This window comes from Heterocephalus glaber, unplaced genomic scaffold, assembly GCF_053883595.1.
Source record: "Heterocephalus glaber isolate CG9 unplaced genomic scaffold, H.glaber_assembly_v1.0 deba00001431, whole genome shotgun sequence".
Lineage (NCBI taxonomy): Eukaryota > Metazoa > Chordata > Mammalia > Rodentia > Bathyergidae > Heterocephalus > Heterocephalus glaber.
In genome coordinates this window covers 3361330-3433418 of record NW_028258295.1, presented here as the reverse complement: position 1 = coordinate 3433418, position 72089 = coordinate 3361330, and the positions used below count along the sequence as shown (strand labels likewise).

General features: G+C 36.4%; 5 protein-coding genes and 3 pseudogenes across 5 annotated transcripts; 4 read left to right on the top strand and 4 right to left on the bottom strand.

Annotated features, from left to right (window-relative positions):
- Positions 1-3560: 3560 nt before the first annotated feature.
- Positions 3561-5896, bottom strand: LOC101726273 (nucleolar complex protein 2 homolog pseudogene; annotated as a pseudogene).
- A 34-nt stretch (positions 5897-5930) lies between these two features.
- Positions 5931-6808, top strand: LOC101699828 (lysine-rich coiled-coil protein 1-like; annotated as a pseudogene).
- Positions 6809-12702: 5894 nt separating this feature from the next.
- LOC101726642 (putative olfactory receptor 10D4) lies at positions 12703-13639 on the bottom strand (annotated as a pseudogene).
- An 11816-nt stretch (positions 13640-25455) lies between these two features.
- On the top strand, positions 25456-26394 carry Or10g7 (olfactory receptor family 10 subfamily G member 7). The gene has a single exon (XM_087212551.1). It carries the CDS (start codon positions 25456-25458, stop codon positions 26392-26394), a length of 939 nt encoding a protein of 312 aa, XP_087068677.1.
- A 7394-nt stretch (positions 26395-33788) lies between these two features.
- On the bottom strand, positions 33789-34727 carry LOC101700181 (olfactory receptor 10G9). The gene has a single exon (XM_004870874.1). The coding sequence runs from the start codon at positions 34725-34727 to the stop codon at positions 33789-33791; it is 939 nt and encodes a 312-aa protein (XP_004870931.1).
- A 6764-nt stretch (positions 34728-41491) lies between these two features.
- On the bottom strand, positions 41492-42430 carry LOC101696509 (olfactory receptor 10G9). Its single transcript, XM_004870936.2, has one exon. The coding sequence runs from the start codon at positions 42428-42430 to the stop codon at positions 41492-41494; it is 939 nt and encodes a 312-aa protein (XP_004870993.2).
- A 10908-nt stretch (positions 42431-53338) lies between these two features.
- Or10g6 (olfactory receptor family 10 subfamily G member 6) lies at positions 53339-54283 on the top strand. The gene has a single exon (XM_004870875.4). The coding sequence runs from the start codon at positions 53348-53350 to the stop codon at positions 54281-54283; it is 936 nt and encodes a 311-aa protein (XP_004870932.1). The 5' UTR covers positions 53339-53347.
- Positions 54284-61377: 7094 nt separating this feature from the next.
- Or10s1 (olfactory receptor family 10 subfamily S member 1) lies at positions 61378-62346 on the top strand. The gene has a single exon (XM_004870937.1). It carries the CDS (start codon positions 61378-61380, stop codon positions 62344-62346), a length of 969 nt encoding a protein of 322 aa, XP_004870994.1.
- Positions 62347-72089: the final 9743 nt, after the last annotated feature.

Here is a 72089-nt window from a genome sequence, read left to right as displayed (position 1 = left end):
ACTGACACTGTTCCAAGGAAATATCCCATGATTAAACTGTACTTGATCATAAAGACAGTCATTTAAAAGCATACTCAGTTTCTACCACAGGAGATAATTCAGGGTCACCTCCAGAGGAAACAAAAGTGAATCATTTATTTTTCTGCAAAAAGGTCAAACTCTTTGTTTCTTCAACTCTACATTCCAAAATTGGTATTTTAGCTTTTCACAAATTTGTTTAATTTCACTCTCACCATACACACTGAGGTTTGCATTTTCCCCCTTTGTTATTAATGGCAGTTTAGAAATTTACATGTCTGTTCAATGAAGTTCTCATAATGATGATAACATGGTAAGATTGGAAAAATTGGTAATGTATATACTGACTGCAAAAGAAGATTCCTGATGAAAGAACCTACCTTCTTCCATGTCACTCATCTTCTTCCTGCAAGCCATTCTGCTGACAAATACACACACACACACACACACACACACACACACACAAACACTTTTCCCCACCAATCCTCGCCTTCATTGCTTTCTCAGAGGTGACTTACTAACAGATTGCTGAATTCATCTCCATGTAGGAATTCCCTGCAGTGCCATGATTCTCCTTCTCCTTCTGCTGGCACAACAAGTGCAATGATCAGGGCTCAGAGGACTCAGATGTCTCAGCAGGACAGAGGGGAAAAAGAAAGAAAGCAGTGTAAGCAGAGCAAGAGTTAACAAAACCAGGAAGAGCTTTAGACACACACCAGCTGATGGGTTACACATCTAATATAATACAGAGATCATTTGTTTTCTAAAGTTTCTAGGCAAGAAGAATGTATTTCTAAAGCCAGAACTCTATTTTACATAAAAGCCCATGGCAAAGAGCCACAGGTTTGCACACTCTCCACTTTAATCTAAGACATAGATTCCACACTCTGCCCTGCTACTAATATAGTCCCCAAATTCTGAATTCATAATACCTTCAAGCTGCAGAGAATTGATGAATCTGGTTCCTTTTGAGACAGTATCCCCAGTGGCCCAGTCCCCTGATTCAAGAAGAATAAATGAGTAAAAGAAATAATTACAGGCTTTCATTTCTTTCTTTGTGCACACTCCCATTCCCTTCCTCATTATTTTGTGATCTGATATACTGATTACAGAAGTTGGTTAAAATTGTATAACTTTTCTTCTAGCTTCATGACATGTACAGTGCACTGATGTTATCTAGTCATCCTACAGTGCAATAGCTCACCAGAATATGTTCCTATCTACCTGTAAATTATGACCCATAGATCAACTTTTCTCCAGTAATAATGACTTTTATAAAAAGACTAAAGATTTAAAGCAAAGGAAACCATTAACCAAAGTTGGTGGGAATGTAAATTAGCACAGCCATTATTTAAAACAGTATGTATGTTCCTCATACACAACTACCATGTGGTCCAGCAATCCCAATTCCCCCCACTAAGAATAACCTTCTGTTCATCTGTTCTCACTACTAGCTCAGAGCAATCACTAATTAATTTTTAATTCCTATATACTATTAAAAACACTGAATTAGGGAAAATGAGCCAAATACTGAAACAATGTATAACTAGTGACGTGTTCCAGGCATCTGTTTTTCAATTAGTTCTATTATAAATTGAATATTTCTTTGTGCATCTAAGTAATTTTAGGCATGAATTTTTCAAGGTATTTACAGATCTCATAATTACTACCTCTATCTCCATCTCTTTCATACACACACACACACACACACACACATTCACAAGCAAGCACACACATACACATACACACAAACACAGGGAAAAGATATAAGCAACAATGATCCTGGGTATGTACTATGTATATTCAATTTCCCAGATTGCTGTCCTAGCCAAATCACAAGAAACAGCAAAATAAAAAAGTAACATAACATCCTCAAATTGTGTCGGTTTTTATAAGTGTGTTTCTAAACACTCCAAATCATTCATTTATTCAACAACTATCTACTACAGAAGTATTTGATTTGCCAGCCAGCTAGATTAAATTAATTTAATTGGACATTGTTCTCAAAAGATGTACATGTGGTTTTACCAGAATTTTTAAATATATGGTGTTATTTGTATATGACATATTTATTGAACCAATATATGAATGTAGAAAATAAATAATATATATTCATTAGAATGCATGTGATAGCATGTAACCATCTTCTACTCGATGTAATTATTCAATACAAAATATTCCCGGATGGTGCTTGTTATGGCTTGTGTTTAGATGTTCCCCTAAAACCTCATGCGTTCTTAGGTGAGACTTTGATTCATGGTGCAATACTAGGCTCAAGGGCACTAGAATGGGACTGAGCACCACCCTAAGTAGTATGAGTAAAAATAAAAGGAGCAGAAAGACACTGTTAAAGTCCTTTGCTTGCTTGCTTTTGCTGTCTTCCACAACCATGAACTGTTGCCCCTCTGTCACCCTACACTGGAGCCAGCCGATTATGGACTGAAACCTCTAGAACTGTAAGGCAAATAAATCCTTTCTCCTTTAACTTTGGCTGGTGGGTATTTTGTCTCAGCAACAAGAGAGAAGTAACCAAGTGTTTGAGCAGCATAAATTTAAAGCAATATGAGCTAGATTATTGTAACCAAGTACTGTCCTGCTGCAATAATTTGACATATTTTTCTTCACTGTGTCTCTTGGTCAATAAGTTGATAAATAGATATTCCTGTTAGTTGTTATTTCCTCTCCCCTGGACACTAGACATACATAAACTGTTTGTTCACAGTCCACTTCCTTTTTACTTTTTAACAGATTTACCATGCAGTAACTGACAGGTCATAACACTTAACTTATTTTAAGGAAAAGTTAGTTAATCATATTTAGTATATTTCTAGAGTTCTGCAAACATTGCCAAAATGCAGACCATTTCCATGAGCCCTAAAATTTCTTGGAGCCCTTCGCAGGCAGTTTCTACTCCTGCTCACTTTCTCGGGAAACAACTGATTTGCTTTAGTTCTCTATAGATTTTGTTTTTTCTATTTCCTAAAAATAGAATAACATAGCATATTACCCATTAAAATAGCACAAGATTGTTGAGGTTCATCTATGCAATAGAACATTGAAATAGTTCCTCCTTTTTCTTGCTGAATATTCCATTCTATAACAATTCTTTTATTTCTTCACCAGATACTGGATGTGAGTATTATTTCCACTTTCTTAATCTTGTCAGTAATGCTCTTACAAACATCTATCGGTATTTGTGTGCCTCCACTCTCTTCCAGACTATCATCAAAGATTGTAAAGTATTATTTTTTAAAGGAAAAATGTGTGACTTGAGAAGAACAAGTTCCCAAAGACTCTGGAGGTAACTTCAGAGATCTGCAGACAAACCAAAGACAAGAGGAGACAGGCCAGGAAGCTTGCCCGTAGCCTGCGAGTAAGGCTGGTCTTTGTCTGGGCAACAGGCGGACACTACCATGCTGGTTCCAGCTCCTGTTCCCAGGTCAGCACAGTTCTCCTTGTCTGATCTGCCGTGCTGTGCCTGCTGACTGCCCTTCAGTCTACACAGACACAGGCCTCAGGACCTCTGGACACTGCAGGAGCCGTTAGTCCTCCTCTGAGAGCTGTAGATCCTCCAGCTCATCCTTCAGACCCTCAGCCAGCTGCCACAGCTAGCCAGGGACCAGCCCCGCCTCTGTTTCTGGACCTCCATTCTCTGAAGCACTGCTGTCCTCTTCCTCCTCATCTTCTTGGTCATCTCCCTCTTCCTCTTCCACTTCTGCCTCCTGCTGACCTTTCAGATACCTAACTGTCCCTCCCTCTGAGAAGTCTGTGGCCTCCTCATCCTCAGAACTATCCAGATCAAATAGGTCTTTAAACTCCTTTCTATCCTCTTCCTTCCTGGCCTCCACCTTCCACTGCTTGATCTCTGGGAAATTCAGCTCTTCCAGCCGATCTTTGCCACTGATCTCCAGTTGGATCTCTCAGTCCCTCAGCTTCCATCAGTGGCTGTAGTACCTGGTAAGTGTGGCTCCCAAGCACCCACTAGGGGCGAATCAGACACTCCAAAAGACACCTCCTTCTGGGAGCTGCAGATGTACTGTGCATTCTCCTGCACCTTCTCCAGCAGCTGACACAACTGCTGGCAATAATTGGCACCCTTGCACTCCAGGAGGAAAGATTTCAGCTGCACAATAGTGGGCAGTGCCAGATCTGGGAAAGCAATGCTGTGGGCCTGGCCACACAGATACTCCAGGATGAGGTTGACAGCTGCTCCACCAAGCCATCCCGGTAGGCCTTCTCCTGTAGGTTGGCACTGGACAGCTTCAGGATCACAGAGAAGTTGATGAACCTGGAGCTCATCTGGCCTGGTCTCTTGTTGAAGTCCACCTGATGGAAAATCTTGAGGATGAAGGGCAGCACAGGAATGGAGGTGCCAGTGCTCTCTTACAGCCATGGCAGGGCATGCACACAGTGCATGCACAGTGGGTAGAAGCACGCAGAGGGGACCAGCTTGATACAGCCTATGGCAACCTGCTCAAGTGATGAAGCAAGGGCTGCAGGGTCTCACTGGAGAAAAGGACACTTGGGATACAGCACCACAGGCAGAGGCAGTGGACATACTGCCAGTTGTATACAGACTGGTGTGTCTCCCTCTTGCCAGTGATCATGGCATTGTACAGGTGGATGGCAAGCTGGTGGATGTAGAGAAAGGCTTGCTGGTAGGAGATGCTGGGGTCCAGCACTAACAGCTCAGTCAGCATTCAGTGCATGAAGCTGATGAGGGCCAGGGTGCTGGCAAAGATGAACTTGCAATTCTTTACATACGTGATGTGCATTTGCTTCAGGACAGGATACAGAAAAACATCTTTCTTGGGTCGACAGACTCTAACAAGGACCAGGAAGGCCAACACCCACAGGGACACCTCACCAGTGCTCCAAAGAGTTGGGCCATCCTCTTGAGCAGCACATGGCACCACTTGGGGAAGGTCAGATAGTATGGTGCCAGGCTGCTGATATGCCGCAGGACTGCTGCCAACACCATGGCTTCTGCTGGACAGGTCACCAGCTGCATGAACGCATGCAGGTTTGCCTTGACATCCACATGGAGCTTCCCCCAGAGTACACTACTGGACAGCTGTTGCTGTCTATTGATGCCTTTCCAAACAGCTGCTTCTGGAGCCAAAGAGGTCTCTGACACAGAACATAACAGTGCATTGAACACAGCACAGTCTGAGACTGGAATCTGCAGTCCTCAGCTCCTTCCTGGTCTCCTTTGATGGTAGCCACATCAGCTCAGAACACCTGCACAACTTCTTCATGGAGCAGCTTGGGAGTGAGATGCTGTGTTGCTGCCTGCTTCCACCTCTCAACCTCGCCAAGGTTAGTATATGTTAAGTATGGTATGAGGACTTAGATGAAATAACTTTCTGATATCAGTGATAAACTTCAGAAAAACAAGTCATGCTGTACAATGACATTTAAGAAGGCTAGTTTCATCACTATTGTTTTAATGAATTACTCTTACTACTTATTGTCTTAAAGGATCCTTTGGGTCAGCCTATCATAGACCTTTATATACACATTGCACATAGGCAGACAAGTCTAGTATCTCCTAGACACTGACTTTTTAAAATGAAGTGCAGCTCCTCCCACCCTGCCTGTGCGGCGGAGGCGGTGGCAACGGTTGTTCCTGAGTCTCCGCCACCTCCACCTCCTTTGGCCGGTGCGTTGGCGGGGAGGGGGACAGTAGCTGTAGATCCCGCCCCTGACTCAGCAAAGATACTATATTGAATGAAGAAAGACTGAACGTTTTACAGGGGCTTTATATCAAAAGCATCTGTGGAGTAGTGCTACAGTTTTAATAATAAAAGATTTTACATTATGAGGTGAATGGGAGTAGTGTATTGGACAAAAATAAATTTTGTAATCTCTACATCATGATTTTTAGCTCCCTGATTGTTTTACAGTCTCACTATTTGGGGAAAGTTCATGCTGAAAAACAGAAGCAAGTACTAGATAAATATGATCAGATTTCTCCACCAAGTCCTCAGACTGACAAAGAGAATCCCTTTATGTCAACCTAATGAAGCATTCAAAGTCATATGACTCTTTGCAAGATGAACTTGAAGATTATATTAAAGTGCAGAAAGCCAGAGGCTTAGAGTCAAAGACTTGTTTCAGAAAGATGAGAGAGGACTATTTAGAAAGCTGTGGGTATGGAGAAGAAGTTGATTCCAGACCCAGGTATAGAATGTTTGATCAAAGACTCCCATCCGGAGCTGTCCAGACCTACCCAAGATCACGTAATATTTCACAGACAGAAAACCAGTTACCTCAGTGGTTCCCAGATTATCACAGCAGGCCAAGACGAGAGTCTCTGAGCTATTGTCAGTTCTGAGTACTGTCAGGGACTGTTTCTCAGAAAAACCAGCACTCCTGAACCTCAGTCAGCAAGACTATAATCATGGTTCAGCCAGTGTAGAATCTAGAGGTCTGAGCACCTCTCCTCAGGATCCAAGACTGGTACCCATCAAGCCAGTCATCAGAAGAGAAGAAGGCACTCAGAGGAAGGCAAAGAAAAACCAAAGGAGGAATGGCCCAAGAATAAAAGGAAAAGAAGTCCTGAGGAAGTGGATTTAGGAGAACACGAGAGCATCCAAAGAAGGAAAACAGAAGTAGAAACTGAAACTGTCTAGGTCAGCACAGAAAAGCTTAAGCATCGGAAAGAGAAAAGAAGCTGAGATGTAGCCTCTCAGAAGGAAAACCACCGTAAGCATAGAAAAGAGAAAAAGGAACAAGGCAAAGAACAGAGGAAGAAATACATTGGGACCAGTTTATCCTTGGATTTTGAACCTCTTTTAGTTCGTTCTCCTCAGGTTAAATTGAAACAAATAGCTAAGGATCTTGGTTTTATGATATTCATGTTCACATTACTTACATGAACAGGTACTTTTATTCTCACAAAGGCCAGGTGAACATGGAGTGTTTTAGTATGCTTGCTCTCGAATGTGGAAATTGCTTTTCCTCATTTTCTGAAAGGATTATTACATTTTTCTTACATTTAATATAATTTCCCTCTAGGAGAGTGGCTCTGGTTTATTCAGATTGCCATGATCTTGGAATTATTTTTCCTTGAGAAATAATTTATTTTAAATTGGAGGATTAATAGGCTTTGCAGAATCTATTTCTTGATTAGATTTGTTTTAGCTTTGAGTTGGGTATTTTTATGTTCATTGGTTTTTTTCTATAAAGCAATTCAGATTTTTTTCCCCTTGTTAACTTGCAGTATGTTTTTAAGATTGGAAAGTGGAAAATGAATATATTATAATAATGATAAGCTTATGTTACATATAGTTTTAAAAGTTTCAAAAAGTCTTGATACAAAAATCAGTTTATATTCTGCAGAAGTTTATAATAAAGTGTTTTATTAATAAAAAATAAAATAAAATGCAGTTCATTTGGACTAGAAATACTTCAGTATAAGATGAGAGCAATTTCTGTGTTGAAATCTGGGGTGCTTCTTACTCTTCTTATGCATGGAGGTATGCATGGTGCCTCAATGCTCAGCTTGCCTGCTAGTAGTCAGACTATCATGCTATCATGTGGTTTACAAACTGAAAAGCCAACTACATCCACTGGGAACAACAACACTAACAATGTGATAGGAAAAAAAGGCAAATTCAAACTGAAATTATTAAGACTTCCAGAGACTAGAGTAAGGGAAACCAAATGCATTCCTTGGGGGAAAGATGAAGGAGTTCAGTAATTGGCCCCAGATCTAAACCGTATTTTTGAATTTAGTAATTATGTAACTTAATTATCAATAATCAAATTGTTACTTTGATATACTCTGACCCTACTGACTTTTTTCTCAATTATTGGTGGAGATAGAAGTTTGATATTTTGGGGGTCCTCTCAAATTTTGGTAAGTTGTAGATAATACCCAGGTTGGTAATTATATAAGAGATAGATCAAATTGTGTCAAAAAATAATAAGAAAAACATAAAAGGATTTGTGAATTCTGTTCTGCGACTGTGGTTTCACTTGATGGACCTCAGCATGTGTGCCTCTTTTGGGGAGACACAAAGGATTAGATGCAGCCTAAAGTGAAGGGAGTCTCTGTTCCAACAGTGGCAGAGGCAGTAGTGACTTCTTCATCTCTTTATAAGTGTTCCTTAGAGACCAGAAATGTTTTCTAAATCCCGATCCAGACATAGTTACTGCCCGCTTGCCAGTAAACAGTCATAGAATTTTGAAAATTTGGAGCAAATTGGGGAAAGTAGCTACAAGGACGTGAACTGCATTAAAGCACTGACGAGCTATACTGCATAATTTCGACCTCAGATTTCAAGAGATGAAAAAGGTAGATTATTGGTTGAAATTATTGCTGTTTTACTTTTAAAATAATGAATTCATTAAAGTGAAGTCCCCGTCAATGAAGAGTCCTTCTTTTCTTAAAAAACAAGCATACTCACTACTGGGTCTCTATGACAAATTAACCATTTTATAATATTTTGCAATCATTTTCATCAAAGTTTATCTCTTAAAGTGCCATGTCATTCATATCAAAAGTGTCATTTTAATTCATTTCCTAGTACCGACTAGAAGGAAGAAGAGTATTTAAGTTAGCCAAGTTTGACGTTACAGAAGTTCAACTGTCGTGATATTTGTGCTGCTCCTTGTCACCAGGCAGACACTTTGGGTTTTCTCTTTGCCCGCTGTTCTATGGCTTCTTCTCCAGTCAAGAGCAATATTATCTATGTTTTACAGCCCTCCCCACTTTTATTGCCTTTTCCAAGCTTTCATCTGCTTTGTCCATTTTCTACTGTTTTATACCTTGAGTGTAAAGATCATATCCATCATATTTGCCACTATATCCTCTTTGGCTAACACCATGCCTCCCAAATTGTAAACTGCCAGTGAATATTTGATGTACTGTAATGGCTGCCCTCTGGTGTAACTGTCTTTTGGGCCAGTCATTGATTAAAATATTAAATAAGAATTATGAAACAAGTAACAAATCAGATCTATCATACGAGAAAAATTATGGTTTGTATTCATTGACAAAGCGATTTTTTTAATAAATAACAACTACCAGCTGATAGAAGAAAGGAATTGCCACAGAATGGAATGTTTGGGGGAGATACCATGAAAATGGTAGAAGATGAACAAAAATAAAATAAATTATCTGTTAATCTCATAAAGAGTGCATTAGAAAAACTTTGTTTCTATTTTTTTCCTTCTTTTCCTTCTTTTCTTTCCCCTATTCCCCCTCCCTACTTTCCCTTCCCCTTTGGACCTTTTCTTCCTATTTCATGTTATCTATTATACATTTTGCTCTTCATTTACTCTTTCACTTTCTCACAAAGTTTTTGTAAATAGGGAGTGGTAGAGAGAGGAAAGGGAGGAAAAGGTAATAGGGAAAAAACAAGAACCAAGATATATCACATATAGGTACAAATTCCCAAGGATGAATGTGATCATAATGTATACCTAAAAGGTACCAATAAATGTAATGAACAAAAAAAGGTTTATTAGAGTAGACAAATTTAATCAAGAAAAGCATGTATAGAAATATATGATACATGAGGTGTCTTCCTCATATGAAGTAACTCTAAAAAAAAAAAGATTTTCAATAAAGAAATTTAAATAGGATTGAAATACAACTATGGTGATGGGAAATGTGCGAAAAATGACTGATTTCTCTCCTATTGAGCATTAGCTGGATTTAGTGACTCCCTTCCCACAAAGAAAAATAAATGCAAAAGTGATGGTATACCTATGGAGATCAGTTCCTTCAAAGCTCTGCAGGTTCCTACTTAGCCCCTTCTTTGAATCCCTCACAGTGAGGAACACAGCTACCTTCACGTGAGTACACATAGGTGGATAAATGAAGAGGTTTATGCAGTGAATGAAGAATCGAGGACTCCTGCTGACAGCCCTACTATGGTGAGCACTCTTGCCAGCGGATCCTGCTTCAGATGACTGCTTCCCTGACTAGCAGGGTGCCTGCCACATTATCAGAGACTCTTCACTAAGATCACCCAGCTTGGATACTTCAGTATTCTTAACCACACAACACAGTCTAAGACAATAACTTATTTTGTTCTAAGTTCACAAGTTTTGGAGTATTATTTTTTCTTTTTGTACTAAAATAGATAACTAATGAAACACTATCAATACTGCAGAGGATCTATGAATTCTGAAACAAGAGAGTTAAGTTTGTTTATGAAAGACAATGTGATGACGTTATCCACTGTGGTAGTAAATCAGATGATTATGTGTGTGTGTGTGTGTGCGCGTGTGTGTGTTTGTGCGGCGTGCACTACATTTATATCATGGACACATATACATGTTTTTCTTTTTGCCTTTGTATGGTTCATTTAGCAAATGTTCTATCCAAGGCCCAATGGGCACTGGGCAGATACAGGGCCTTAAGTTAGTAAGTCTGTCATTGATGGAGTGACTGCATGGATATTACTATGGAAGTAGAAAGGAGTCGAAGTTATTATTTTTCTATTCTTACCTATTTATGTGACTGTTATCCAGACTGCTATCCTATTTATACCCAATATCATCACTATTGTCTATATCCAGTTACTCAACTGCTTGTGCCTCAGTTCTCTCATATATAATTGAGGACTACAATCACACCTACATATAGAAACACTGTTTGGTTGAATTATTAACATTAAAATTTACTTATTACAATGAGTGATATATAGAAAGGAAGATATATAGACAGCTATTATTATACAGAACTTAAGATCCTTTGATTGAGGTCAGTAACCCATAGGAAAGGCTAGAGGTTCAGTTAAAGGTTTAGACACACTGGGTGTGAAGACTTCTCTGTTTCAGTTTCCACCTTCATAAAAGAAATGTATTCTGAGATCTACCTCTTTATGGAGGTAGAGGTGTATGGAGTCCTCGGTCTGGGAATCTCTGATTACTAATCAGTATATATAATGTACTATGAACACTGTCATACATAATATCAGGCTTTGAACAGTAGCTGTTATTCTAGATACTTGAGTGGATTAAGCTAAATAGACTGATCCTTGTCACAGTGTGTGACTATGGCTGTGGAGAGGGTAAGAAAGATTACTTGGAGATGAAATTTAATTCAATCGCCAAGGATTCAGAGGAGCTGCTTCCTGGGCCTAACAAAGCCTCAGGGAAACAGCAACCAGTTGAGACCTCCAGAGTTATTTATTTGTAATTTAAGGTCATGAGAACAAAGACATAGAAGAAAAGCATTTTGCAACATATTTTATAGGAGTTTTTGTCAGGAAACAAGGCTGGAATGAGATGGTTTGTTATGTGATACATGTTGACCTAGTTTAAACAATCTTATCTAGGCAGAGGGAAAACATTGGCCAAAATAAACATCTCTGATAGTCTCTTAAATCTACTGGCTGTTGTCCTGCAAATTCTGCTCTAAACTCCATGCATTCCAGGAGCACAGAAACTGTTGTTCCCCAAGGTCCTTTCTTTAGGGCACTCAGGTTCAGTCAGTCCTATGGCCAGCATCTCCCCACAGGTGCCTATTCTGAAATTAGATTAATTAAATACATAAACATAAATGTTGAATTATCCCACAGGTTAATAGCAAGTATTCTGTTTTAATTTCAATTAATTATAGGTACATTATAATTATAATTATAGATATATTACATTTTCAAGAAATGGAAAGTACTCAAAAAGGGTGGAAATTTCTACCTGCAAAGATCTTTCCCATGTTAATGCATAAAATCCATTCTGTTTTCTACAAATAGATTAAGAGCCATTTTCTTCTCTTTTGAGACACAATGAAGTCCAACATCAGACTTCCCAGATAACCAAAGAGAAACAGATACCATCAGAATTATTTTCTACAGGGACGGGATGTTTACAACCAAAGAAGCTACCACATGAATGTTATCAGGATTATGAAAACCAAGGTAGAGTAGCACTGCCTCAAGTCACTCCAAGTGGAGCCAGGAAATCTGAACTGAGCTCTGTGCAAATCCACCAGGTTCATGCTGACCTTGGAAGGGGCAAATGCCGACTTCTGGAATGATTCACTAGCCTTCAGAACATTGTGTGAAACCATCCCCCAGCCTCCTGCCCAATCCCTTTCTTACATGACAATTTGACCTTTGCCACACAAGGCATGTTCTTTAAGCCATAAAAATAGGCAGCATCTTGTATGAACTTTGGGGAGCATTTTAAAAGCTGCTTGAATTTGGTGTCTCCTCGGTAAATTCTTTATTCTCAACCAGATTTTTTTTATCTTGGTGAATAGTGAAAACTGTTATTTACCATATTTCCCAAACTCTCAATCTTACTTTTAAATTTCATTCCTTGAGGACTCTAAGGTATAGCTTTATTGAATAGTCAGAGTGATATTGTAGCAGAATAAAGTCAGCCATAAAAAAGGAAGGGAAGAACAGAAAAAGCAACAAGACAGTCAATGGCATCTAGAAACTTGTGGCTATACCATGTCAATCAAAACAGATTTTCAACAAGTACAGGCCATATAGAGCAGAAGATATGCACTCTTTGGCAAATTAAAAAAAGAAAACAACCTAAATTAGCCTGAAAAAGTTTTTGGAAGGAGTAAATCTGGCTCTGCCCACTCATACCCTACCACATAATATTTGGGGCTCCCGACAAAAGAGAGAATGTAACTTTGCCCAGCTTTTTATTTGGCAAAGAGCCTCTGGATCTGAAGCAGCCTCAAAGGATTTCAGAGACAAATTGTTCTTACTCTTTATGCCCTAGAAGGATGGGCCATTTGGACTAACATCTTCCTTAGGGGCAGTTTCACATCTTTGTTTCTCAAGGTATAAATCAAAGGATTGAGGGAAGGAATGACAATACTGTTTAGCACCTGAACAACAGAATCTAGGCAGGGGCTGGAAGCTGGACGGAGATAGACAAGAAACACAGGCCCATAGAAGAAGATGGAGGTCAGGTGGGCACTGCAGGTGGAGAAGGCTCTGCGCCTGCCTTCTGAGGAGTGGATTTTCAATATGGAGAGAGCAATGCAAGTGTAAGAAGTGAGAATAAGGAGAAAACACAGGAGTGCAACAGCTCCTATGTTGGTGAAACTCACCATCTGTGCTAGAGAGGTGTCTGCACAGGCCAGGAGCAGCACAACTGGGATATCACGGAAAAAATTGCGAACTTTGTTGGGACCACAGTAGGGTAACCTGAAGATGAGGAATGTGAGGACACTCGCATGGAGACAGCCCCCAAGCCATATGCCCAGTACCAGGCTGATACACTTCCTGTGGTTCATGATGACTGTGTATCACATCGGGTGACAGATGGCCACAAAGCGGTCATAGGCCATCACAGTATAAAGGAGACACTCAGTGCCACCCAAGGTGTGGTAGAAAAAGATCTGGGAGGCACAGCCCTGGTAAGAGATGGTATGGCTTTGCCCCACCAGGAGGACCATCATTTTGGAGGAAACTACAAATGGGAAAAATATATCAAACACTGGTAGATTTCCCAGGAAGAAATACATAGGGGTGTGGAGGTTGGAGGAAGCCAGAATGGTGAGGAAGATGATCAGGTTGCCTAGCAAGGTGAAAAGGTAGAAGGCCAGCAACAAGACAAAGATCATGTTCTTCAGCCCTTCAGTATTAGAAACTCCCAAGAAGATGAACTCTGTCATGGAGGTGTTGTTTCTCATAGTCAGCTGCATGCTCAGACTGTGGCAGGCAGTCCTGGAAAAGCAAAGCAAAAATCACGATGGAGTCTTCTTTGCTCTCAACTAGTTACTCTTATCTTGGTTGGCAATATAAATTGGTCTTTACCATATATGCCAAACTATGGAATCTTACTTTTGCATTTCTTTCCTTAATGCCTCTACAAACAGTCTTGTTGACTATGCAGAGTGATGGTGCCATGGAACAGAGTCAGGTATAAATTTTGAAAGCAAGGAAGAAAGGCAGGGAAGGATAGAGAGAAGAAAATAGTCACTGACCTTCAGTTACCACAAGTAACTGAGAGTATCTTCCTAACGAAATGATTTACATATGAGGCAAGAAAAGAAGGCCAAATGAGGAAAGGAGACCATAATAAATCTGCCTTAGAGGTTAAAGTAAGAAATATGTCAAATTTGGCATCAATTTCTTCATATATTGAAGGAAAAGAGTAATTAGTAGTTGGCAAAATCTTACAGAAATCAACTCAGGACCAATTTAATTTATTTTCTGTAAATTTTTTTATCATTATACCAGAATATTTTACAGCCATCTCTCTTCCTCATGAAAAATTTGTTAGCAGATGGTAATATAATAATATAAACCATGTTATAGTTTGTAATTAGGGATACTATCCAAATATGTGCATAGAAATATTTAAACTGACACAGAAATAACAAACACCTGTTTATTTTTACTTTCAACAATGCTCTTTCTTTTCTCATCATTTATATTTGAGTAAAAGTAACACACTTCATATTTATAATCTGCTCACTCACATACAACAAGTAGACTGAGTCCAGAAAAAGGTGACAGAAATGCTTACTCCAATCCACTAGGAATTCTTTCTTCAAATAGATTTTATTTCTATACTACAGATCTCCAGATACAAATTTCAATAGCATTAATACAATTTGCTTTATTAACTAACAGTAGTACTAGATAAACCTAAGAAATAACCTAAATTGGGCCATGCATTTAGCTCAGTGGTGCCACCGCCTGCCTCACAAGCACAAGGTCCTGAATTTGATCCCCAGTACCAAAAAAAAAAAAAAGAAAGAAAAGAACCTAAATTAAATTTTCTAAAGCTCAGTCTATTCTTCTGTTTTTCAATTTTTTTGTTTGCTTGTTTATTCATTTTGGGTTTGCTTGTTTGTTTTATTCCATTTTCTCCTATATCTCCATTTGTCACTTCAACATGTAACTAATTTTCCTCTGCTGTGACCAGGATTTATTCACAGGAAAGAATCTGAAAAACCTATTTGTATTAACTTTCAGGTTGTTGCTCTGCTACAATTGTCTAAATTATTACACTTCTGACAAGGGTAAAGGCTTATTCTGTGGACAAAATTCTCAGTATATATAATTAGGAGTGAGAATGAAGAGGTGAAGGAAGTAGGAGCTCCTCAGAGCACTGCAGGGATCAGTCTAAGAGCCAGACCCTGAGTAACAATAGTCCTACCTCAGGATTTTAAGAGTTTGAGAAAGTATCAAAAATACCAACAGGAGGTGAAAAGACCCCAATACAGAAACAACTAAATTTCATGCATATAAGACTGAGTTAAATGTAATAATGTAATAGTAACAAAAGTACTTCCAATGTGAATGAAAATGTAATTAGAAATGGATTTAAAAGGGTCCATGGGATTATAAAAAGCAGAGGAAGACAAATATACAATCAGGACTCTGCACAATGTGTCACATAAAAATACTGGCAAAATTAAAATATCATTCCTTCGATGAGAAGCACATAAATACCCATCTAATCTCAACCTTCCTGTTTCTAACTCAGTCGTCAAATTGATACTACACCAAATTCACACTGCTAACTGACACAAGTGTGTGGTCCACAGTGCTCGAGACAAAAAGTAAATATAAGAATTTGTCTTAGATACCCTTCCTCCTTCTTTTCTTCCTTACTTCCTTCTTTTTTTCTTCCCTTTCCTTCCTTTTCATTTTTTTTTTTGCAGTACTGAGGATTGAACTCAAGATCTTTGCAGTGAGCTATATCCATAGCCACCCCCCCCTTCTTTTCTATTTTGAAACAGGGTCTCACTAAATCATCCAGACTACAATCAAACTTGCAATCCCCCTGCCTCAGCCTCCCAGAGTAATAGTATTACAAGCATGTACCACCACATCCAACTCTTGGATGCATTTCCAAAATCTACCTGTCTTCTGCAGTAGATATTCAATTCCACACCTCCCAGTACATCTATTGTTAAGGAAGGTCTGACATCAGTCTGAAAAAAAAAATCCAAGGCCAGTTTTCATCGCCTCATAAACATAGTCATTTGGAAAAGAATTGAATTTCCACTACAAATTTTCATAAAATCTTCCACAGAGGATTTCAAGTAGAACTTTAAGGACTATCTCTCAGGGAAACAGGGAAAGCTAGATGTTTTCTTCTAACCATGAATTCTAAAATTTTGAATTATTAGCTTTTAGAGTTTCACTACCACCAGACTCACTAATATTTGCATTTTCCCCTTTGTTGTTAATGACAGGTCAGAAATACACATATCTATTAAATGAAGTTCCCATATTGATGGCTATATGTTAAGGGTAGTGATAATAACTAATTTTTATATTAAATGCAAAATAAGATTCCTGAAAAAAGAACCTATCTCATCCCATGTCATATACCTTCCCCTTATAAGCCACTCCCTTCATAGACACACACACACACACACACACACACACACACACACACACACAGCACTGGTCCCCAACCACTCTTCCTTCATTGCTCGCTCAGTGCTGGCTTACTATGGATTGCTGAACTCAGCCACATGTAAGAATTTTCCTCAGTTCTATGATTCTCCTCCTTTCCTTGGTAGAGCAGGTGAAATGACCAGGACACAGAGAATGTCTCCATGGAACAAAGGAAAGAGAGAAATGTAGGCAGAAGAAGAATTAACAGAAGCAGACAGAGACTTAGACACCTACCAGCAGGTGGAAAACGTGTAGTGTGGATAGAGAATTTTTTTCTAAAATTCCTAGGCAAGAAGAATGTGTTCCTAATACTAGCCCTCCATTTTCCATAAGATTCCATGGCAAAGGGCCATGATTTTGCACCTTCTTCACTTGAATCCAAGACATAAATTCCACACTGAGCCCTGCTAGTAATCTGGTCCCTAAACTCTGCATTTATACAGCTTTAAAACTGTGAGTATTAATGGACCTGATCCTTTTGAGACAATATCCCCAATGTCTCATGCTCAGAAGCAAGAAGCATGAAGGAACAAAGGCAGTAATTAGACACTTCATTTCTTTCCTTGTGCCCTTTCTCATCCTCTTCCTCATTATTCTATCATATGGCATATTTACTATGGAAGTAGTACAAAGAGTATAACTTATTTGGTAAATAGTCAAAAAAGCAAGAAAAATATTGCATTTCCTCTAACTTAATATTACCACTGTTAACTTTTAATCATGTTTTTTTTCTGGTCACTTCACCATCTATTTACAGTACATTTTTAACTACTTACAGTCATGATATGGGTGTAGTTGTGTATCTCTTTTTCTAAAATTGACATTAATTTACTTTTTTCAAAAAAAGTTTCCTATCTCTAAATTGTTTCAACTGTATTTTTAACTGTAATATTATCTTCATTATTCTGAATTTTCAATTTTTTAGTGGTGTTCCCTTCATTATCAAAATTAAAGAACAGAGATGGAGAGGATAGACAGGTGGATGGCTAGTTATGTGCATACAATGAATAAACTCATACAGCTGTCTGTATTAAAGACTTTATTAAAGTTCACCAAAGTAAAATATTGCAAAATTAATGAATACTATAGCCTTAAGGATTATTGTCAAATTACTTGTTAGTTAACAGTGTCTTCTGGAGGTCAATTCTGCCAGTTTTATATATTAACATTTTAAATGCTAGTTTTCTCATAAGCAATTTTTAACCAACTATACTTAATATTCATTTTTGATTACTCTTCAGTTAAATACATGTGCAAATTTCTTTTCATTACTTTTCTTTATAACAACTAAAACAATGTGGTATTAGTATAGAATAAGATAAAAAGTCAAATGAAAGAGAATAGAGACCATAAAAAAAGAGCCCTTGAATATATAAATAATTGATAAGTTAAAGGTGGCATAGAAAATGAGAAAAAAATTTTTTGAAGAAATTACGCTTGGGAAACTGGATTGACAAGGAAAAAGCAAAACTTATACTTTACCAAATACCATACATAGAATCAAAATTAATTTCAAGGATATTATAAACTCAAATATGTAAGGAAAGCAATGTAACTTTTATAATTCAAATGAAGGAAAATCTTGTTGCCCAAAATAGAGAAAACTAGTAGCAATAAGAGAAACACTGAAAGTTTTGTTACTTTAATATTAAGTTAATATTTAATATAATTTTAAAAGTAAATAAGAAAAATTAAAACGTAAAGGAAACAATATAGCCAATGTTACTAACAAATACGGCTTGTGTTTGAAGTATAAAAAGAACTCCTATAATTTCTGTTAAAAATAATCCAATATGAGTGTTAATAAATGACTTGGTCAAGCTTCACCAAACAGAAAACATTAATGCCTAATAAGCCAAAGAAAATCTGTTCAGTCTCTTTAAGATTTGGGAAAGCTAAAATTACAATTGCAATACAATTTTTTTAAAGTTGTCAAAATTATCAATTAATAGAACTTTGACACACTAAAGATAATGTATATTTATGAAATCACTTCAGAAAATGATTTAATACCTTCAAATAAGCTGGAAGGTACATTTGTCAGAATATACAAATTTCTCTGTAAAATTTTGACATATGTACATCTAGATAATGTACATGAGTAGTCCAGGTGGAAATTTTTAGTTAAATATTTGTACACTTAATGTCTACAATTGTATCTTTCATGACACTGGGATATATTACAGTAAAAAGATAAACTGACAGCTATGCATATGTTAGGTTTGTATTATAAACATCCTCCAAAGGTTCATGGGTGGAAGGCTTGGTCTCTAGCTGATGGTCATCAGGAGATAGCGGAACTTCAGAAAGTGGGGCAAACTTAAAGGAAGTAGGCTATTGTTCCTTGAAATTTATATTTGTACCCAACCCCTGCCTCTCTCTGTTTCCTAGCCACTGTGAGGTGACTAGATTCATTCCACCACATGCTCCTCACCATGATGGTTTGACTTGCCACAGGACAAAACTATAGGATTTCATGTTTGCACTGATGGATTTGGGTCTTACTTTGATTCAATTTCTCTTTGCTATTTTCTTATCCCTCCCTTTGGAATTGGAATGTTTTACACTGTGCTATCATATGTTACAAATATTTAACATTTATATTTTTCAAGGACTAAGGGTTTGCCTTGGGTCTCAGAGGAGATTTGAACTGGACTTTTAGCAATTCTGGAACTGTTAAGACCATGGGAACTCTTAGTGAAGGACTGAACACATTTTGCACTGTAAAATGTACATGAACCTTCTTGAGCCTGGGCCAGAATGTTGTAGTTCGGATCTTCGATGTCACCCAAAATCATACATGTTGAAGGCCTGGTTCCAAGGTGACAGTGCTACTGGGAGGCAGCAGAAATTTTAGCAGTTAGAGCCTAGTGGAAGTTGGCTCACTGGGGGCATACCCTTGAAATATGTACTGGAACCCCCAAACCCTTTCTTCCTTCTTTTTTTTCCAGTCAGGGAAAAATCGCTCCATGAGGTAAGCAGTTTTGCTCTGCTACATCACCCTGCTGTGGAGGTTCTGCCTTGCCACAAGTCCAAAGAGATGAATTAAGCAATCTGGCTGAAAGCTCTGATACCATGAGCCTAAATAAATATTTTCTCCTTTTACATTGATTGTCTCAAATTTTTGGTCACAGCTGTAAAAAGATAATTAACACAATGTATCAATATTCAAATCTTCAAATCATACTTTAAAGCAATAGAGCTCCATTGTAAATATTACTGTATTCTTCCACTTATTTAAAATTTGAAAAGATAAATTTTTAAATTATTATTTCTTTAATTTATTTTTATTGGTACATGTCTGTGGAACATAGTGATTACATTCAGTGTGGGGAGTTCATACATGTACATAACACATATTAATTATTTTTTATCCCCTTCCCTCCTTCCTCTTCCTTCTATGTCTTAGATTCATTCTCCTATGTATATTTTGATAGATTTTTGTAGTATGTAATGATCACATTCCTCACAGGGACTTGCTACATGTACACATCATAATTCTGCACCTTTTTAAAATTTTTATCTCTCTTCCTCCTTCTATCTCTTGGTTCCCTTTCCATATGCTAAAGATACCATTGTTTCCTGTTTTCTATTCATTATTTTGCTCTTTCTTTATATTTTGGGCATCTTATGTATGAGAAACCAATTGATATGTAATCTTGTGTGTCTGATTTATTTCACTTAACATTATGGTCTTAAGGTGCATCCATTTTCCTACAAATGACTAGTTTATCCTTCTTTTTTAGCAGACTAGTACTCTATCATGTATAAATATCACATTTTCTATATCCATTTGTCTGGTCAAGGACATATAAACTGCTTCCAAGATTTAGCCATTGTGAATCGTGCTGTTACAAATACGGCTATGCATGTATCACTGTAATATAATGTCTTTAACTCTTTCAGGAAGATACCTAGAAGGGAAATACACTGAGTTGAATGGAACTTCTACTTTTAGTGTTTTGAAGAATCTCCATGTTGACTTCCATAGTGACTTTAACTAACAATAAAGAAGGACTACTTTTTTCCTATGCAGCCTCACCAGTAACTGTTATTTGATTTCCTGAAGATAGCCATTCTTTCTGGAATGAAATGGAATCTCAATATTTTATAATTTGTATTTCTCAAATGGCCATTTTTTTCATGTCTTTATTGGTTATTTGTACTTCTTCTAAGAAGTGTCTGTTCATTTCAGTTGTCCATTGTTTAATTGGATCTTTTTAATTGGGGGGGTCTAATTTTATGTGTGTGTGTTCTTTATACATTCTAGATATTGGTCCCTTGTGGAATAGCTAGCAAAGTTTCTGCCATTCTGTAAGTTGCCTCTTCACTCTGTTGGTTATTTTCTTTGTTGTGCAGAAGCTTTTTTTTTATATTATCCTTTTGTTGATTTTTGGTGTTATTGCTTGTTCAACTGGGGTTCTGTTCAGAGCCTACACCTTTCCTATACCTAGGATTTAAGAGTTTTACTTATTTTATGTTCCAGCAGATTGTTTCTGTTTCAATACACAGATTTGTACCCATTTTTTTAGTCTATTATGTGGTTACAAGTATGGGTTTAAGCTCAGTCTTGGCATGTGGAAAGCCTGTTTTCCCATCACCATTTTTTTTTTTTTTTCTGGTACCGGGGATCAAACTCGGGTCCTTGAGCTTGCGCAGCAGGCGGCGAAACCCCTGAGCTAAATCCCCGGACCTTCCCATCACCATTTATTAGAGGCTGTCTTTCCCCCAGTGAAAGTTTTTGGCCCCTTTGTCAAAGGTCAGGGAACTGAATGTGCCTGGAGCTGTTTCTGAATAGTCTATTTTGTTCCATTGATCTACACGTCTGGTTTTTTGCCAATACCGTGATGTTTTTATCACTGTAGCCTCACAATATAATTCGAAGTCTGGAATTGTGATACTTCCTTCTTGCTCTTATTGCCCAGGATTGCTTTTGCCAATCTAAGCCTCTTCTGATTTCATATGAACTTTAGGATTGTTTTCTCTGGTTCTGTGATGAATGCTATTGGTATTTTTATTAGGATTGTAGTAAATCTGTATACCAAATTTAGAAGTATGTTCTTTTTGACTGTATTCGTTCTGCCTATCCAAGAACAGGGAATGTCCAAGAACAGGAGATGAGAGGACTAAAACATAACAGGTAGTGTTTATTTTTTTATTTGGGTGATGATTACAAGAGTGGTTGCTTTATAATAAATTTGTGCATTTATGCTTATGAATTTCTATTTATATAGTTTTATGTCATAAGACAAATGATTGAAACAAAAAAGCTGTATTAGAGATTGTCTATTCTGGCCCATGGTACAATAACAAGGATTAGACTTATTCTGACACTTGGGGATGAATGTGAGGGCCAAGCATCAGTGCATGGGCTTCCAACCCTCTCTGGTCTCAGGGTACCAGCAGGAGTCATCAGAATGTGAGTGGACTCAGTGAAGCCTTTTCTCATGTGCAAAGACTATCAAGGAAGAAGTTTTTATGATATTAGATGTTCTGGCTTGCTGGTCATATAGAACCTCACTGGGTTTTGGTGAGTAGAACACACAAAAAAGGATTATTCCTTTCTTGTTCCAGAAAAAAGTAAAACTCACCCCAAGTGGTCACTGCCAACCTCTTTTTGATAGGAAAATTACTAAGTTTTTCAGTATGCATAAGGGATCTACTTAATATGTGAACAACAGATACGTAGGCAGCAATAATATTTTCTTCCACTGCCAAAAGAGAGTAAAGAAAGTTAAAATCTTTTTAATTAGGAAAATAAAAAACAAAACTATTTTATACAGATAATACATATTCATACCTAAATACATGAAAGATAATAGTATTCATTACAGTACCCAAACGAAGGTAGATGGATATACAAATTAATAAAATTTAACAGCATGAAGCTGGGTATGGTGGTGCAAATCTGTAATCCCAGCACTCTGGGAGGCTAAAGCAGGAGGACAGAAAATTTGAGTCCAATCTGGGTAATTTAGCAATTTAGCAAGACTCTGACTCAAAGATAAAAAAATAAATAAAAGGGCGGGGGGTGTAGCTCAGTGTAAATATTGAGTTTAATCCCTGGTACCAAAACCATTAATAGCATATGCTTAATAACGAGATGTTTAAATATATTAAGTAGTTCTAACTTGCAAGTAATTGTTAAAATAGACTTTCATTTCATTTAATTATTCACATTGATCAAATATGTCAATCTAAATGGATACATAATGTCAGATAATCAGGTGTCGTTATAGGTTAATTGGCAAAAGTACTAATTCAAGAGACGTCGGTTTTTCAGTCCTTTTCCAAAGGAACTCTGTTATCCATACAGAGGTAACAATATTTCCATTACCACAGAAGGTGCATGTTGCTACAATTTTCCTTCTCCAAAATAGTGCTTTGGTTTCTACTGTTAGATCATTTTTTGTTTTTGTTTTCATAAAATTTTTTGTGATAGCTAAGACATAAATTAATTCAAGAAAAAAGTTATATTTCTCACATTTTAGTCACATTAAGTCAAACTAAAATGAGAAAATAACAAAAACAAAATAACTTTTACAGAAAATGTAAATACAAATATGGTTTAACCTTAAAGGATAGAAGGTAAAAAGGCAGACGTCTCAAATAAGAGGAAATCTCTGAGAGACGAGCTGAGGCAACATTCAGGAACTTGCATAGTACAAATCAGCCTCAGCTCTAGAGGGAGGAAGCTTAATTAATTAGGATGTTTATCTACAAGAAATAATACGTTGATTATCCCTGGAGCACAGAAGATTCTAAGAACTTTATTGTGATGGGCCATAACCACCAGAAAATTAGAGATTCATCAAAGAGACTATGAACCTCACCAAATAATTATTTCTTTGGGAATGGAAGTGCATATTTTCCACTTTGGAATTCAGGGAAGAAATCAGAAAAAAATTAATCACTTTCTACAGGAGAAATCATCAAACCAGAATGTCCTTCTTTTTTATTTAGTTAAAAAATAATTTTTGGCAAAATAAAATAACTTATGGAATGGTGGTCCATCCAAAACAGAACAACTTTAAGAAATGTGTGGGAATAAAATTCTGAATATCCACCAGAATGTCAAAATTTTATCTTTATCCACGAGAAATCAAAAGCCAAGGCAGTATCTCTCGAGATATCACACCAATTTTAAGCTCTTTTTAAAATACTTGTTTCAATAGAATTTTATTAGGTGTTTTGAACTGTGCAAGAAAAATAATTATACTACTCATGAAGGATTGAGCGTTTTTTAAACCTTAAAGTCATATTCAAAGCTTATTTGTAAAATTGGTAAGTAGCAAAAATTTGAAAAACTGTAACATGTTTAATTTTTGGACATTTTGGGACGATTACAATGCATTCTTAGTTTTCTCAGACTATTATTTAGTCTACATTTGTAGGGGTACAACTGTGTTTATTTTATAATAAGTATATTACTTTTATTTTAGTTCAGTCCTGAAACACAAACATCAGAGATGGAGCTTAGTTCTCTTTATTACTTAAGCAGAGCTAATTCTTCTTGAACGTTTTTGGGTTTCTTCATTCTTTATTAGTTTTGACTTAGATTGCCTTCATTGTGACATAGTCAATATTGCACAGTTTTATAAAAGGTTCTAAATTATGTAAAACATAAATTAAGTAATTTCACTATAAACATTGTTATTAAGACCGAGTGTGCAATTCAGTTCCAGCCAATTTCCACAGTGGAAACATCTGTTTCTGTCAAAGACCCCAAAATGAAACTGATTACAAATATGAACTCTATGACAGAAATATCTTAGAGATGACTAAAGAAATGTTTCCTTTTTATTGGACAAGTCCAAGTATCTAACCAGATTTCTCCATAGTTTTTCATAGCTTTTTATTACGTTTCTCTTTTTATATATAAATTCTGGAACATGCAGTTTACTCATTGAAGGAAAAAAATGAGTCTCAGCTCCGAATTATAGATATGCTAGAAACAATAAACACAACTAGAGACTGTGTATTTAATTTCTATTTTTAAAAGTACAATTATGTTTATTTCATCACAAGTATATTATTACAAACAATTCAATCCTGAAACACAAACAACAGAGAATTTAGTTCTATTACTTAAGCAGATCTAATTCTTCTTCATTCTCTCAAAATACATCATGAGAAAAGGAAAAACATGGAAACAAAGTCTCTGTAAATAGGGAAGGGTGGAGGGGGTGAAAAGAGGGCAAGGGAATGGGGAAAAAATAAGAACCAAAATACATCATGTAAAGGTACAAGATCCCAATGATGAATGTAACTGCATTGTATCCCTAAAATGTACCAAAAAACTGAATGGAAAAAAAAGAATAACTATGTATGGAGAAAGAGGAAAATAAAAAAATACATCATGATATGATTTGGTTATGCTTTAAAGAGAAAATGAGAAATTTCTTAAAATCTTGGAGGGAGAAATAATTAAAATGTATATATAAAAAGAGATATAAGAAAGGTTGAGAGAAATGGTACTCTGGCTATTCTTGCATTATTTTAACTAGTTTCAGGTTTTTTGTATGACCGGAAATGTGGGCTGGGTAAAGCAGAAATGGGAGGCCAGCTGCAGTAATATTTGAGAGTTGGAGAAACTTTCCCTCAGCCACCAAGGATAGAGACTGAGACTGTTTTGGAAATTTTATTTAAATGGGTTAAATGGGTATAAGCGTGTGTGTGTGTGTGTGTGTGTGTGTGTGTGTGTCTTGGAAAAAGATAAAATGAGAGATGCTTGAATGATGGGCTGGTGGTAGTTGAATCCTGCCAACATTTAATAATTATTACTTTGTGTACATCTTTGCTAATTCTACAGAAGACAGAGTACAGAATTTGCTTTTCCTTTCAAATTTTAACTGATTTCATATGAATTCACTCCTCTTTTTAATTGGGCTGTTTTTCATACTAAAGTAAACAAAAAACCATTATTCAAGTCTGTCATTGAAGGCAAAGAGCCATATAAAAGATAAATTTAAATTTCATATTCTCCACCAGAGACAATAGAGTTGCCAGATTCACATAACATATGTTTTATATAAATTCCAGACTTTCATTTCTACCTCTAAGGACAGAACCCCACATATGAGAAATAATGTCCAACGTCAGCCTAGTGACAACATTCTTCCTCACCGGCCTTCCGCACACAACAACACTGGACACCACACTCTTTGGCCTCTTTCTCCTCATTTATGTGCTCACCGTGCTGGGAAACCTCCTCATCCTGCTGGTGATCAGGGTGGATTCCAACCTCCACACCCCCATGTACTACTTCCTCACCAACCTGTCTTTCATTGACATGTGGTTCTCCACTGTCACTGTGCCCAAAATGCTGATGACCTTGATCATGTCCTCAGGTGGTGGGGCTATCTCCTTCCACAGCTGTGTGGCCCAGCTCTATTTCTTCCACTTTCTGGGGAGCACCGAGTGTTTCCTCTACACAGTCATGTCCTATGATCGTTATCTGGCCATCAGTTACCCCCTCAGGTACAGCAGCATGATAAGTGGGAGAACATGTGCCTTTCTGGCTGCTGGCACTTGGCTCATCGGCTCCCTGCACTCTGCTCTCCAGACCACCTTGACCTTCCGTTTGCCCTACTGTGGGCCCAACCAGATCCAGCATTACTTCTGTGATGCACCACCCATTCTCAAGCTGGCCTGTGCAGATACCTCGGTCAATGAGATGGTCATCTTTGTGAACATTGGTGTAGTAGCTTCTGGCTGCTTCCTCCTGATAGTGCTGTCCTATGTGTCCATTGTCTGCTCCATCCTGAGGATCCGCACCTCAGAGGGGAGGCACAGAGCCTTTCAGACCTGTGCCTCCCACTGCATTGTGGTCCTTTGTTTCTTTGGCCCTGGTCTTTTCATCTACCTGAGACCTGACTCCAAGGATGCTGTGGATGGGGTTGTGGCTGTTTTCTACACTGTGCTGACACCCTTGCTCAACCCTGCTGTGTACACCCTGAGGAACAAAGAAGTGAAGAAAACTCTATTGAAACTGAAAATTGGGTCAGTGTTTACTCAGGGTAAATGATCAAGAAAGGGCAGATATGCCTAACTTCTTTTTAAATTTATAATTAAATTACAATTCCAACATGAAAATGATGCTTAAAGGGAACATTTAAAATATCCGATCTTAATTTTTTACTATAATGTTCCATATATTTTAAATTTTTCTTACATATTACTTGTTAGAATCCCAGTTAAAGCATTCATTGAATGATGATAATGAAAGAATAAGAATACTAGTTTACTCTTGTTTTTATGTTCCTATAAGTAAGTCATTTAAAAAATAACTTTTACAATCTGTGTAAATTTCTTCCAGATATATATACTATTAATATAATTTGTTCTATTATATATAGTTAAAAGCATTAGAATAATTTTCATGCGTTTTAAACTCTATATTTAAAATATTCATAATATTCACAATCTATTATGTAATATAGTATCTGTATGATGACATTTTCAGTTAAGAAAATACTAGCTGAAAAGAAAAATGGTTCCTAATTCACCTTCATGACCTAATAAAAATTGTACAAATCTTTAACTTTTTTCTGAAAGATTTTTCAGAGTTAACCTTTGTCCAATATGCATCATAGGAATTGCATATATTGTATGCTTTTTTCTATATTTATAAAACTCCTGACTTTTATTCTAAATGCAGGGCCAGGGATTTAGCTCAGTGGTTTCGCCGCCTGCTGCACAAGAGCAAGGACCTGAGTTCGATCCCTGGTACTAAAAACAGAAAAAAAAATATTCTAAATGCAAAGTATCTCTCTCAGCAAATGTAAAATTACTTTTATAACAGAAGACAGGCATTTTTACACAAAAATAATCAAATACTCTTAGAGATAAAAATATTGACAATATCTCCAATTTATAACAAATTACAAGGCAATCATTCCCACATAATTTTACTCTCCCTGTAAGTCACATTTGTTTGACTCAAAGTTTAAAATGGACACTATAAAGGACAGAAAGGCGTAGGCCATGAACCTCATAATCAGTCATCCGGATATATACATTTATTAAATGTGTAATTTCATTTATCTAAATAGAAATACTTAATTTAAGCACCACATGTATCCTGTTAATACAATATATGGCAATTCTCCGTAGCAGACCAGGATCAGCAAATTGGAAAACTAATACTGAACTAATACTAAACAGCAAATTCTTCAGATTTGTGCCAGCTGCATTCCAGAGATGTTTGAGCAAGAACATCATCTGCACCAGTTTTCTATATCTTGTTCAAAGTGAGCTGTGAAATTTTGATGAAAAGAAAACCACACTAACTATAGTAACACAGCCTACATAAATCATTAAGCAGTTATAAATGTACAAGGTCAATTATTCATGCTTACACCAGTAACCCAGATTACCAAGGGTCCATTATATAGTCTAATTTATTTTATAAAAGAGAATACTGATGTAAAGATAGGCCAAAATGACTTAGCCATTAGGTTCAAGTCTATTCTTTCCAATTCCTGGTAACATCACATAATTTTATTTAATTCACAATTACATAAAATGTTATGGTATGCTTATTGAGTAGTAAGACACATGATAAGCAACACTAGATGCAAAAGAATAGCAAATCTGTATTCAGCAAGGTCATTGTCTAACAAGAGAGAAAAGTAAGCATAGCATCATTCAGGGTACATTGTTGCAAGTGTAATGGTTGCCCAAGGAGAAGTTCATTATAGATTTGAACTGGAAACATGCTGATAGATTTAATACACTACATTGATATGTATTACACAAAATCATGTTGAAAGCAGTTTAAATTTTTAATGATGGCATCTAAGCCAAATACCCAGGCCTTTATTTCATTGAAAATATTATTAAAATAATTACAGAAATACAAGAGGTTGTAATAAGTAGTAGTCTTTGTCAACCTTTCCTAGTTAAAAATTTACAAAGCTATAGTGTAATATCTCAACTAAGATTTTTATGTTAACAAAGATTTTTATGTTATTGTCATATCTGGCTCCTAGTCAGGGAGCCAAAGATGTCGCATCTGGGGAATGAGCTCCACTGTTCTGCTGTCCAAGAAGCTCGCTGTGATTGCAAGCTCAGCCCCAATAAAAAATCAGAGGGACATGTTTAACAAAAGGAAGACCTTTTATTTGTAAAGAGGAAAAGGAAGGGGGAGGAGTGGAGAAGATAGATAGCTATACTGTTAAGAAAGAATTCGGGTAGGGGGCTCTGGAAAAATGGCAGACCCATGGGCCTTTGCTTCTGTCTGCTTCTATAGAGGGTCAGAGGCCTTCCACCCCATCCCCAGAACTTGCCATAGCTGGATTCCTTCCAGGCACCTCTGCCTAAGGTCATATTTTCTGGTGGTCTACATGTAGTTTCTTTCTATCTATCTTTTCACTTGTCCTTGGCCTACCTTTTAAGGCCTTATCTTTGGGGTGGATGGCTAGTTGGCAAGGGGGTACCTTATTCATGGTTAGCTTAGAGTTAGTAAGGGGGCAGGTGGGTATCTATATTGTATAATGACCCTAGAGTGAATAGTGTAGTGACCCTATAGTGAATAATATTAGATATATAATATATATGTTAATGCATGGGTGTGAGCACAGACTGCCTTACAGTTAGCCAGCCCACCCCTGTTTTCTCTATATTCTATTGGAAGTGGGCCAGCTTATTGTTTATGCTCTTGGCTTTCTCTGTGTCCTGTCTGTCAGCTCTTTTTCTAGTCTCTGAGTGCAAGTCCCTGGTGCCTTTCTTTATCTGGTTTTTCTCTTTCTCTACCCTCTGTCCTTGACCTATTTCCCAAGGTAATCTCTCTAGTAAAGTTTGATTTTTAACTCTTAGTAAGGATTAGCTCAAAGACCTAATGAGGCCCCTATGATATTTTTTCCTCATCTATAGACCCCTGACCTTAAAATATGATCCACAGATCTTATTCAGAATTATCAGATAGGGAATTTTAAATAACTATGATTAATATGCTAAGAACTTGAATAGAAATAGTAGGCAACATGAAAGAACAAATGAACAGCAGAAGCAAAGATTAAAACTTTATAATAGAACCAAAAGGAAATGCTAAAATCAAAACACTAGAAAGGAAATGAAGAATAGTTTCACAGGCTCAGGATTTTTCCCGTTTGTCAGTAAATCTCAGTTAAGTTTAAAGTCATGGCTGCTGTGTGGAAGCATATCTATAATGTGAATAATTTGTGCAATACATAATCAATATACACACAAGGGAAAGTACCTCAATATTCCCTGCATTATAGTGTTAATGTTGAGCAGCACTTAGAATAGCCTCTATAAATACTGTTGAATTACAATAGTCTGCTGCCTATTATGATATTGTTCTTCTTTGTTGACTTTCAGAGTTTCTCATACTTGTGAATGACTTGGCAGACTTCATTAATGCTTTGCAATACTCTTAACACCACTCTAGAGAAATAATGGAAAATCTAACGGATTTCATTCATTAATACTTCACCACATGAGTTCCGATCTTACATTTATAGACTTAGGACATCTGACCACTCCGGACTTGTTATGGCATAAATCTTAATCACATTTTCAAAATTTCACTTTAGCTTTTCATTGCTTCTGTGACTGTGAATGAATTGGGAGGATAACATCATGCAGAATCTTTAGGGCTTCACAAATGTCCTTTTTGATGTAATAGTCATGCATCCTGGCTGTTTTTGATAGCATGGATATCCAAAATCTGAAAATAGAGTCCATAAATAAATAAAAAGATGTTTCCAATGGTTTGAAATGTCCTGTACTATCAAGGATGGGGATAAAACATCCTTTCACTTTAACAATTTTAACAATGCTAAAATCAAAAAATACAATACAGGAAATGAAGAATGGTTTCACGGGCTCAAGATTTGTCCCATTTTGTTCCACAATGTGAAAAAAATTGAATCACACTGTGAACATTTGAGTTAACACTTTAGTGCACTTCATATAAAATCCCCTCTTCTCCACCTACAGGAATGGGGCAAGGTGGTGCCTTTTGGCCTTGTGTCTGGTTAATACACGACTGTGGCAATACATATGCACAGTCTGAATCCTGAGGTTATCACAGTAGAAAAAGAAACATAAAGTGCTTTGGTTTTAGTGGCTTGTGCCCAATTTTTTTCTTATAAGAATGAAAAGCTTCCAAATACTGTACTATTTGACATGGTCAAAAAGAAGCTCTGAGAATTTGGAGCATAATATGAAAGTCATAAATGGTAATGAACATTATGTTACTCATATTCTACATATGAATTAGTACAAATAATAAAATTAGAGCTTGTTTTTGTTATTTATGTGTGTAATTCTGTTCACCTTCATTTAGTGATTAATTCCACCACCTAATCTGTGTTAGATGCTGTGCATCTCATAGGTGAGGTTTTATGCTTACAACAATTTAAAATCCATGTTTCCTTTTGCACTCGGCAGCTCTTGAACATAAATACTCTCCTAAGGCTCTGTGTCTTCTATGCCTAAAATTTAGTCACCACTGAACTAAAATGATGGAAGAAATTGATTAATTATTGAAAAAACAGGAATGAACTAAAAAACAAGTATCAGCATTGTGGTCATTATGAAAGTCACCCTATTCCTTTAGGATTTGAACCAGGTAATTCCCATGCTGTAGCTACAGTATTTACTTCTTATAATTGAAAACACTTTTCACTACTAGTTAACTCAGAAATTCTAGCTTCAGGGAATCAGTCAAATATGTCTTGGGACATTCAGTATTTATGAGATACATGTTAAATGTAACAACTACTAAGAAGCCTTTGAGGACAACATCTTTGTTCAGTGCTCCAGAACTACTAATTCAAGGAAAAATCCCAAGAAAGTAGATAAAAATGTTGTCTAAGGTGATGGAAGATTAGTTGAAGTTTCATTACTAATATGGAATGCAAACAGGACTTTCTGGGTTTCTTATTATTTAAAAATTTTACCTTTTGAAAACAGTACTGATAATTGCTTGTCGGCCTTTTGGCTAAGATCAAGTGAAAACAGTACTGATAGCTCTTAGAGCATGATAATGATACAATTAAATGCTTACAAAATGAAGTTTTCCTAATTATTATTTGATAATATAAATGATTTTTATCCAAGATTAAAATACCTGTACTTTTCTTTATTTTCCAAGCATTTACTTTTTGTGTCATCCTACTCCCTCGTCATTTCCTAATATTTTCTTTTCTTACTGTCCTTTCAATGACAGGGAGAAGACAGGTCTGAGTGAAGAGGATGAAGAGCATCTAGGTCCAGGATCTCTCTTACTGAACTAGTCGCAGCATATTAGAGAAATGAGAAAGCTGAAGACAAGAGGGAAAATACTTTTTTAAAGAAGATATAGGGAGCTTGGTGAAATACCCTTATATCCAAAGGAAAATTTCAAGCAAAGTAAAATTATTATGAACTCAACCCAAAACAATGTGATATAGTTTACAAAATCCCTATATTGACATATAAAATACAGGTAACTACAGAAAAATATGTGCATTATTTCAATGATTATTCATATTCACTGATATAAATTGCCCCACCCCCCAAAAAACAGAAAAAAGCATCTGAAATTATGTGAAAATATCATAGCATATAGGTTAACATCATGTGCATTGGTAACATGTAGTCTAGGATTAAATCATGAGCTTACTCTTTAGTAATTCCATGAATTTATATAATAGTACCTATTTGTTAGTACTCAAAGATTAGATTTTGATAATCTTTATAAAGTGCACAGCATATCATAAATTCAGTAATATATCATTTTTGCTTCTAAATATTTAATTTATTATCTAATTTTTTAATGTATTTTATTATAGTTAAAGTCCTTGAAAATTAGTAAATTTGGGAGTGTAAAATGATCAGAGAAAAGATTACATTATCAATAACAGTGATCACAACTAAAATGATTTATCACTAATAATGTAAGGGAAGCTACATTCAGACATCCATAAAAATGTTATATAACATGCAACAAAAGTAAATATAAGCAAAAAAAGTTGCTGCACAACAAACAAAACACCCCACAGAATGCAAAACCAACCTAGAAAATGTTAGAAAATCTTTCCAAACCACATATTTGATAAAGATTTAATACTCAAGATATGTAAAGAATTCTCACAACTCAATAGGAAAAAGAAAAAAGGGCACCTGAATTTACAAACACAAATTGTTGAAGGAGATATTCCAAAGAGGATATACATATTATCAATAAACATATTAAAAGATATTCAACACCATTAATCAGGAAAATACAAATTAAAACTATAATAAACTAATACCTCATACCTACAAGTGTGGCTATTATAAAAATTTCAGAAGTCTTATTTATTAAATGCAGATATTCACAAGTATGGGATTTGTACATGCTGTGTAACTTTGTATTGAGTTTTTTTAAAAGATATTTTTTATGTGCCAGGTCTTATTTCCTAGTTTGTAAAGGAAATATAATGAAATCATATAATAAAAACTTACGTAATTATATTTTCACTTTTCTGATTTTTAAATAAACACCAGCCTTGGTCTCTCCCTTCATGGTGGGGCATCCTTGTATCAGAGCACATACTACCTTGCTGAATTTCCAAGATTCAAGATGGTGGCAGAAGGAGATGCCTGAACAGCACAATCAGCCAAAAATATCTGTAGAAAAGATTTTTCCCTGTGCAAAATTAAGTATCTGATTCAATAAAATGGTGAATTCAAGGTTAGAGTACTTGCCAAAGGCTAGAAATATCCACACAGATTTTATTCTTATGTACATAGTTCTCGGGGTTCATAGTGTCTAACTTCATCCTGAGCCCACTCATCAATCTAAAAGCTTGGCAGGATTCTCCACAGGCAGTAATTCCTCTCAGTTGCTACAGGTAGTCCAGAGATAAAAGGATACTCAGAAAATGAGGTCTATTTCTATGTTGAGACAATTAATATGGACAACCTGTGCAAGCAAGGAGAAGTAGACACTGGGACCTCACAGAACACATCCTTATCCACACACAAAAATACATAGGCCCAATAATTTGTATAATTTCAGCCATGCATAAATGGCTTCTGATATTTGTTCCTATCCTTTTCAAGCATTCTAGTGATAATGAAATCCCAAGTTTGAGTATAGGAAAAAAAATTTTTAAAAGGAGCATATAATCAACTTAAATAGATGAATAATTCACCCCTCTGCATCTGAGATCCAAGTAGAAAATCCATTTATTAAAAGCAAAAAACAAACCCTACAGCAATTTGTCAATAGATCAAAATGTCCAACATAAGTAAAATATCTAATTCTGATGTTAACAATCCCACTGAAAGTCTGTGAAAGAAATAGCCTTAAAGAGGTGGTTTGAAACACTGTTTGAAAGAGAACTGTGTATGCAATAAAATTTGTGTGATCAACTGAATTATATGCTCAATTTTGAGACAATGAGCACATCTGCTTCCTAGTGTTTACTCTGTCTGAAAATGGTCAAATTTGCCCTTGAGCTTAAGCAGAGCTCTCTTCACCTCCTTGTTCCTCAGGGTGTACACAGCAGGGTTGAGCAAGGGTGTCAGCACAGTGTAGAAAACAGCCACAACCCCATCCACAGCATCCTTGGAGTCAGGTCTCAGGTAGATGAAAACACAAGGCACAAAGAAACAAAGGACCACAATGCAGTGGGAGGCACAGGTCTGAAAGGCTCTGTGCCTCCCCTCTGAAGTGCGGATCCTCAGGATGGAGCAGACAATGGACACATAGGACAGCACTATCAGGAGGAAGCAGCCAGAAGCCACTACACCAATGTTCACAAAGATGACCATCTCATTGACCGAGGTATCTGCACAGGCCAGCTTGAGAATGGGTGGTGCATCACAGAAGTAATGCTGGATCTGGTTGGGCCCACAGTAGGGCAAACGGAAGGTCAAGGTGGTCTGGAGAGCAGAGTGCAGGGAGCCGATGAGCCAAGTGCCAGCAGCCAGAAAGGCACATGTTCTCCCACTCATCATGCTGCTGTACCTGAGGGGGTAACTGATGGCCAGGTAACGATCATAGGACATGACTGTGTAGAGGAAACACTCGGTGCTCCCCAGAAAGTGGAAGAAATAGAGCTGGGCCACACAGCTGTGGAAGGAGATAGCCCCACCACCTGAGGACATGATCAAGGTCATCAGCATTTTGGGCACAGTGACAGTGGAGAACCACATGTCAATGAAAGACAGGTTGGTGAGGAAGTAGTACATGGGGGTGTGGAGGTTGGAATCCACCCTGATCACCAGCAGGATGAGGAGGTTTCCCAGCACGGTGAGCACATAAATGAGGAGAAAGAGGCCAAAGAGTGTGGTGTCCAGTGTTGTTGCGTGCGGAAGGCCGGTGAGGAAGAATGTTGTCACTAGGCTTGCGTTCCACATTTCATCTCACTCTTGGTCACCTTCCCTGTGGATACAGAAGGAGCATCAGCCATTACCATTTAATTGTGAACTGACAATCCATTATCTATATGGCAACTGTGTCATCTATGAAAGACAACTCCATAATTGTTCTTACTTTACCTATTGTAAAGCTCAAAGCAAAGGTGATGAAGTGATTTCAGCATCTCCTTCACATACAAGACATACAGACATGCAGAGATAGAGATACTTGATGTATAGAGAAGTAGAGGAAAGCCATTTTTTAGCTTTCTCTGAGTTATTATAAATTATAACAAACTTAGTGATATAAAGCATACACATTTATTATCTCACTTTCTCCATGGGTCAGGTCAACTGGACCTGCTCAAGTTCATGCAGGTTTTAATAAGGTATAAATTGAGGATGCAATCTCATTTGAGGTGCAGGATCCTATTGCAAAGTTATGAACCTTGGAGGCCAACTTGTGCTCCTTGTAATTTTAGAAATGTGGTTTCCATTTTCTTTATGGTTGTGAGAGGAGCTCGTCAATCTAGGCTCCCAGAGACCAGCATAGGTTCTAGGTAATCCTATCCTCCTGGCCTTCTCACAAAGTGGCAACTACTTCCTCAAAGTCCTACATTGCTATGGTGAAGTGTTACATAACAGACTTCAATCAAGGCATTGAAATCCCACCATATTCAGAGGTTTCATGCACATTTGATAGAAGGTGATCATGCTGGGACTGTACACCAAGCAATGAGTCTTGGAGGCCATTTGGAATTTTACCTACTATTCCTATTTTTTCTTCAGGTTTCATGGGGTATCTTAGCCAAGAATGCAGTTCTTTGGTAGCAAGGAATATTTTTAAAGCCCACTACACACCTAAGTCATTCTCTGCTATCCTTGCACGCAGACATTGTTAATAGCATCTTCCTAAGAAGTTACAAGCACTGTATAAGAAAATGCATTTACTTATTACAGTGTTTGGCATGTGACAACTGCTTAATAAATGCAAACAAATCACACTACAATACACATTCAGACAGTACCATGGAATGATCTTTTCTGATCATAGATAGAAAGAGAATAAGTAAAGTATCCTTTTTATTTCCAGACATTTCTAAATTCCAAATCTGGCTCTTGAGGAAGGCTTCATCCCTGGTACTGTTACTGGTGTCCCTTACTGCTAAAGGGGATTGTCTCAGGTCTCTCAGAGCAAACAGGAATGTCAGTCAACCTCTAGAGTGGGATTCCTCTCAACAACCATATAATCCAAAGAACATTAAGCCTTATCTGTGGTGGTCACCCCCACTTCTCACTTAACCATCTCTAATAAAGCTCTAAGTATATTAACTTCACATGTCCCTCCCAAATACCATCTCTTGGGTAGAGGCCAGTTTTCTGTCATTTACCCTTCTATCCTAGATGTCTAAATATTTTCTAATATTGGGTTTGTTGGATTTTCCCCCACCCTCTTCTCCTTCTCCTCATCCCCAAAATTACAGGTGAAGCTCACATAAAAGAAGACAGTTCCCTCAAATCTATGATTCTCCTGTAGCATCTGCAATCTGAGGCAGGAAAATAGAACCAGTGCAAGTGGAAGGGGCCTATGTCTTCTTGATGTCAACAAAAGTTGGGATTCTATATGACTGAAGCAGAAAGCATATTTTTTCTTAATATGAAATATTTTCTAGGGTTTATGATTGTTATTAACTGTCCTGTGTGAGAAGACAACAAAACCAGTTTTTCATTAGGAAAGAAATCTGGATCTGCTCTTAGTAGAGCCCAGATAAAATGTGTCTTATATCTGGAGAATGTGGCTTAAGTTATATACTAAAGCTGTACTTTTCCAAGTAAGAGAATACATAGTAAAATTTAGATTACTATAATCAGGAATACTAACATCAGGACTTCAACAATGGAGAGAAAATATAACTTTTCCACTGCATGAACAGGACTCAATCACAAAGGTCTTCATATTTAGATTTGGTAAAAACAAAATCATCTGATGACATGCAAGTTACCTGAGACATAAGGCAGGAATCTCAATCAGAGGGGCCAGTGCTTGATTGCTTTGTATCATATACCAACTAAATAACTATTTGTAGCCACTCAATCATTGTCTATCTATCTATCTATCTATCGATCGATCGATCGATTGATCTATCTAGAAAAACTAGATAACTGATATGAAGTCTACCAATTTCCAAGTAATGTTGCTGTGCATGCATGCTTAAGGTAAGGAAGATAAGGAAAATGGGCAAAAGTAACTGAAATCTTCCTTTCTAAAAACCTGCATGCTCAAGGCAAGGAAAATAAGGAGAACAGATTTAGTACATTGAATCTACCTTCTTAAGAACTCACCTTACAGGTTGTGTTTCGTTTCAGTCATAAAATTTGCTTAAGTTTTTCTGACAAAGTTTTCACTGTCTACATGGTATATAACAGGCACTAGTTTGCCAGCTATCACTCAAAGGATAAATACATGGTCCTGACAAAGAGTGATCCATTTCTAGTCTACAAAAAAAAAAAAAAAAAAACCCTAGTTAAGTGCAGAGAATGGAAACTGACATGTCTAGGTGAGTAGAAGCTGACTTAACTCGATGTCTGATGGGATGGGATTGCTCTTGAATTTCCAAGCTCCTCAATGAGAGCAAAATCAGGAATAGACAAACACAATGATTTTCATAAGCAAGCACATTTCCCAATGTGGCTCTTATTGAAACCCTCCTGAGACAGCCCAAGTCTTCCTAGAACTAATATTTATACCTATGAGGAAAAAAGAATGACTCAGTTACCCATTTACTTCACCATTAGTGGAGAGTCACTCACAGCTACTTATTCTCAACTTAAAATTGTCTAATTTCCCCAGTGGGGATCACCTGCTTGCGCTCTCCACCTTACTATCACTGTCTCTTACTGTATTTTTATAACCAGCTAAACATCCAAAACCCCAAACTTTGTTGTAGTTGTTTAGTGTTTTGAAGTCACTTTTTCAAACAAAAGTCTTCAGATTCAAAATGATTTCCCAATTATGTAGCAATTAGGTTTTTTTGCTGTCATAATTTTCATTGCTTTTAAATACATGAGTAAACATTCATGATATTTCATACCTTTTTTTGAAAAATTAGCTGCTCAGGAAATTTCTTTTTTTTAAATGACACTGTTTATTATCTTTCATCCTGCTGACATTTCTTTTTTATTAACTTTATTGGTACATTTTAAGTATACAATATAATTACATTCATATTTGGAAATTTGTATCTTTATATAATCTGTCCTGATTCTTATTTTTTTCCCCATTCCCCTACCCTCCCTTCAACCCCTCCACCCCTCCCTATTTATAAAGATTTTGTTTCCATTTCTTCATTTTCTCATATTAATTCCATTCCCTTCTTTTCTTTCCTCTACCCCTCCCACTTCCCCTTTTCCTTTGCCCCTTTTCCTTCTATTTCAAGTTATCTATGATATCATTTAGTCCTTATTTACACTTTCAATCTCTCACACTAGAGAAACTATTCAGTATTTACATGTGTGTCCTATTTATTTCACTTAAGAGTATCACTTCAATGTGCATCTATTTAGCTATAAATGTCTCTAATTTATCATTTATTTTGTACCAGGGATCGAACTCGAGACCTTGTGCTTGCAAGGCAGGCATCTGAATCACTGAGCTAAACCCCTGGCCATAATTTATCATTCTTTATGGCTGAGTAGTACTACATTTTATTTATTTAAAAATACACTTTCTTTATCCAGTCTCCAGTTGATGGGTATTTGGACTCTTTACAAGTTTTAGCTATTATAAACTGTGCTGCTATGACTATGGATATACATATATCACTGTGGTATGATTCTTTTAATTCTTTTGAGAAGATACCCAGCAGGGGAACAGCTGAGTCAAAAGGCACCTCTAATCCTAGTTTTTTGAGGTATCTCCATACTGATTTCCACAGTAGTTGCACCAGTCTACACTCCCACCAGCAGTGGAGCAGTGTTGCTCTTTCCCCCACAACCCCACCAGCATTTGTTATTGGTTGATTTCATAATAGCAGCAATTCTTTCTGGGGTGAGGTGGAATCTCAGGGTTGTTTTCATTTGCATCTCTCAATTGACCAGTGATGTTGAACATTTTTTTCATATATTCATTTGCTATTTCTACTTCTTTGTCTGAGAATGTCTGTTCATTTCAGATGCCCATTTTTGGATTGGGTCTTTAAATTTGGGAGGTCTGGTTTTTTAAAGTTGTGTATAGATTCTAGATAGTAGACCTTTGTCTGTGGAACAGCTGGTGAAAATTTTTCCCACACTGTGAGTTGTCTCTCCATGCTGTTGGTGGTTTCTCTTGCTGTGCAGAAGCTTTTTAATAAGAAGAGATCCCACTTGTTGATTCTTTGTGCTAGTTCACGTGCAACTGAGGTTTTGTTCATAAAATCTTTTCCTACAACAATGTCTTCAAGAGTTCTACCTAACCTCTCTTCCAGCCAGTTTAGTGTTTCTGTTTTAATATTTAAATCGTTAATCCATTACAATTTTAGTTTAGTGCATGGTGAGAGATGTAGGTCTAGTTTCATTCTTTGGCAAGTTGAAACCCAGTTTTTCCAGCACCATTTATGAAAGAGGCTATCTTTCTTCCAGTGAGGGTGTTTGGCTCCTTTGTCAAAGACGAGGTGGCTGAGTGTGTGTGGAGTTTTGCAGACAACATGATACTCTATATGGAAGACCCCAAGAACTTCACCAAAAGTTTTCTAGACTTAATAACCAAATTCAGTAAAGTAGCTGGATACAAGGTCAACACACAAAAATCAATAACTTTTCTGTACAGGAACAATAGACTCACCAAGAGAGAAATTGGGCAAAAAATTCCTTTCACAATAGCATCAAAAAAATGGAAATATCTAGGAATCAACCTAATGAAAGAAATCAAAGATGTCTACTCTGGAAAAAGAGATCAAAGAGGATATCAGAAAATGGAAAGGCATCCCTAGCTCCTGGGTAGGAAGAAACAACATAATGAAAATTGCCATACTTCCAAAACTGCTATGTAGATTCAATGCAATCCCAGTTAAAATTCTAGCAGCATACTTCACAAACCTTGAGAAAACAATCCAAAAATTCATTCAGAAGAAGAATAGACCTAGAATAGCAAAAGCAATTCTAGGAAATAAAGACAAGGTAGGGGGTATCACAATCCCCAACTTGAAACTATACTACAAAGCTACTGTGATAAAAACAGCATGGTACTGGCAAAGAAACAGACCTGAGGACCAGTGGAACAAATTAGAAAATGCAGAAACAACTTCAGGAAATATCTTTTGAGGTAATACCTTAATCGTATTTATTTGTCTAATCTTCTACAAATTGAGAGTATTAATTAATTATAAGATAAAATGTGCTTTTGAATTTGTCATTGTTTAAATATTTTTGTGTATATTTTTAATATTCTAGGAAATTTTATCAATTGATTTTGACATGGCTTCTTATCTTAATATTTCAACAGTTGATAAACATTTAAATGATCTACTTTACTAAAAATAGCATTTCCAAATATAATGAATAATCTATTTCAACAAAGATATGATACATATGTTCATGTATGTATGTACATACTTAGGTTTGGAATTACTGTTAACAAACCTATATATTATGTACCATTGTGGGAAATTGTAGAATTTAGTTATCTAGTTGTAAGAATTGATCACAAGAAGTTTGTTAACTAAGAAAATTATGTCGTTTCTAGGAAATTGCACAAGTCTTTTTGTTAAAAGAATGCCAGAAAACTTCAAGAGACATTGTTAAAGTCTCACGGGGTGGGGGGAGGCGGGGGGGACAGGTTTTCCTAGTTTTCTTATTTACCATTTCCTGGGATCAGAGAACCGCGACCCAATGACTCTATGGGTGGTGAGAGAGATAAGACTCACTATGCACATCTGTGATGTTTGTGGTGGGCCGGTGGGCTTGATTTTGGCTGAAATAGTCCTGCTCTCTTGATACTATCTGATAAGAAGAGGGCTGCCCTGTGCTCTTTGATGTACGGGATTGGTGAATGGAAACAGGGGACTTGTGAATTCGCCTGTAGCTTTTATGAGTCACTTAAAGTCACTGGTTATCATCAGAGGTTAAAATCAGAAAGACAATAGCCAGAATAACTAAGCTGCTTTTCTACATGTATAAAAGCCTTGCTTCTTTCCTTTGTGATTGTCGAATAGTGCCAGAGGTATTAAACTGCTGTTCATCCCCCAGGCTGTCTCCTTTTCTTTCTTTAAAAGTCAGTGCTTTCCGGGGTTTCAGGTCTCCCTCTAGAGAGACCACCAACATACCATAAGCCTTGGCTTTCTGTACACACTTGGATTCATATGCACACAGATAAACACACAGCCATTAGAAGAGTTGCAAAGGCATTTGAACAGCTACAGCCACAGAAAAAGATAACTGATAATGCTACTATCTTTGAATAATATCCATATGATTGTATACTGCCAAGTTTGTGTGCACAAGAAATAAATCAAGAAGGGAGAACATACTATCAACTTAGTTACAAAAAAGAGATCAACCTTCATATGGTATCTGAAATTCAGTAATCAAATTCATATTTTTTAAAAAAAGTAAATCAATATATGAGAAATTAGATAATAGATCAAAATATAGACAAATATTAGGTTTAATTGTGACTTAAATTTCCTTAGAAATATATGAAGAAAATACCCCTGAGTAAATATTTCAATTAATGTTTAATAATTACATTATTGATTTTGAAAACAATGAGCATATCTGCTACACAGTGTTTAATTGCTCTGAGAACATGTTACTTTCACTCTGAGCTTAAACAGAGCTCTCTTCACCTCCTTGTTCCTCAGGGTGTACACAGCAGGGTTGAGCAAGGGTGTCAGCACAGTGTAGAAAACAGCCACAACCCCATCCACAGCATCCTTGGAGTCAGGTCTCAGGTAGATGAAAACACAAGGCACAAAGAAACAAAGGACCACAATGCAGTGGGAGGCACAGGTCTGAAAGGCTCTGTGCCTCCCCTCTGAGGTGCGGATCCTCAAGATGGAGCAGACAATGGACACATAGGACAGCACTATCAGGAGGAAGCAGCCAGAAGCCACTACACCAATGTTCACAAAGATGACCATCTCAATGGCTGAGGTGTCTGCACAGGCCAGCTTGAGAATGGGTGGTGCATCACAGAAGTAATGCTGGATCTGGTTGGGCCCACAGTAGGGCAAACGGAAGGTCAAGGTGGTCTGGAGAGCAGAGTGCAGGGAGCCGATGAGCCAAGTGCCAGCAGCCAGAAAGGCACATGTTCTCCCACTCATCATGCTGCTGTACCTGAGGGGGTAACTGATGGCCAGATAACGATCATAGGACATGACTGTGTAGAGGAAACACTCGGTGCTCCCCAGAAAGTGGAAGAAATAGAGCTGGGCCACACAGCTGTGGAAGGAGATAGCCCCACCACCTGAGGACGTGATCAAGGTCATCAGCATTTTGGGCACAGTGACAGTGGAGAACCACATGTCAATGAAAGACAGGTTGGTGAGGAAGTAGTACATAGGGGTGTGGAGGTTGGAATCCACCCTGATCACCAGCAGGATGAGGAGGTTTCCCAGCACGGTGAGCACATAAATGAGGAGAAAGAGGCCAAAGAGTGTGGTGTCCAGTGTTGTTGCGTGCGGAAGGCCGGTGAGGAAGAATGTTGTCACTAGGCTTGCATTCCACATTTCATCTCACTCTTGGTCACCTTCCCTGTGGATACAGAAGGAGCATCAGCCATTACCATTTAATTAAGAACTGGCAATCTATGATGCTTGTGGCAACTGCATCATCTATGGAAAATAACTCTAGAGTGCTACTTACTTAGCTTGTTATAAAGCTTATTTGACTAGGTGTTGGTATCATATCAGCATATCTCACACACATACATACACAGGCACACACAGAGATTCATACAAATATATGCAGAATAAAGTAACAGAAAGTAATTGCACTAGCTATCTTTTGTTGTGTTAATTAGCCTTTCTCCGTGATGACAAAACTAATATAAACACTTTTTCAAGAGAAATCCTTCATTTGCTCCACAGTTTTGAAGGGTTGGGCCTGTGGCAAAATAGTACATCATGGTTGGGGAGCACAAAGCCTGTGTTCACTTCAATGTTAGAACACAAAGGAGAGAAGAAGAGGAATATCTCTTTGCTGAGCATACCTCCAATGACCAAAGACATCCCAGTTGGGCCCATCTCTTAAATGTTCTATCACATCCCAATAATGATACACACTAGTGACCAATGTTTTAACATATGGGCCTTTGGAGATGCTTATCTAAACTACAGCAGTAAATGCATTATAAGTTAACACAAATTAAGTGATTTAAAACCTATAAATATATGATCTCACCTTTTCTGTGGGTTAGATCAGCTAGGGTTTATGCTCAAGATATCACAGGTTTTAATCCAGGTCTGAACTGAGGTCTCAATCTCATCTGTGGTTCAGGTTCCTGTTGCAGAATTATTGATGATGTTGGAACAATTGAGTCCTTGCAATTCTGAATGTTCTGGATGGTTGTTAACAGAGCACATCACTCTAGGCTTCTACTAGCCACCATAGGTTCTACCAAGTTCTAGTTATCTGGCCTTCTCACACTGTGGTGAATAATTTCATGACAGTATCACTCTCGTGTTGCTTTGACAAAATTTTTTGTGATAGAATATAATCAACAAAGTGATATCCCATCATGTTCATAGCCCCACAGCCACTCAGACAGAATGACTCTATACCAATTGGCAGCAATCTTGGAGTCTACTTAGAATTCTACCTGTCATTTTCTGTTTGTTTTCTCCAAAATTCGTGGGGAATGTCAAAGTGCAAAAAATTTAATTGTTGATAAGAATGAATATTTCAAAAGTCCACAGCACACTTAAATCATTCTCTGGTATTTTCATGTGTTATCCAACATTACTGAAGTGATCTAAAGCACTGAGAAGTTACAAGCATTGAATGTGATGCTACACAGAAAAGTTCTTACCACAGTGTTTGGCATGTCATAACTCCTTAATAAATGATAGTGAACCATATAATCTTGTGCCTTGCAGCAGTGTTACAGAATTGCTTTATCTGAACATAGAGAAAGAAAATTCTCTTTGTTTTGCCAGATACTGCTAAATTTCAGAACTAGCACTTCTGGAAACCTCCATCCATGGTACTACTATTGGTGTCCCCACTACTCCTTCCTCTGAAAGGATGTCTCCTAGGTCTCTCAGAGAAAATAAGAACATGTTAACCTACATAGAAGGAGTCCTAGCAACATAGCAGATGATCTAGAAAATGCAAAGCCTCATCATGGCTGACACCTTGCTTCTTCCTCACTTGACTACGCCTTATGAGGCTCTAAGAATGTTGACTTCACATGTGTTTTTCCATCCACAATGTCTTGATGAAAGACTAGTTTTCTGTCATACAATCTTTTATCCTAGATATCCAAATACATACTAATATCAGCTTGTTGGAGATCTTATTTTGCCTCTGTCCTCATAAGTCCAACAATGTTCTCAGAGTAGGAGACAATTCTGTCAAGTCTGTCAGTTCTGTCAAGTTTCTTATTTAATGCCAATGACCCAAGACAGGAAAACCAGAACCATGCAAGTGGAGGGAACCTGCACTGGCTTGATGTCAAGGAAATATGGGATGCTATACAAGGGTAATTTTAACAGAAATGTTTTTGACAATACAAAATACTGTCTGTTATTATTTGTTATTAACATAATAATTAATTGTTAGTAAAAATATCTATTATATTTTCTTTTGTGGAAGACTATGAAACTAGTTCACCATTTAAGAGAAACCAGCATCTGCTCTTAGTGGAGCTTAGATTAAATGTATCTTATCTCTGAGAAATGTGGCTTAAGCTACATCAAAGTTGGGTTGTTTTTTTTGTTTTTGTTTTTTTGGTACCAGGGATTGAACTCAGGACCTTGCACTTGCACGGCAGATGCCGGAACCACTGAGCTAAATCCCCAGCTAAAGTTGTATTTTTTGAAATATCAGAATAAATAGCAAAACAAAACTATTTTAAAGTATTATAATTACCTACACAGTTCTTACATTTCTAGAACTGGAAAAACTGTGAAATGTCTAATGAAGCACCTGAACTTAATCACCAAGACATCTCTGTATTCATCTCAATGAAATTGGAAATTTTCACCAGGTGAAGTTAAGGGTAGCCTCAGATTTAAGGTAGGGATTTCAATCAGAGGGACCAATACTTCACTGCTATAATTACTTGATGACTATTTGTAGCCACTCAATTACTCTATCAAGAGATGCTAGATAATAAAAATCATGATGAAGTCTAAAAATTTCCAGGTAACATTGCTGTGCATGCATGTGCAAGGCAAGGAAAAATAAGGAAAACAGATTTATAAATTAAATCTACTTTACCATACAGGATGTGATTCATTTCAGTCATAAAACTTGCTTGAGTTTTTCTGACAAAGTTTTCACTGTCTACATGGTATACATAGGCACTAGTTTGACAGCTATCACTCAAAGGATAAATATGTAGTCCTGATAAAGAGCGATGCATTTCCACTCAAGAACAAAACTATACCAGGTGCAGAGAATGGGAACCAACATGTCTAAATGCATAGAAGCTGACTTGATTCATTCTGGTGGGATTGGATTGCTCTTGGATTTCCAGGCTCCCCAATGAGAGCAAAATCAACAGGAAGAGACAAACACAAGGGCTTTCATAAGCAAGCACATTTCCCAATGTGGTTTTTATTGAAACCCTCCTGAGATAGCCCAAGTCTTCCTAGAACAAATAATTATACCTATGAGGAAAAAAGAATGACTCAGTTACCCATTTCCTTCACCATTAGTGGAGAGTCACTCACAGCTACTTATTCTCAATTTAAAATTGTCTAATTTCCCCAGTGGGGATCACCTGCTTGTGCTCTCCACCGCACTATCACTGTCTCTTTGACCATCTTTTGTAACAAGCTGAACATCTAATTCCTAATTTTCTTGTTGTCAGGGTTTTTAAATCTCTTCTCCCTAAGAAATACCTATGGGTTTATAAGGATTTTCCAGTTGTATAAGTAACAGTTAGGTTTTATTGCTGTCACAATTTTCATTGATTTTATAAATACAAATAAACACTTGTGATAACTCATAAGTACATCTTCTTTTGTAAATTAGCACTTCAAGGACTTTATTCATTTCTTCGGAATTAATATTGTATTTCATATTGATTGACCTGGGCATTTACAAATTAAAAACATTAATTCATTACCTTATTGTGAGGTAGATTGTGCTTTAAAATGTATCTTTTAAAAAATATTTTTTGCTTTTGTATATTATTTTAATGTTGCGGGAAATTTTATCAACAATATAGTGTTAATGCTGGTATTTTGCTTTTAAAATGTTTTCTGTATACCAAATGTTGATGATTTTATATTAGGCAATATTTAGTACTTGGGGTTTTTTCATCCTTTACTTCATTAGGAAGTCATTGCATTTTAGGTATGAAGATGTTTTTATTTTGTAAGTAGCTTGAGATGGTGGCTATAATTACATTAACTGAATTGTTGTTTAGAAATTTGGTACAAAGTTCCCAAGTGCTATTCTCTTTTTTTATAATTTGTGTATTGTGCTTTAGCTTTATTACATATGATCAAAGAATGAGCTACAAAATTTTTGTCTTATACTCAATAAATTTAATCCAATTTGTCATTTTTATGCCTCACCTCTTTTTTTGTTATTTGCTTTTTAAAAAATATCTTTAGCTAAATAAAAGCCAGAAAGACTGGCACAGTTATATCTACACTATAACTGTAATGTTTTATTTGTATGCTGTAAAATAGGGTCAAATTTTTAACCAGAACACCAAATGACCCAAAATAATTTATTGAAAAAGATTATCTTTATTTATCACACTCTAGGTCACCTTTGTTATATAAATATACATCAGTTTATATATGTCTCAGTCTATGTATTTATTTTAATTTGTTCTACTTTTCAATTTGTCTAGCCTCATGCAAATACTATACTAAATACTCAGCACCATAATTTTCTTTTACATCTATTAATGGGATGCTTCCAATTTTGCTTTATTTCTTCATTGCTCTCCTGACCATTTGGGGGATGTATTCCGTTTCAATACAGTATACACTTTAAGATCCACATGTCCATATATACAGGAGAAAATGCTGGGATTTTGTTTGGAATTGCATTGAATCAATAGAAAAATCTGACAAGAATTAGCTTTGTATAATATTGATTCTTCCAACCTATGAGCACATTGTAATGTTCCATTTTTTAGCAACTTACATTTTTCTCAAAATATTTTGTTAATTCTATTGTCACAGTCTTACTCATTTTTACTTACATTCATATTCAGATCAGGTTTCCATGAGCCTCTGTGCTATTGACCTTTGGGCCAAGATAAGTGGTATTCTGGGTGTTGCCCTGTATATAATGGAATATTTAGCTGCATCCAGACTTCTAACCGCTAGATGCCAGGACCCATGGTACTCCACCATGTCTCCATAGATTGCAAATGATCCAGGTGGGGCAAAATTGCTCCCAGATAAAAGGCACTGCTCTAGATATTTAATAAGTATTACACTTTTTATATTAAATCACAGCACACATAAATGGGCATAAACAGTAAGCGCCTAATAATTTCACAGGTACTTGCAGACCCCATTATCACCACACAGCAACCCATTGTGTGAATATTCAACTATTTATTTTCACTCAACTCAAGAATTTTAGAAGTTTCCAATTTTTGCCTACTAAAAATAATGCTTTGATAAACTTTTAAAGCATATATTTTTGAATATAAATGTAGACATAGATGCAGTAATCTGTAGAATTTAATTTGGCAGGTACATACTATATATTATATACTTTTTTCATGCATATTTGAATTTCTGTGCACACATTTCTAACACATATGTACATTCACATATGCGTACACCCTTAGAAGTGGAGCTTCTAGGTCATAAGGAAGGTGTATGAATGGTTTTAGTATAGAATGTCACACAGACTTACAGTGTCAGTTTATATTCACAGCAGCAGTGCTTGAAATTGTTCCATTCGTTCTACATATGATCATCACTATCTTTTGCATTTTAGTTCTTTTATTAGATGTGTAGTGGGATCTTATTGAGGTGTTAAAATCTGTATCATTTCTAATGAAAAATGAAAGTAAACATCTTTTAATTACCTTTCAGAAATTGTATCATTTTATTTTATTGCTATTTTTATTATTGAATTCATCATTTCTGTTAATTAAAAATAGCATTCTTCATGTACTGTAAACATGTACTAATAAAAAATAATTTAAAATGAAAATAATATTTAAAAAGTAGATTTTCTTAGCAGCAAATTCATCATGGTAGTGTTGCCAAATGGGATGAATGAAAGCCTGATTCCTGAAAAGCCCAAACATGTCATCATTGTACCAATTTATGTTGCAGTTGCTCACTTTTAATTTTTACCTTTGAACACAGCGAGATGCAGAGACATCATCCCATGGAATTACATAGATACACACTGTCTGAGTGAGGAAGAATGCAAAGTAGCAAAATTATTGTCTTATATGTTAGTACTTTGTTCAGTGGACCGTGAGGTAAGATCCAGTAATTCTGCAATGCTGTGTTCCTATGACACAGAGGAGGTATTTCTCACCACGGAGTGTGCCAACAAAATAAAAGCTTGGGGGAAGTATGGAAATGTACCAAGGTCATGGGGAGTTGAGTCCTTCTTTCTATATCTGTACCTCATTTACATTATTTGAACTATTCATTCAGTTCCACCTCATGCATGATGAAATACATTCTTCCACTGTCTCCACTAGCTGGACTCAGAAGTATCTTGTATGTCCCTCTTCTGATTTGTGACATTTTGACCCCACTTCTCACTGTCTCTTCCTTTGTGCATTTGCTAAAATTCCCTTGGCTTCCTTGTGCCTTCACTTGGTGTTGCAGTTAAGACCCAAAATGTCCCCCAAAAGGTTCCTGGTGTTGAAGGGTGTAGATGCTACCTGATAGGATTTTGGGAATTGATTGGATCATGAGGGCTTTCAGTTGACTAAATAGATTAATCAATTGAATCCAGTAATGGATATAGGCTTATTAAGAGTTGAGACCTTTCTCTATGTAGAATTGGCTATTACCAAAACTCTAAATCTGATTTATGCTATCATGAGGAAGTACAGAAAAACCAGAAAATCATGTCCTTGCAATAGGAAAATATACTAATAAACACAAACCAGAATACTTGATATTGACTTTACATAATTCTTTAAGCGGAGAATGACTCATTTAAAAAATAGAACAAATGCAAAACTGTGCTTCACAGTGTGCTCCTTAAAAAAACTGCTCAACAATAATGGCTAAAAGTAGTTAAGCTATATTAAACAGATAATATTTAAATATTTGTAGATCAATAGCTAGCCCAATCTTGTGACTACAAGATTCTCTATTCTCAGAGCTGGGTAAATCCATATCATTTATCCACATAGAACTGAATGAAACTTTGTCCACTAAGAGTATGACTTTTACCTTTGGAAAATTCCTTATTCTCTCTGAAGTTTTTTTTTTTTTTTTCAAGTGTGAACTGGAAGTTGCTTCTGGTCATTTCTCTAACAGTTCTTCCAGCTCTAACTAATGTATTTGACCCTTAAGCAATTGCCACTTTTTAAATATTTGATCTAGCTTAATTTCCTCTTTATATGCTGAATGATAATAGAGTTCTGCCCCCAAATAATAGTGCCTATTCTAATGCAGTGTCCTAGTAATTAACTCTAAGTTCAATTTAGAGAATACTTTTTTTAAGTGATAACATATGGAATTCAGGTAGTATATTTAACTTTCAAGGTTCTTTCAAATTTCATCCGAACCTAAAAAGGATAAATGAGTACAGCATTATCTACAATTTATAGGTGGAAAGGGTCTCTTCATGTTTTGATCAAGTACTTGTTCTTAGCAGGATCCTATGTTATAAAAACACTACTAGTAACTAAGATAATTTCCTGGTATAGCTGTAGACACTATTACCAAAGCCCGATGCAATTTATTTCCATGGGGTAAGTTAATTGTTCCTGAAGGATGAAGCAGAAGTAAAGCCAGCACCGTATCTCCTACCCCTATGGGACTACTGGAAGGAAGAAGCTGCTCACTAGAAAGTAAGAAGACTCCAGAGGCCAAAGCCAACACTTCCCAAAAGCTATGAAGGGGAGGGATGAGTCAGAATATGTAAAGATAAGGCACAGTCAAACAAGCAAGAAAGGGCATATCAAAGAAGGAGACCACACCCACTGAGCTCAAATGTATGTTTCCTTAAGGAACAGCAAAGACTGAGAAGAAGCTGAGGCAAGCAGCGGGCAATGGCCTCTCAGCAGACTAATATCCAGGCAGTAGTCACCAGCAGAGAAGGCCTCAAAAGAGAGGTAGGCATACAGTAATGCAAATTCTTCTGAAATATATATTTAGTAAACGTTAAATATGCTGGGAACACAGGAGTGGCTGAAATCCCCTCATGGCATTATTCCAAAGAGAAAGGATGTCTTTCAACTCTACTTGCCTAAAGCTAATCTATGTCTTGGTGTTTTCTGAGCCAGATGAGTTTCAGGGTCACATTGGCTTTGTGATGGCCAGGTAAAGCTATTATATGGGTCGTTGCATACTTCTGCCCAAGCCTTCATGTAGAAGTGTTTTTTTTCCCATTATATATGTCAACATATCATATACTAACAATATAAGGTGATAGTAGTTAAAATGTATACACCAAATTCTTGCATCAGTTTTAATTGATAGTGGGTAAGCCAGGAGTGTTTTTCTGTCTTCCCAGGCAAAAAGATCATTTCTCTGTAAAGAGAATAACAAATTATAAGAGTGAATAAGAAGTGATATGTCAAGGCAGCAGAAAGAAATTGTGATATAGAAGAGAACTGAGAAGAAGAGAAAAATTGCTTTTCTTTGTGTGAGAACAAAATTTAAAATGTGAACTGATTTAGATTAAAAAGAGATTGCCATTTCTTTTTGGCAGTAATCCACACATATCCCTGCTCCCCTTTTTAAATGAGAAACTGAGTAAAAAATTTAAGATTTCAAAACTCAGGTTATAAGTCCTAACTGATATTATTCTGGGTTCAGTATCTAGATAATAGGAATATCCACACAGAGGAAAATGTGTTTGTTCAATGTTATTCAAGACCCTTTCTGTGAAAGGTATGCAAAAAACTCAGGATGAAAAGAAAAAAGAGAAAATCCTTGTAGGCACTCATGGTATAGTTGGGGAAATCTGGTACACACAGATAAATGGCAACACAGCTGTAGTAAGTCTATCACAGAAATATGAATGAATACTATGGAGGATATTAAGAATGAGTGAGTGATCATTTGGGAAGAAGAGAAATGAAACAAGGCTTTGTTGAGTAGATAACAGCTGATGCAATCTTGAAGATTAGTAGAAACTTTCCAAACATCATAGGAACAAGGTCACTCCAAATCAAAGGGGTTAACATACAAGGAAATAGGGAAAAAAGGTTTGGGTAGAGTCCAATATGTGGATCAAAGTGCTGAAAGGAGACCAGCAGTAGGTCCACACTAGACTCTGAGCACATCCACTCTTCCCCATGGGCAATGCTGCACCCTTACAAGATGGTGAACAAGGAAGCATCTGGGAAACCATCAAGAATTGCCTCTGGTGTGTTTAGAAATAGATTTTACAGCTTTATTTTGAGCCATTGTTTAGTTCCTGGGCAGTTTAAGTTGTTACTTAAAGTGACCAATTATTGTGTTTACCAGGGACTCACTCAGGTTTAGCACAGAAAATCCTAAATCCCAGAATACAATCAGAAGCTAGCAAACATGCCACTGAGAAGAGCAGTCTCTGACACTAAATAAGTTGAGCGGGTGAGAGGACAAACACATGGTGATACATGGTGTAGAAGAAAGTAGCCAGATGGCAGAAATACCTCCTACCATGGTTTGCTAGACCACTAGGAGTCCAGTTGGAAGTCCTGCTTCATGTCACATCCTCTGAAGCCTTCTGAATGAGTATGGGTTGACCCTGGACTTTTGTGAAGGTAAAACTGTTTGGATGTTTGCCTCCAGCTTGTAAGCAGAGCATTAGAGCAAATAGTGGAGGAAAGAAAGTGATTCTAGAAAGAAGAGATAGTAAGATCATCTGCTTTGATGGCTCAGATAGCTCCTCACTGCCTGAAAGAGCTCGGCACCCCTCAGCCACTTCCCTGATTCCTTGCTTTCACTTAGCTCTCCTGGGAGAAAATGCTCTTTGTGATGCTAAAAGCCAGAGGTTTACTTCAGATCTGAGCCACCTATAGAAAGGCTGAACTAGCCTGACTATATAGGACTAGTATATATTCGATGTAATATAGTAGTTAATATTTATTGAGTGTTACTGTGGATTATGAGAATGGGTTTATTTAATTCTAACACCAATCCCAAGAGGTGGTAACTGCTGTTGTACCCACTTAAAATTGTTTATATAGGCAAAAAAAAAAGGTAAGTTGGCATTTCCAAATATAAATAAAAGGGATACTTTTTTTAGCCCAGTAAGACTTTAGAAACCATGTTCTTAAGATCTACTATATAATGCCCAACCATATGGATGGATGGATGGATGGATGGATGGATGGATGGATGGATGGACTGTACTTATCCAAAAGAAGAGAGAATATAATCAGGTGCCTTAGAGCTAGGATCTTGCACTGCTTCACTCTGAAAGATTTTAAATAGCATGTGCATTTTTTACATAAAATGTTTAAAAATAGTCATGTCTAGCTAAATCTTAAGAGATTTTTTTAAATATTAGATTCAATTTATATTCCATGCAGTTTTTAATTAGGCACATTTAGATCATAAAGTACAATTTCAACTCATGTGTTATTAGAGAATAAATAAGATGGAACCTATTATAATAGATCAAACTGAAACAAAAAAACAAAACAGATATTTCATCAATAGATTAGGTTTAGTGTGATTATACTTCTTCCTGACTTGAAAATCTCCATGTGTTGTCTTTCTTCACTCTTTTGAATTATATACAGTAATTGGTCCTTACCCATAGGAGATGGGTTCCAAAATCTTCAGTGGATGCTACCAAATCCTGGATATGTAATGTTCTTTCATACTCAGGCATACATGTTAAAGTTTGATTCATAAATTAGACATAGTAACAGATCAGCAGGAATAAGTAATGGTGGACTACAATAATTATAGCAATATATTTTAATTAAAGTTATGTGAATGTGGTCTTTCCCTCTTGAAAGAATCAAGACAAATAATATTGTTGAGCCTCAGTTGCCTGTAACTAAAAAAAATGAAACTATAAATAAGGACAGGCTCCTGTACACATAGTCTATTACTTTTAACCTTGGAGAAAAAAAATTATTCCTTGGAACCAAGCAAGATCTCAGAATTAATAATTGGGGGATTGAGAGGAAAAATAAATAATAAAGAGCAAGGAAGCCAAAGTGAGAGCAAGAAAGAGGTTCTCTTCTTCCCATATCTGAGAATGTTATAGAGTAGATGAACCATGCCTCACAATTTTGCACGAATATTAAGCCTATCTTTCCATGACTTTCTTTGGCAGCTGTGAACAGCAAGGACATGCAAAGTGGAAACCAGACTTCTGTGTCTCACTTCATTTTGGTGGGCCTGCACCACCCGTCACAGCTGGGTTCATCACTCTTCCTAGCTTTTCTTGTCATCTATGTCCTCACTGTCTCTGGTAATGGGCTCATCATCCTCACTGTCTTGGTGGACACCCGACTCCACCGCCCCATGTACTGGTTCCTATGTCACCTCTCCTTCTTGGACATGACCATTTCCTCTGCTATTGTCCCCAAGATGCTGGCTGGCTTTCTCTTGGATAGTAGGATTATCTCCTTTGAGGGCTGTGTAATCCAACTGTTTTCTTTCCATTTTCTGGGCTGCACTGAATGCTTCCTTTACACACTCATGGCTTATGACCGGTTCCTGGCCATCTGTAAGCCTTTGCACTATGCTACCATCATGACCCGCAGTGTCTGTAACTACCTGGCTTTGGGAACCTGGCTGGGAGGAACCATTCACTCACTTTTCCAAACAAGTTTCATATTCCGGCTGCCCTTTTGTGGACCAAACCGAGTCGACTATTTCTTCTGTGACATTCCGGCTATCCTCCGTCTAGCTTGTGCTGACACCACCATCAACGAGCTGGTCACCTTTGTGGACATTGGCTTCCTGGCCCTCACCTGCTTTATGCTCATCCTCACTTCCTATGGCTACATTGTGGCTGCCATCTTGCGAATCCAGTCAGTGGATGGGCGTCGCAATGCCTTCTCCACCTGTGCTGCCCACCTCACTGTTGTCATTGTGTACTATGTGCCCTGCACCTTCATTTACCTGCGGCCTGGTTCACAGGAGCCTCTGGATGGGGTAGTAGCTGTTTTCTATACAGTCATCACTCCCTTGCTTAACCCCATCATCTACACACTCCGTAACAAAGAGATGAAGGTAGCCTTGCGGAGGCTGGGAGGCCTCAACGAAGTACAGCCTCACTGACTTCACCCAGCACAGAACACACTGTGGGCACAGAAATGAAGGGTAGTGGATGGGACACTAAACAATTTGGAGATTTTTAAGACAGAAAAAGAAAGAATGATTCACTCACAGAGTAAAGGACTCCTAGATAGAGAATTGGGAAAAAGAGAGACAGAGAGAGAGAACTGGGAACCTGGAAATTGTCATATTGTTGATTGTTCTCAAATATGATTTTCTGTATGTCACCTTTCAGTATCATTGGTAATCAATCAAAGCCATTTAGCAGAGCCATCACCTTGAATGAAAGATACAATGTAAATAAAACATCTACATAAAAGCTATTTTTCTGTGACATCCATTGATATGCATATTATTGCTTCTCATCTTTGGTGTTTACACAAATAGCCTTCATACAAACTGATTTGACATTGACAAAAATTATATGAGGTAGGTATTTTATTATTCCCATGAAGCTATAGGGAGATTGAAATTTAAGGAAGTGAAGAGTTTTCCAAACTCCTTTCTCTCTCCCTTTTACTTTGACAAAGAAGATAGGAAATGACCTTAGACTTGAACTTGATGGAATGATTTCGCCTCATTGTGAGGGAGTTATCACATGTGCATTGTGCCATGACCTTAGTTTAATCTTGTGAGCTTGCGCTTGGCTCCACATTGGTTGAATTGAGATATATGTGTATGAATATATTTCTTAGCCTTGCAGACATAAACTGAGTCTCCCTGATCCTCCGTGGATGTTAATAAAGTAGGTCATCTGAGATAGTAAATGAGCATATGTGCTGCCACATCTCTCTGCTTGTTACAAAGCATTTGGGTTTGGGTGCGGGGCAGGGCAGAAGGGGCACATACCTGGATGAAGAAGACATAGAAACTGTGACCTGAAGTCCATACTAGTGACTTTTCTTATAAGAAAGTTACCACTATCAAAGTGGAAGTACTTTATTTTCAAGATGCTCTGAAGTCTAGAGATGGTTTGTTGATGTTCAAAAAGTGTATCAGCCAATACAGCCCCAAAGGATCACTATATTCCCCAGACTTGATTCCATATTGTTGTGATTGCTATGTAATAGAAACTTTCCTAGGAAATATGTTTTCCCAGAGAGTTTCCTTGCTGACTATTATAACAGACTGCAAGGTTAAATATCAACATACACGTGAACTAGCATTTCCATTCCATTCAGCACAAACATATTCAGTAAAATTATAAATCAGTGACATCGTTTATATCAAATAAGTTTCTAATTTTAAAGGAGGAAAATGAATTTATAAATGAAGCAGAGAGATAAAATATATGACCGGAAAATGAGTAACAACTGATACAATTCCCTGTACAGTAAGTATTGATCAAGAAAAAAAGAAAGAAAGAAAACATTAGGCCTGAAACTTATAAAGCTGACCTCCTAAAAATGTGAGATAATGTGTGCCTGCAGTCTTTATGAGATCCAGTCAGTCAGATGAGAGAGTTACATAGCAGTTTTCATGTGGTGGAAAGAATATAAACCCCTATGGATAAACCTAGGAGAAGGCTCTAGAGAAGCCTAATTAACCATCTCAAGAGCACCCTAAAATAGTTACAAATTCTCTGGCAAACAAATGAAATTTCAGTCCTGTGTGTACCTAAATATTTCATGGCACAAAGGGAGGCAAAACATAGTTAATAAGGCCCATGGGCTCAGAACAGAACTAGCTAGAAATCAGATTAAAGTAAGCATGAGGACCTCTCCATTCATCAGAGCCACTGACAAACAAGTCACACCCAAAAATGAGAAGTCACTAAGAAAACTTCTTAATTGGTTGTTTAATGGACAAATGCAAACCTCTCTCTCTCCCTCTCCCTCTCTCTCTCTCCCTCTCTCTCTCTCTCTCCACTACTAGGAATAAAACCATAAAACCCATTGGCTCTCTACCAAGCTACATCCCAAGTCCTTGTTTGTTTATCTGCCTGTTTGTTTGTTTGTTTGTTTAGACAGGATCTTCCTAAGTTTCCCAGGTGCACTTGCCATCCTCCTGCTTCAACCGCACTCAGTTCTGGGATTAAGGGCATATGCCCCCAGCCTGGCTTCATTATTTTATAAAGAAAACTACCATATAAAACCACTAAGCAACAAATTTTACTTCATTATCAATCCACTGGCAAACAGCACCAAAGCTAACATGTGAATTAATCTGAATCCAGAAATTGAATTCTTCATGAGAAGGAATTGTATAGAGCAGTACCTTTCATTCAACTTCACCTCTATAGAGAATATTGTGCTTTCAAATTTGTGTTGAGGTTACCTAACCTTAAATATGTGAAAAAATATGTACAAGAGAAAAAGTAGCATCAGTCTGTGTGGATATTTCTCCATCTTACTACCATTTAAAGTTTAATGTTTTGCTTCCTTTTGACTCCTTGACTGCATACGTTAAAATTTGCATACATATGACATGTGCTCAAAATATATGGTGGTTTAAATTTAAAAATATGTAAAAATACAGTAAAAACCACATTGCCAATAATCTGCCTCAAAATAGTCCCTTTGACTTCAAACACTCTTATCCCATCATTCTAGCAACTTTTTGTAGCCATTCTGGAAGTCCTCTTTCTTAAGTTTTATTATTGTGCTGATGCGGCTTCCTTTAGATTGGTTTGGCAGGTGTACAGCAGCTTGTTCTTTAGGCCCAATCAAGACATTAACCTTCGAGGATTTTAATTCTCCTGGTATCACAGCACATTGCAACCTGGAAACTTCCTCTAAATTCAGACAATCTTTGGATTTACTCCATTTCCCTTCTTTGAATCATACTATAGTACTGAATTTTAGTCCAATGGATGAAGAGTTAATTGCTTAGTTTTCTACACTTATATCATAGAAGGTGGCATCTTTTATCAATTAATTGTTATGAACAGATTCAGAAGTTGCTAATTGATATTTAAATGTTGCAATAAAAAAGATTGAAATAAATGTGAAATAAATCTATAATTGTCCTTTTGCCAAGACTTTATGTAAAAGGAACAATAATTATTCTTCATGAAGAAAAAACCAACTCACTGAACTTGTGAATATTTAGTTCAGATAGTGTGGTCTGAGAGATATAGTAATAAACAAATAGAAATTAAACAAAGAATTTTGACCATTTGATTCAATGGGTAAAAACAAGATTCCATGAAATTAAATTCAACTCTTCCCTCCCCTATCACCTAAATGCCAGGCTTTCTTCTTCAAAAATTTCTTTCATTCATTGTAAAAATGTAAGTGTTAACCAATAGACCTGTAATGTAGAGCTTCAAGCACCAATAACTGTACTTTTAAACTCTAGGCTTGATATAATCCTTGGATTCTAATTTTGTATCTTTCACATTAAAGTTACTTCATTAAATATTTTCATTATTCCTTATATACATTATAAACATACATTGATAGATTTATATTTACCATTTAATTCTTTTCTGTTAATACAGGCAAGGAATATTTATATATTTTATAAAAATGTAACACAGTAAGAATTTTCTCTTTTTTGTTTTTGTTTGTTTCTTTTCAGAAACAGAATCTCACTATATAGCCTAGGCTGGTCTCCAACTTGCAATAATTTTTCTGCCTCAGCCTCCTGGGTGCTAGGATTATACCACTATACCTGTCAAAAGAAGTTTTTTGAAATTTCTCAAAGCAGCTTAATATTTACAATCAAGATATATCTCATTTGTTTTTAATTTCAAAATTAAAAAGCTTATAGATTTCACATAACCATTTTCTCTTTTGCCAGGTTTATTACATTGCCTAGTAAATTTAGAAAACATTGGGTAGGAAGAATGAAAATGAGCATATTTGTTTTTTTTCTCTGACCTAAAAGGAAATTCAGCTTAATTTTCACCATTAAATATGGCTGTGTTAGTTATCCCTTGTCATGCTTCTTATATGTTTTCTTACGTTTTTGTGGTGCTAGGGATTGAATCCAGGGCCTCATGCATGCTAAGTGTTCTACCACTGACCTACATCCTCAGCCCTTTCTCATGCTTTTAACACTTTCTTTCCACTATTTTTATGAAGATATTTTATAATGACTATTGAATATTACTTAATACTTCTTAATTTATTGGATATTTTCTCCTTTCATTAGTTGTTTTAAGTGGTCAATTACAATAATTTTTTTCAAGTTAAGATATCTGTTCATTACATGTGAACATAGTTTCATATATCACATGTATTTGCTTATATTATGTACATCTATAGTGATGAGGATATTAATCTGTAATTTTGTGTCTTGGAATTGATGTCAAAGTTATTTTAATAAACATTTGTTTTAATCTAGTCTCTGAAACATTTTATAAACCTAACTCTGAGACAGCTCTTAGCCTCTAGCCAATCCTTTACAAAGGCAAAAGAATTAGATGAGGCATCCCATTTATAAAACAAGCTTACAAAGTGACCGACTTAAAAAGCAAACCAATAACAGAACAAGGTGTTTCACAAAATTCAGTGGAAGTGTAAGCCAATGATTTTATATTCATCTCAGCTATCCTTCAAAGATGAAGGCCATGTGAAAATATGAAATCAAAATGAATATTTTAATTTACAGAAGTACACCTGCAAGACTATAATGAGGGAGAAAGATGGAAGACTGCTGCACAAATATTTTGCATTCTTATGAAGTGTTAGTTAAGGGAGGTAAAAAGTGAGAGGAGGAAAAAAAGATACAAAGGAAAGTAGAATCAGATCACTGCTGTCTAGACAGTAGATGGACATTAAACAATATGGAAAATAATTGATAATCCTGATAGCAAAGAACAAGATTATAAAAAGGGGACTAAATCAAATAAAAACATACAAAAAAAGAAAATCACAGAAAAATATCATTCACAAATGTCAATTCAAGATTACTAAATCAAATATTTGCAAACAGAATCCAATACTACATTCAGAAAATAATACACCATGACCAAATAGACTGTACTGGATAAATACAATCAATGCTGTATTAGTATTAGTCAGTGCATTAATATCATGTCATACTAACAGATTTTAGAAAAACTTTATAGCTATTTTCACAGATACTCAAAAATTCTGATAAAATTCACATCCATTCATAACAAAATTATCCAAGAAATTAAAACATGCATAATATCTAACATTAAATTTAATATGACATACATGCATTAAAATCTATGGTGTCAATTAATTGCAAGATGAGGCATTTCCCTGTTAATATTTAGCATCATACTAGAAGCATAATCAATGCAACTAGATAAGAGAAATAGAGAAGAGTGAGTAAAGAATAACTAGAATTATCTCTACATGCAAATAACATAATAGTATACTTGAAAAATCCATGAAAATCATTAATTAAAACAAATAATAAAAGAATCCAGTAATAAAAAAAGAACTTAAAATTAAGATGTAGAAATTAAAGTCTCCATATATATATATATACACACACACACAATAAAGTTAAGAAGAAATGTTGGTAGAGAAAATTCCATCTACAACAGCAACAAAGAAGACTCAAAACAAATGAGTAAATTGAGTAAGAAATGTGCAAATTTACATGAGAAAATTTTAAAACATTCTTAAAATATATATATGAACAAATATAAAGACATTCTGAGTTTATGAGTTCACATTATAAAAATGATAATTCTCCCGTTATTTTATAAATTTGACATAATAGCAATAAAAATAGAGGTCATTTATGAAAATTCACATGATGATACTAAAGTTCACATGAAATAAACATACATTAGCCAAGTGTGGTGGTGCACATACGTAATCCCAGCACTTGGGAGGCTGAGGCAGGAGGACTGTCAGAAGTTCAAGGCCAGCTTAAGCTATATAATGAGTTCAAGCCCAGCCTGAACTACATAGCAAGATTACTTCAAGATCCTTATCTTTCAGCTAATAAGTGATAGACCAAGGGTTTAAACTTAAATTTGTAGAAATCCAAATAAAGGTGACTCTTTCCTATTTATACTTCTCTGTCTCAAAATGTTAGTGAAAAATCAAGAAAGTGTAAGTCTTTCCATGTGATCCCTTCAGAAAGACAAAACACACATATATGTATATTACAAGAGGTAAACCCTTTTCATCATAAAAGAGCTTGGAAATATTTTTGAATATCTTAAAAAGATACATTTCATATTATAGGCTATCGGGAACAGAAAAGATAGATGATAGATAGATATTGAGCATGTTATTTTCAGAAGACTAAGAAGTGGAACACAGAATAATGTGATTTCTTAGGGTGTAAGTAGATGGTGCATGAAATGTCATTATAAAAATCTAAGAATAAAATATATACAAGGAGGTTTAGGTAAAATTCATGGGAACTGAAGACACAACAGGGGGAAAAAGAGGCAGTTTTTAAAACAGTTTTTACATAGGTTTAGGAGATCAAGGGTGGAAAGAATCAAAAAGAAATCTTAAATTTCAATTCTGGTCCAGTGGAAAGGAACAAAAAAAGAAAAGGAAAACAATGTCCAGAAGTTTAAGATAAAGCTTTACAAGAAGCACATGAACTGGATGAAACAAATTGTTCTGGTAATTACTTGGTCTACTCTCCAGAGCTTCATTGCCAGGCACTTGAGGGTGGTAGGTAGCTGAAATTCTAAAGAACTCCCTGTGTGTAAGAGGTGGGGTGTGTTGTATTTCTGGCTGATGTAATAGCACGAAAACTCTAGGCAATGCTCCCCCAGAGGTGAGATTCAACAAACAATGACAAATAGCAATAAGAAACCACCTGTCCACAGCTCGAGCATGGTACAGTGAATGAAGAAGTCAGAGGCCTCAGTATTCGGGAATATATGCCAAAACCATACACAGTGAAAGCAGGGTTTACACTCTACAGAGTCATTATTTAGGGAATTCATTTCTGCAATTAATTCTTACAACCTGCTATGTGCCTTAGATCATTCATTGAAACATTCATTTTGGAAGAACAGGCAACAAGAAAACACGAGAACAGGACAAATCTGGAGGTGACAAACTTCTATATTCTTCTTTTTTTATATATGAAAGACCAACATGGTGTGGCCCAATGGATAATGAATTTCAGGAAAGGGAAACAGCTGTTTATCTGTTAATGTCAGCTTTGCTGGGGCTAAGTAAATAGTCTGCAGTGAGAAGATGGTTTTCAAGTCAGAGTACCTCAATCAGACAGTGGTGAGCCACTTCTTCCTGGAAGGTCTGATGTACACAGGGGACCATCCTAGCCTCTTCTTCCTCCTCTTCCTCCTCATCTATAGCACCACGGTGACTGGAAATCTCCTTATTCTCCTGACTGTGGGTTCTGACCCCCACCTCCGCTCCCCCATGTACCACTTCCTGGGCCACCTCTCCTTCCTGGATGCCTGCCTGTCTACAGTGACGGTGCCCAAGGTCATGGCAGGACTGCTGACTCCGGAGGGGAAGGTGATCTCCTTCCAAAGCTGTGCTGTACAGCTTTACTGTTTCCACTTTCTGGCCAGCACTGAGTGCTTCCTGTACACCGTCATGGCCTATGACCGCTACCTGGCTATCTGCCAACCCCTGCACTACCCAGTGGCCATGAGCAGAAGGATGTGCGCCAGGCTGGCTGGGATCACCTGGGCCACAGGTGCTGTGCACTCTGCAGTCCATACCTCCCTCACCTTCCACCTGCTCTACTGCGGACCCCACCATGTTGCCTACTTCTTCTGCGACATCCCCCCTGTGCTGAAGCTGGCCTGCGTGGACACCACCATTAATGAGCTTGTTATGCTTGCCAACATTGGCATAGTGGCTGCAGGCTGCCTGATCCTCATCGTCATATCCTACGTCTTCATCGTGTCTGCCGTGCTGCGCATCCGCACCGCCGAGGGCCAGCGGCGGGCCTTCTCCACCTGCTCAGCCCACCTCACTGTGGTGCTCCTGTATTACCTGCCACCTGTCTGCATCTACCTGCAGCCGAGCTCCAGTGGGCCTGGCGCTGGAGCTCCCGCCGTCTTCTACACAATCGTCACTCCCATGCTCAATCCTTTCATTTACACACTGAGGAACAAAGAGGTGAAGCGGGCCCTGCGGAGGCGGCTGTGTATCAACCCCCGAGAGACGCCTGCAGGCAGCCCACCCCCCTGACCCGGTCATACCACCCAACGAGCCTGCCAGGAAGGCAGCTCTGCAAGCCTTAAATCAAACCGGAAATCATTCAAGCGGCAAGCAGAGTAACAGAGTGTCACCTCAGCCTCTGACAGAGTGACCAGCCTCAATGTCGCCCTCCCAGGCTTATTGCCTGAGAGGACCAAAGTACTTTATGTTTAAGGTGTCTCCAAAACCTAAAATACATGGTTCAGAAGTAAATGGGGCTGGCTGGGATCGCCTGTACCACTCTGCAGTCTACAGGTATGCACTCTGCAGTCCATACATTTTATAGATGAGGGAAGCAACATCTAGACAGGTAAAGTAACTTGTATAAGACTAAGCAAATAATAATAATAGATGTCAGGATTTCAACTCAAATCTATATGTATTCAAAGACTACATATTTCTGTTACACAATAAAACCTTAGGGGTAATCAAATCCCAACCCCACTGCCTTACTATATTAATGTTATATTATGTTATCAAAATCATTTTAGGTTTTTAGTCCAGAGAGGTTCTCTTTATATTATATATTAATGTTATATTAATGTTATCAAAATTATTTTAGGTTTTTAGTCCAGAGAGGATCTCTTTGGGATAAGGACTCCCTGATCTATGAATAGAATGTAGTCATCTGTATATGAAGGTCTGAACATAGCATTCCTGAAAAGGAATTGTACATAGGAAAAAAAGAGAGAGAGAAAGAAAATTAAAATGTAACATTTATCCAGAATTCGAAATTATTTTCCGCCTGGTCTGACATCTCAGAATTATCAATATATCTATAGGAAGTCCTTGAGTAATTCAGACAAATTCATGATTCCCATCAGAATAGGCTTCAACCCAAATAGAATATATGGAGAGTCAATTACCAATCAGGAGATGGTGCTCAAACAAGCTATGATCTTGTTCTGTATCATTCCTCCATCTTATCAGATGGCTGCCTCCTAGAAATGAAAGGATACACTTAGAAGATTGTAGATATGCAATTTCCTTCAGGTTTTTCTCTTCCTCTCAACTTTGGTTGTAATACTTTTATATCTGCCTATCCAGTAAAAATCCTTCACTCTCTTGAATGCTGCTCCTCTATCTTCATATCTGTTTGTTTGCCAGAGTGCCCATCAGTCTGGCTTATTATAAGCTTTTAAAGAGCACTAATTGATATCTTGTTTATACTGCATTGGTATTTAATATTTCATGTGCATAAATACATTTTAAGAACTTTAAAAGCCAAGACCCCTACATCTGCTAAATGTTCAAAACAGTAATACTCAGTAAAATAGTTAACTTAGTAGAATATTTTTTCAGGCCAGTATTCAGGATCTAAAAACAAAACAAGGAATAAATACATTCTTCACAATAAAGTTAACAATTAAGAATATTTGCTTCACCATAGAGACCAAAATGGATATCAGATATGGGGAAATAGGAAGAAAATATTTAAATGGGAAAAGGGTCAAGAGAAAGGGAAGGAGGAAGGGAAGGAAAAGAAAAAGAAAAAAAGAATAGAAGGGAAAAATGGAAACAAAGCTTTTGTAAATAAGGAGGAGTAGAAGGGTTGAAGGGAGGGAAGGGGAATGGGAAAATAAAGAAGAATCAAGATATACGATGTACAGGTACAAATTCCCTATGATGAATGTGATCATTATGTACATCAAGAATGTACCAATAAAATTAATTTTTTAAAAAGTGGAAAATGATAAAATAAATTTGCTTTGATAAATCATTAATCCCATTTTTTATTCAGATATTTCTTTTGTGAGGTTTAAAAGATTTGGTTTAATTACACTATTATAGATTTATTCAAAATTTGAAGAAAAAAGAGGACTACAGAATTAATTAGTACAACAAAAAAGAAAGCAACACTTGACAAAAGGAAAATAACTAAATAATATCATCATTTCCCCAGCCTTCTTACCATACAAACAGTACTGTATATAAGTTGACACTTTCTATATGATAAAATATGTCAAATGAACAGCAAATTAAAGCTTTATTTGAAGAGGATAATTTTCAAGGAAGGACTGGCTGCAGGGGTAACTAAATAAACAATCTTTCTATTGGTCATCTTATCCATGGAGTTCCTGAGGGAGAATTTCACTGGTACTATTGAAGGCAGAGTGGATGAAGGAAATTATGATTCATGTAATCCAGTGAAACAAATGTCCTCATAGAATGAAGGACTGCAAGAGGAACAAATGCATTCAAATAGAAAATATGCAAGTGATTTAGGATTTCAGACTATGATTAAGTAATGTGAAGAACTATAAATAACTGTTCTATCCCTTCATCAACAGTGGTATAATTTAATAAATATCTTTTATTTCAAAAATATTTTGCTATCTAGCACAGGCAAGGCTGTAGTATCAATCCCCAGCATTGCAAAATGAGATCAGTTATTTGTTTTTTATGGACAAATGTACATACAACTTACATTTATATTATTACTGTTTGCCAGGTGAATTAAAGTAATTGTCTGAAAACACAAAAACAAAAGAGCACAGACTGTAAAGAAGATATAATGCAGTAACAGGAATATAGTTGAAGGCCAGGAATATAGTAGAAATGTGTAAGTTTTAGAGTCAAGTGTTTCAGGATCAGTTTTACTACTCTTTTAATATAAGAAATTGCCTTTGAGATAAGGACTCCAGTCTCTAGAGATGCGTCCTTAAATTGAGACTGCTATCCATCATATACATACACATACTCAAAAATTTCAAATTCTAAAATAATGGGTAAATTATATTCTCCAAAAATAATCACAACATCTCCCATCACAATACCACCTACCATTGCCTTATGCTTGAACTTAAGTGAAAGAATTTAAACTTTCATAATTAGTATGACATTAGCTGTAGAATTTTCACAGATATCATTTATCAGTGTCCTATTACCAATCTGTTATTTTTATCATGAATCAATGTTGGATATTGTTCAATACTTTTTCTTAACCTACTGAAATGATCATATGATTTTTCTTTTAAAATGTGTTACTATGATAAATTACAATGTTTCATTTCAACGATTAGCCAATATGCATTCCTGAAATAAATTCCAATCAGTCTATACATGTCATATATTTATCATATCTTTCATATACATATCATATCTTTCATATACTGTTGAAATTGATATGCTAAAAGTTTGCTAAGTCATTTATGACCTCAAGTGATAGTAGTTTATAAATTTCATTTATGAAGGCAATGTTTTGTCTCCTTTTGGTATCAGAAAATACTGACCTCATGAACATAGACGGTAAATAACCTAAGCTCTTCCATTTTTTTCTGGAATTTATACTGTTTCGTCCCTTAATTGTGTGATAGAAATTATAGGAATAAAGGCAGTGCTATAATATTTTGATCTGAATAAGAGATTAAGTAACATGAAAATGGCTTCATATTTACCCATATAGTTACCTTCCTGATACTCTTTACTCCTTTGTGTGGCATTATTTTCCAGTCTTAAATGGGCTTCCTATAAAACTCCTGGCACTAAAAGTCAGATCGTGACAAATTCTTTTGACTGTCATTTCTGGAAACATCTAACTTTTACAATAATTTTTACTAACTTTTACTTTTGATAAATATAGACTCAGAAAATTTTAACAAGCAATACAAAGAAAACCTTGGCAAGATTATAGAAAAGTATTTCCAGCACCCATCTTATTGCAGAAATATCAATTTGAACAACTATTGACACATAAAAATATCTTCATAAGAGCTAATGAACCCAGTAACAACATTCAGGCAGAGCACAGAAATAAGAGAGTGAGAAGACCATTTTTACAATACCCATATTACTCCTTCCTTAAACCCAGACAACACAGCAAGGATAGGAAAGTGATATCAGCACCAGACAGTATCCATACCAACTTTTACATCAGGCCAGTCTACAGCCCCACGCTCCAGGCCCACACCAGTTATCAGAGGAAATGATGATAAAGATCAGAGAATAATAATTTAAACAGAGACTAGAAAACTCATGGAAAATATCAATGAAACTAAGAACTGGTTTTTAGAAAAGATAAAATGGACAAAACAAATAGATGTACAACAAAAAAGAGAAGTTCTATATGAATGAAATTACAAATGAAAGAGAAGATATTATTACTTACAGTATGGAAATATAAAAGACCAGACAGAAGAGGTCACTGTGAGCAATTATGCATCAGCAAATTGGATAGCCTGTTAGGTCAATATTCATAATTTTGTAGAAACAGATGATTTACCAAGATTGAACTATGAAAAAATTATAAAATCTGAAGAGACAAATAATGATTAAGGAAATTGACTCAGTAATAAAAAGCTCCCATCAAAAGAAAATTTAGGACCCAATAACTTCAAGGGTGAATTCCACCAAGCATTAAAAGAATAATTAATGACAGCTTTCAAAAGAAAAACTGAAGAAAAGGGAAAACTGCCAAACTTATTTTATGATTACCTTGATATAAAAGTCAGAAATGAACACAGGAAGTATTCTAAAATTACAACCCAATATTCCTAAGAAGCATAGATGCAAAAATCCTCAACAAAATTCTAGCAAACCAAATTCAACCACACAGGAATCATGTTCCATGATCAAATGGCATTTATCCCACACGTACAAGGATGGCTCAACTTATCCAAATCGATAATAATGATGCACCACACTAAAAGAATGAAAGGTACAAAATCATATGATCATTTCAGTAGATGCAGAAAAAGTACTTCACAAAGCCTCCTTTCAGGATTAAAACTCTCAAAAAAAATTAAATTTTGCAGGAATGTACCTCACTACCATAAAGACCATATAAGACAAACCACAGCTAATATCACACTTGATGGTTAAAGGCTGGAGGTTTTTCTTCTAAGATTGGAAACCTGAGAGAAATGCCCACTCTCATCACTATATTCAACATGACACTGAAAGTCCTAGACACAGAGGAAATAGTAAAAGAAATAAAAAGCAACCAAATAAGAAATGAAGAATTGTCTGTTTTACAATTTATGCTATAAAAATCCTCAAAATTCTATGCCAAAAAATCCCTATTAGAATATCATATACTATATTGATAAATTTTATAATCAAATCAACAGACACAAATCAGTTGTATTTTAAGACAGTAGCAATGAACTGTCTAACAAGAATTAAAATAATTGTGTTTAAAATAGCAATAAAAACACACAATATTAGAAATAATTTAAAGAAATGAAAGACTTGTACAGTGAAAACCCCAAAACACTAGTAGAATAAATTAAAGCAGACACAAATAAATAGGCATTTTACATTTATGAATTAGACAATAAATATTGTTAAAATGTCCATGCTGCTCAAAATAATCTACGGTTTGAATGCAAACTCTATCAAAATCTCAATGGCACTTTTCACAGAAATTTTTAAAAATCATTAAATTCATATGAGCTAGAAAAGACCCCAAATGACTAATTCAATCAAGAAAATAAAGCTGAAGGCATCACACTAATTGATTTCAAAATGTATTACAAAGTGCTTGCTTTGGCAGCATATATACTCAAAATGTATTACACAGCTACAATAATCAAAACATCATGGTATCAGCATAAAAATTAATATGTATGAATAAAGAGCCAGAAGTACACCCCTCCATATATAGCCAACTTAGCAACAGAGGTACCAAGAATATACAATTGGGTAAGGATAGACTCAATAGTGTTGGAAAAACCTGGGTATCCACATGAAAAAGAACAAAATTGCATCCTTACCTTATACCAAGCCTCAAAATAAACTCATAATGAATTAAAGACTTAAAATAATACCTATAACTGTAAAGTTTCTAAAAGAGAACCAGAAGGGAGTGGAGGGAGTATAAGAGCAGTTAATGGGGGGATGGATATGAACAGAATGTATTATGCACACTGATAACCCCAAAAAAGAAGTGAAATGGGGGGAGATCAAGGGAGGTGATGGGGTGAAAATGATCAAAGCACATTATGTGTATGTGTGAATCTACCAAAATAAAACCTATTAATCTGTATCATCAATAAAAAAGAGTGGGAAAAAAGAAAAAAATAAAATAAAACACAAGGGGAAAGCTCCTTGAAGTTTGTTTTGGAAACAATTTCTTTGATAAGACCCAAAGAACACAGGCTACAAAAGTCAACATGGTTCTATGGTTTTGGATATATTTTGGTTATGTTCCTTGAGGTTTATGTGGGGAAATATTTGGTCATGGGGGCATACTCTTGGAGAGCATTAATGTAGTTTTATAGGGGCCCTGTTTATCAAGAGAGCAAGTTATAATAAAATGAGGCTATCCCATGCATGTGGTGTTTTCTGTCTATGGGTATGCAGTGGCACAGAAAAGGAGTCCCTTCCTGAAGGCTAAACAAATGAGGCTGCCTTAGTTTGGACTTTCAGCTACCAAAACTGTGAACTAACTAAATCTCTTTTCTTTATAAAATTCCCAGGCACACTGTAGTAACAGAAAGTAGACTAAGACAAATGGACAAATGGAGCTACATCAAACTAAAATGCTTTGCACAGCAAAAGAAATAAGGAAATGAAAAAGCAACTTACAAGATAGGACAAAATATTTGTAAACTATACAGCTAATAGAGGTTTAATATCCAAAATATACAGAAAATTCTTATACTTCAGTAACAAATAAAATGACCCAATTAAAAATGTTCAAAGGAATTTAATAGACATTTGTAAAAAAAAAAAAAAGCCATACAAATGACTGACAGATAAATGAAACTATTCCCAATGTCACTGCAATATTGTTATTCATAGTAAAAAAGATGTCTTTATTCTTTATCATCAGTTCTTGGCACAGAGCTCCTAAAATCCTTGGAATCTCTAAAGTGAGCACTGCCCTTTGTATGCTAATGAGATTACTGATGGTTGGCTCTGCTTCACAGCATCAAGATGAGCAGTAGTTTCCAGGGTAACCAACCACCTAACAAGATGGTTGGAATTATCAGCCACACTCCCAACCCTACTGCCAGATCTCCAGGAAGAAATGAGGAACTGAAGCTTCAGTTGATCACCAATGACCAATGATTTAATCAATCATGCTTATGTAATGAAACCTCCATAAAAACACAAAAAGACAAGGTTGGGAGAGCTTTGGGGGTTGTGAACAAGAACACATCTGCTTACTGGTAGGATGGTGTGCACCCCAACACCACAAAGAAGGTCCCAAGATGGAGCCCCTTCTGAACCTCTCCCTATGCATCTCTTCCATCCAGCTGTTCCTGAGTTGTGTCCTTTCCTAAAAAATGTACAATGGTAAGTAACGTGCTTTCCTGGTCCTGTGAACAATGCTGGCAAAGGACTGGGAACTTCTGATTTATAATCAGTCAGTTAGAAACACAGCTAATGACATGGACTTGCAATTGGCATCTGAAGTTGGATCCATCTTGTGAGGCAGAGTTCTTAACTTGTGAGACCTGACACTCTCTCTGGATCAAGAGTGTCTGAACTGAAGTAGACTTTCAGACACCCAGCTAGTGTCAGAGAATCTATTGATGAGAAAACACTACACACATTGTGTCACAGAAATATTCTGTTTTGAGTAAGAGTATATAGAAAAACACTTGGAGGGTTCTGTGAGGAAATGATAACTACTCTGGACTCTGGGTCAATAGAAAATGATTTTTTTAATACCATCACTAACCATCAAAAAAATACAAATCAAAACCACCATGAGATATCACATCATTCCTATTAAAATGGTTTTCATCAAAGGAAAAAAGACAACCATTATCGATAAGGATGGAAAGAAAAGAGAATCTTTGTACACTGTTGGTGGGAATAAAAATAGATGCAGCCATTATGGAAACCAATATGAAGTTTTTCAAAAAATTAAAAATAGAACTATCATCCAAACCAACAAGATATGACTAAATATATATCCAAAATAATTAAAATCAGAATCTCAAAGATTACCTTGCACTCCTGTTCATTGAATCACTATTTACTGCAGCCTAAACATGGAAACAACCTAAATGTCCATAGTGAGTGACTTATAAAGAGAACATAGCTTACATATACAATGAAACATTATCCAGCTGTGAAATTTGAGGAAATCCTGCCATTTACTTGAATGCATTTGGAGGACATTAAATAAGTTAAATAAGCCAGACACATAAAGGAAAATACTGTATATGTGGAATTAAGATGGGAAAAAATGAAACGCAATAATAGAAAGTAGAATAGTTGTGGGGAGATGGAAAGGTATTAGTCAATGTTTACAGTTTCAGTTATCAAGGTGTCCTAGTGATCTATTGTACTTAAAAATTTGCTAAGATCTTAAGTGCTCTTATAAAAATTAAGGCAGAAGAAGCTTTTGGAGGCAATGGTTGTTTATAATATAAACTATAAAAGGTAGTGATGGTTACACAGGTGGATACTTACATCCAAACTAATCACAGTGTATATATTAAATATGTATAGCTTTTTGGATGTCAATAGTAGCTCAATAAATTTTTTAAAGAATTCCTCCAAAGTACTCTTTGATCCACACAGCTCAGGAATAATCAATGAGTGTGAGGGTAGGAGAATGGGGAAAAAATAAGAACCAAGATAGATTATGTACAGGTACAAATTTCCAGTGATAAATGCCATTATATTTTATGCCTAAAATGTACCAATAAAATTAATTTTAAAAAAGAATCAATGAGCTTGATGATAAGTTCACAAACTTCCCAAACTCTAATTGAAAAGAAGGGAAAACACAGAACAGATCATCCAATAATTTTGAAACAATTTTAAAATGTGAAATATTCATAATTAGAAGAATTTAAATGATTGTTTCTTTTTGGTAGGTATATTCAATTATATGAATATACTTCAATGCTTTCCATTGCCGTGCTTTTTTGCTTTTGCAAATAAATCTTCTGTGAACATTAATGCATAAAGTTTTGTATAATATAGATTCCTTTTTCTTGTATAAATATACAGCAGTAGAATAGCTGGGTCATATGGTATATGCATGTTTAACTCTTTCTTGCAATCCTTTTAAATGTTTACCAAAATATTTACAATTTTACACTACAAACATGAAAGACCCAGCTTCTCTGCAACCATGCTCATTCATTTAAAAATATGACTGTGGTCAGTCTTTATAGTTGTAGACATCCTAATAGGTGTATGTTATGATTTAGATCAAAATGTCCCTCAAAAGTATGTGTTCAGAGGTGAGACTTTTGAAAGATGATTGGATCATGGGAGTGGTATATTCATTAGTGGATTAAGCCAATGGTGAGTCCATGGCTGAATGTGCTGTGAATGGGTGGGTCCTGATGGAGGTAGGTCAATAGGGTGTGACCTGGAAGAGTGTGTTTATTGTTTTATTTCTGGATCCTCTCTCTCCCTCTTCTCTCCTCCTCTCCCCGCCTCCTCTTCCTCCTCCTCTTCCTCCTCCTCCTCCTCCTCTTCTCCTTCTTCTTCCTCTCTCTCTCCCTCTCCTTCTCCCTCTCCCTCTCCCCCTGTCTCTTTTCTCCCCTTCTGACTCCCATGGATTGAGGAGCTATACTCTGCCATGCCTTTCTACCATGCCATTTCCACTATGATACCAGCTAGCTAACCATGGACTGAACCCTGTAAAAATGTGAGCCAAAATAAACCTCTCCTCCTTTAATTTGCTGCTGTTGGGTATTTTATTTCAGTAAGGGGAAAGTGACTAATACAATGTATCATGAATTTCTCTATAATTTTAATTCACATTTCCTTGATGACTAATTCTGTGGAATGTTGTTCATATGTTACATGTCATCAAT

Bases quoted from the DNA above. Each gene is read 5' to 3' on its own strand.
- Or10s1 (XM_004870937.1), top strand. From the start codon at position 61,378: ATGGTTTTCAAGTCAGAGTACCTCAATCAGACAGTGGTGAGCCACTTC.
- Or10g7 (XM_087212551.1), top strand. From the start codon at position 25,456: ATGTCCAACGTCAGCCTAGTGACAACATTCTTCCTCACCGGCCTTCCG.
- Or10g6 (XM_004870875.4), top strand. From the start codon at position 53,348: ATGCAAAGTGGAAACCAGACTTCTGTGTCTCACTTCATTTTGGTGGGC.
- LOC101696509 (XM_004870936.2), bottom strand. From the start codon at position 42,430: ATGTGGAATGCAAGCCTAGTGACAACATTCTTCCTCACCGGCCTTCCG.
- LOC101700181 (XM_004870874.1), bottom strand. From the start codon at position 34,727: ATGTGGAACGCAAGCCTAGTGACAACATTCTTCCTCACCGGCCTTCCG.